Source organism: Marmota flaviventris, chromosome 7 (genome assembly GCF_047511675.1).
Source record: "Marmota flaviventris isolate mMarFla1 chromosome 7, mMarFla1.hap1, whole genome shotgun sequence".
Classification (NCBI taxonomy): Eukaryota; Metazoa; Chordata; class Mammalia; order Rodentia; family Sciuridae; genus Marmota; species Marmota flaviventris.
Genome location: NC_092504.1, coordinates 74,220,562 through 74,292,650, shown reverse-complemented (window position 1 = coordinate 74,292,650; position 72,089 = coordinate 74,220,562). Strand labels below are relative to the sequence as shown.

The 72,089-nt window shown below is 36.7% G+C and overlaps 2 protein-coding genes across 2 annotated transcripts in view; one reads left to right on the top strand and one right to left on the bottom strand.

Moving 5' to 3' along the window:
• The window catches only part of LOC117794609 (broad substrate specificity ATP-binding cassette transporter ABCG2-like), a 23,670-nt gene extending 9,897 nt beyond the window's left edge, over positions 1-13,773 (top strand). The window contains exons 5-10 of the mRNA XM_071614838.1: positions 1-88; positions 770-844; positions 2,507-2,643; positions 3,925-3,969; positions 8,044-8,191; positions 13,215-13,773. The exon at positions 1-88 is cut by the window's left edge and continues 61 nt beyond it. Of these exons, the coding sequence (XP_071470939.1) occupies positions 11-88; positions 770-844; positions 2,507-2,643; positions 3,925-3,969; positions 8,044-8,191; positions 13,215-13,259 (528 nt within the window). The 5' untranslated portion in view covers positions 1-10 and the 3' untranslated portion in view covers positions 13,260-13,773. The remainder of the gene's footprint in view (positions 89-769; positions 845-2,506; positions 2,644-3,924; positions 3,970-8,043; positions 8,192-13,214) is intronic.
• A 28,585-nt stretch (positions 13,774-42,358) lies between these two features.
• Positions 42,359-62,201, bottom strand: LOC139701362 (broad substrate specificity ATP-binding cassette transporter ABCG2-like). The gene is made up of 9 exons (XM_071614837.1): positions 62,044-62,201; positions 61,669-61,758; positions 55,726-55,808; positions 49,005-49,094; positions 47,678-47,802; positions 46,438-46,592; positions 44,115-44,204; positions 42,870-42,955; positions 42,359-42,512 (listed from the first exon to the last, which is right to left on the bottom strand). The coding sequence occupies exons 2-9, from the start codon at positions 61,672-61,674 to the stop codon at positions 42,365-42,367; spliced, it is 783 nt and encodes a 260-aa protein (XP_071470938.1). The 5' UTR covers positions 61,675-61,758; positions 62,044-62,201; the 3' UTR covers positions 42,359-42,364.
• Positions 62,202-72,089: the final 9,888 nt, after the last annotated feature.

Below are 72,089 nucleotides of genomic sequence, written 5' to 3'. Positions count from 1 at the left end.
TCCAACAACTATGACAAATCATGAAAAAAATGAAAGGATCAACAAGGTCATTGAGGATTTAGATCTAAGTGAAGTAGCTGATTCCAAGGTAAATTGAAAAAAACTGGTAGAATTGTAGCCAGGAAAGTGGACTTCCCTGTGTGGACAGTGTGACCTTAATCAGAAGTTTCTTATGACATGTGTGGCTGTTTTCTGTAATGATGAGAAAAATAACTACATAGCTACTTTGAAGGTGGAAATGAAGCTGGAGAAACAATCTCAAAGATGGTGGAATCCCTGGAGTGGAGTGTGGTCTCATTGCTGTAGTCAGGGCTCATTTGATGTCTTTGCACTAACTTTTCTTCTTCCTGTTTTTCTCTTCCTGACTTTTTCTGCTCTTTTCCTTCTCTTCTTCTTGGGACCATTGTTTCATGGCTTTTTAAGGCATATTTCTGGAATTCATAAATGACAAGTTCCAGGTATTATTTCTTTGTATATATAACTTGTCTGTAATTTGACTTCCAGAATTATATTTGATCACAGTAGGACTGACTTCTAATTTGCATTGCTACTAATTTTTTCTATAGCTTATCTTTGGTAGTTTTTTTTTTTTTTTTTTTTTTTTTTTTTTTTTTTTTTTTTTTTTTTTCTCATCCTCTCTTTCTTCCCATTTTTTTTTGGCCAATATGTATTTCCAGACTCACCTACCATGCTCTTAGGTTTGAGAAGTATGTTTGTGGGCAAGAGTAATAGAATGGACTAAGTAACTCAACCTTTTTTGGGTTTGCAGGATCATGGAGAGAATGATCAAACTTTACAGTTTACTGCTCCACGTGGAGGGTTTGCTGAGCAGATATTTGGACCTGTATGTGATAATGAGTTGTTTAGAATGCAGTGTCTCTGAATGAAGCCCCTGATCTTCCCTCCTAAAAAAAAATGAAGAATGTGGGTGGAGCATCCTACTGGCTGCTGCTTCCTATTATACTTGCTGATAGGCTTTATGTGAAGTATTTTATTTGGAAAAATAGTCCCGTGATGCTAGTTATTTTTTATTACTGAGTATTGATTTTCTTTTCCTTGGCTCTCTTTATTTATTTGATCTTCTCATTCCAGTTTGGTACTTTTTTTTTTTTTTTTTAACTCTGTTCTTTACCATTAAGCACTCATTGTCCTTAGTTACTTGCTTGGGTTTCTGGGGAACATATATAAAGACTGTTTTTGATTTCTTATAATTAACATAATCTAATAGAATCAAATAATTTTATATAGTTTTAGTTTTTATGATATTTTGAACATAACAGAAATCTAGAGAAGATGGTCTGATTACTATAATGATGTGATTTGGGGGTAATTAATATATTAGTTGTATATTATATGTACATTGTATTATTTATATATTATACATTATGTTTAGTATGTATCATTATTATGTTAATTATATGGAAGTTAACATAATTACTAATACTGTTCACCTTGATTTCTCAATTGTTAACATCTCCCATAATTATTACAACTCTGTCTTACAGAACCATTTTATACAAATTTGTATGATATTTCACCCCAGAATACTTATATGCATTGGGGAAAAATGATATGTGCCTACCTTATCACAAAGCCATTACCAACTAACAAAATGAAGAGTAATATCATATCCTCATATCATCAATTATGTCAAACAGTATTCATCCACATTTCCCAAATTGTCTTCAGATATCTTTTTAAAGCTCAGTTATTAAAAGTTCCCAATGAAGGGTTATTATTTCCATTTAGTTATTTCTCATTGGAGACTCTTCATTTGAGAATTGTTCCCTACTGCCTTTCTCCCCAGAACTCTTCTAGTTTTCTCACCACACACAATAATATTGACTGGTTGAAAAGGTTGAACCAGGTATCTGTGGACTATCCCACCTCCTGCTTTTATCTGAAAAAATTAATTGGAATTCTGTATTGAGTTAGGGTGTAGATGTTATCAATTTAGAAAATCTTATGGGAATTAAAAAGTGCTTATGTGGTATAGCAGAACATGAGCTCTCCTGGCTTCAAGTGTACCCTTTTCTTGTAAGTCCACTCAGGGACTTTTGTCAGAAGCAGTGAAGTGTGTGTGTGGGGGGAAGGGGGATTGTTGTTAGAAGACTAATAGAATACTCAAGGTGTTTTCCTTTTTCATCTCCTAGCTTTATCTCCTGTTTTAGACCGTGGTTTCACTGTGACAGGTCCATATCTTTTAGTTTTGTTACTCACTGTTTTTAAACCTTTGACTTGGTGAGGAATATACAGAATGTTAAAAGTATGAGCTTCATATCAGGTCCAGCCACTTGGATCCTCTGCCCTTAGCCTCCAGGTACTTATATCTTCAAATAGAGACCTCCTTCTTCTTTCAGGTGTCCAATTATTTGTTGTTCAGAATAATGAGGGTAATAGAGAAAGAGTATCTTGTAGGACTGAAGTTAATCCACCAAATAAAGTTAATTCACTATGGTGGTAACCATAGTGGTTCTTGTTGATAATGTAATAATCTGTGTTTTAGGTTTTATCTAGAGGAGAGAAAAAAAGGACCAGTATAGCAATGGAGCTGCCTGCTGATCCTTCCATTTTGTTCTTGGATCTACCAACAACTGCTTTACATATAAGCACAGCAAATACTGTACTTTTGCTCCTGAAAAGGTAAATATTGTGGGAACGTTGTTCTTTTATTTATTTACAATCGGATCACTTCTATGTACCAGGGGTTCAGGTGGCCAGGGATTCAGAAGTGAAGAGCAAAATTCTTCCTTTCTTCTTAAAGAGAAATAGTCAACGAGCAAAGAAGTGTTATTAAGAAAAATGAATGGAAAATTTGGGGAAGAAAGGCCATGGAGGGAGTGAGGAATTGTTTTAAAAAAACAGGATAGTCATGGAGGACCACAAGTATGTGACAAGAGACCTGTGACAGAGTGAGTCCTGCTCTTTCTGTCAGCAGAGAGTTCTGGTTGGAAGGAGCAGCCAGTGGCCCTGAGGCACAGCATGCTTGATGTTTGTTGTGTGTGGAGCATCAGAGAGGCCAGAGGGACAGAACCCAGTGCAGGTTGGCTGCTAGACTCTTATAACAAGACCACAGGCTGGGGGCTGAATAACAGATACTACTTTTCTTCTAGATCTGAAAGCTGGAAGCTGAGATCAAGTGTCTATAAGTTGTTTCTTCTTGGATCCTTCAATAGACACAGTTAGATGAGTCACCACTTAATGACCTTCTTTAATCTTAGTGACCTCTTTAAAGACTCTCCAGAGGTAGCCACATTCTGAGGTGCTGGGTGTTAGGACTTTTACATATCAGTTTTGGAGAGGCCACAATTCAGCCAATTAGAAATGATGTAAAGTAAAGTTGGGCTTGGGACAGATTATATAGACCTCATTGGCCCCTGTGAGACATATTTTCTGCTGCTAAGGTCCAGGGTCATTTTGAGAGTGTCAGCATTGACTGCACAATGAGGCCAAGGTGAATGAAGGACACCAAGAAATAGCTGCAGATGTAGGCCCTGTCCTAGGATACTGGTGGTCAGGTGGTAAGAAAAGCATGGGTTCTGGGTCTTTTTTGAAGGTGGAACCAACTGGATCAGCTTAGGAAATGGACTTGGCCTGTTATGACTCCTAAGTGGGGCCTGGAAAAGTAGAACACTGGGGAAAAAAAAAAGTCATTCATTTCTATCAAGAAAGGAGACTGGCAGGAATGTAATAGGAGAAATTTTTAAAATTAATTTTTCAACATCTTCTTTAAAATTATAAAAATTTATTTCAAACTGACAAGAAAGTTCCAAGAAAAGTTTAAAGAAAAAAAAATTCCCAGTTCCCTCACGTGGATTCTCTAACTTCTATTTTACTGCTTTCCTCCCCTCTTCTTCCATCTATGTTCCACCTGTGTAAGTTTTTTTCTGACCTCATGCTCCATCTCTGGTAAATTCTCCCCAGTGTAAATTCCAAGAGGCAAGGACATTCCACTACACCAGCCTTCAGGTAAGGAAGTTGAATGTGGTGGCTTCACAACCATCCAGTGCTTAGACTCTAGTCACATGTCACCAGCTTCCCCTGCAGTGTCTGTTTCCTGTAGTGCCTTGGGATTCTTCACTGAAACATGTCTTTTCTGGCTTTCCTGTTTTGGTTGGTTTTGATAATCTGTGTGAGTTCCACAGTCCTTTCCTGTCTGTCACGCTCTTGCAAGTCTTGGTGGATTTCATGGGATGACCCTCTACTGGGTCCATCCCTATGTTCCATGAGCAGATTCCAGTCTCATAGGTGGTGTGAACTTCCATCATTTGATCATGTTGCAATCTGCTGGGCTTCCCTGCTGGGGAAGTACTTTTCTTCTTTAGAGTAGATTAGTATTTTTTTTTTCTGTGAAGATAATTGGCTATTATACCAAGGTTGTGTTCCTCCTCAAGTCTCACCCACCAATTTTAGTGTAAGCTAATAACTCCTGTTCTTGTGGTAGTTGCCTAACAGGGAATTGTTGACATTTTATCTAAGGAAGAGTTTTTCCCCTGTTCATTTTCTGTGTGATGCAATGGGTTGGAATCTGTTTTTCTTCACTGTTTTAATGATTAAATTGATCCTGATTTGACTACGGGATGGCTTTTCAATGGTCTGTGTGTTCTTTCGACCTCTCTCTGATCATTCTTCCATGATTTCTTTACTTTGTAGTCACTGTGATGTTCCATGTTTGTGTTGCACTTTTCCTGAGTTAGCTATTTGTGGATGGATCTGGTTCATTCTGGTTTAATTAATATTAAGAAACCAAAATGTGGTTGCTAGTGTGCTCACTGCTATTGGAGTGGCATTTCTTTTAGATCTTCAGTAGGTGTACCTAGGCCTACTGTATGTGTTTATATAAAATTTGGAAATATATTTTATTTGGAAATATTGGTCATGGATGAATTTTATGTGTGTGTGTGTGTGTGTATGTGTGTGTGTAGTGGGGTTTTTATTGTGTGTGTGGCAGTGTTCCTACCCATGGCCTCATATTTGCTAAGCACTTACTCTATACCTGAGCTATATTTCCAGTCCTTCTTCCCCTCCCCTCCCCTCCCCTCCCTCTCTCTCTCTCTCTCTCTCTCTCTCTCTCTATATATATATATATATATATATATATATATATATATATATATATATATAATAAAAAAACATGTAAACTACTTCTGTAATTATTGCTATTTATAAGAGGATATATTTAGATACCCATGAGTTCATATTTTTATTTTTATTTCCAGTCCAATACCTCTGTGTCACTTTTAGTTCTTTCCCTTTCAGCCTTTGCAAGTCACTTCAGACCATTAGAGATGTGGCTCCTTTTATTTTAATATATTTACTTACTTGGTCTGTCTATAATTTAATTGTTTAATACAACCAGTCTGCCACTTGCTTTGGGCAATATCTTTGTCTCCTACCTCTGGAAACCCCTCTACTTCATACTTTAAGGTGCCTGACACACCACCTTCATGGCTTCCCCTAGTACTTACCTTGCTTTCTCTGATGGCCATGCACCCGTGAAAAAGTTTCTGATAGGAGAGAAAAAAACAGGACGATGCAAAGATGGCTGTTTGTTTAAATATCTTATGCTCTAGATGTCAACATACATATAAGTGAAGATGCCAGGATATGGGCCTGGAGTTCGGGTTCCTTTATAGAACATACCCAGGAAATTTTTTATTATCTACAGCTCTGCTGACAGTGTTCATTAGACAATGATGAATTGATACAGAATATTGTAACTATTTCCTTTATGTTTTTTTTTTTTTTTTTTACTGGGTAGCATTCAAGCATCTTGCCTCTTGCAGAGATCAATCCCTGCTATGCAGTCATCACTTGGGGTCTGATTAAAATGGAGATTCTGTTTCTTTAAATCTGAGGTGGAGCCCAGGATTTCCCCTAGAGGACTCTAAGAGGAGATACTTATACTAATGACATTGCCCATCCAATCACACTTTGGGTAGCAGGGCTCTCATACAATTCTGCTTCCTGCTTCTAGTCGTCTAGCAGCTCGAAGATGTCTACTGAATACAGTTCCAGTTTCTGAGAGAAGGGCCAATCTTAGGCTTGTCATTCTCTTTTTGTAGTCTCTTTAGTTACCTTATTCATTTAATACCAAGTCACTGTCTCTCAGACACATATAAACACACCTCTTGCTTTGTAACACTGAGCTTCTTTGACCAGGAGTATCCTTTTTCTTAGCTCAGTCCTGTTGGTCCTTTTGATGTTCCACTTGTATCATCTTTAGCCTAAGTTGTTAGCCTCCGTTTTACTTACAAGGAACTCTTAGCTATATCTATTCCACATTCTATTGAAATTTTTGGTCTTCTTGCCCAAATATCTTTGGGGCAGAGCACCCTTGGGCACACTGCTAAACTATACTAGGAACTAATCAAACTTGTAAATTGAAGTGGATCTCCTAAAGTTTTTTGTTGTTGCTGTTGCTCTCAGGATTGAACCTCATTGTGCTCTACCACTGATCATGTGACCCTCTTACTTCTTATTTTGGGACAGAGGTATACCAAGTGGCTTAGGCTAACTTCAGACTTGAAATCTTCCTGCCTCAACCTCCTGCCTAGCTGAGATTATACTCACATACCACCACACCTGGCTCATAAACATTTTGAATAACCACTTTGAACATTTTTACCTTTATTTTTTGCATCCGTAGTATTAACTCATGTGAAATGGTCTTTTAACACTATTTCTACCACAAATTAAACCAGGGATAGAATCATAGCCTTACTTCCTCATAACTGTGACTTAGAGGGCATTTGCTTGACTTTTAAGTTTTTCCTGTGAAAAATTATGAAATTATAATATTGAAACTACCTTATGACAGTAGTGTAAAAATTAAAATGAAGTAATTTCTAAAGCATATAGCAATCTCATAGTACATACTTCAGAATGTTCATTGTTTTATCAAGGTAGAAAAAAGAAAACTAATCCTAAAGTGATAGAAGACAAATCATCAATGAGAATTATTTGTATGACTGTTGTCTTACTATTTACTCTATTACTACTTCTCAAACTTGATTATATTTGTAGGTTGCCTGGACAGCTTGTTAATAATATGAACTTCCTGTATCAACCTCAGAAATTCTAATTCAGTGTCTAGTAGGAGTGTCCAGACTTCTGCATTTTTAACAAGCCTTACAGTAGATTCTATACTGTTGATGTACCATCTTTTCAGAAGCCCAGTGTTTTTAGTTTTTATTTTTCTTGGCAAGAATTGTCTTTTTTTTTTGTTTATCTTGATTATGTATTTTAATTGCTGTTATGGTACTTATAAACACTGCAAAACTCTTCCAAGGGAAAAAACTGATTATAAATGCTGCCAAGTTATATCCTGTTTAGAACACAAAGAATATTAATAATGTATATGAACAATTCTTTCAAAACAAGCAAACAAATAAAACATGCCCTTAGGGGTTATTATTAAAGATACAAAGCCCATAATAATTACTACTTTTTCATAATAATTACTAAGGTGCACAAAAACATCTTGATTTTTTTTTTTTTGTTTGCATATCTGGGTATGAAACCCAGGGGCTTACATATGCTAGGAAAGCACTTTTGATGAGCTGTGTTTCCAGCCCATCATGATTTTTTTTTTTTTTGAATTGCAGTGTTGTTGAAATAATAAAGCATAATAACATGTTTAATTTATAAATCACATATTAAAGTGAATTTCTAATAATTTAGTACTAATAAAAACATTGAATTAGGGATGAGGCTGTGGCTCAGCGATAGCACACTTGCCTGGCATAAATGATCATTAGCACCATGTATTAAAAAATAAAGGTCTATCAACAACTAAAATAAATAAATAAAGAAAGAAAGGTATGGTGTCCAACTGCAAGTAAAAAAAAATATAAAAAACAACAACATTGAATTTAGATTCCCCAAGTGTCATGTAGGTAACATAAGATGAGGTGAGAAGAGTGTAAGAGAAATTGAAGTTGAACTGCGAAGTCTTGTTTTAATGGTAAGAATAAACTGTTTTATTAGGAAGGGCAAGGTTCAGATGTGTAATGATTCATTATCTTTCCTCTTTTAACTTAGGATTTCTGAGCAGGGACCAACAATCATCTTTACCATTAGTCACCCTCAGTATTCCATCTTCAAGCTCTTTGACAGCCTCACCTTATTGGCCTCAGGAAAACTAATGTACCAAGGTCCTGCAAAGAAGGCTTTGGAATACTTTGCATCAGTAGGTTTGGTTGACTTTTTCATGCACTAGATCCTTCATTCTTGGAATTCTGGGAGAGAACAGAGGGGTTGATGGGAGTGCTGTTTGATCTTTGTATAAATTTACCTCTGGGTTCCAACACTCTAAAACATTCTTGGTCACTTTGTTGCCAAACATTTTCTTCATATGGCAGCATATGTGTATGAGAGTGTTTGTACTGGTCCTGTGGCTGTACTGCTTCCCAGTGACTGTGTGGGTTAGCTCTTCATTCCTATAACACATATCTGAGAAAAACTAATTACAAAAGGTATGATGGTTTTTGGCTTCAAGTTTCAGATATTTCAGTCCACAGTCTACTGGCTTCATTGCTTTGGGCCTGAGGTGAGGCAGAAAAATGGTGGAGGAGAGCTGTTCAGCTCATGGCAACCTGGAAGGAGAAAGAGAGAGAGAGAGAGAGAGAGAGAGAGAGGGGGGGGAGGGAGGGAGGGAGGGAAGGAGGGGGGAGAGAGAGAGAGAAGAAGAAGAAGAGAAAGAGGAGGGAGAAAATGAGAAGGAAAGGTGGGGAGGGGAGTGGAAAGGAGAGGAAATAGGTTAGGGACAAAATAAATCCTTTCAGGGCATGAACCCAGTGACCTACTTTTTCAAATTAGGTCCCACTTCTAAGTAATCTATTCTCATTATTATCCCATGAAATGAATTAGTTTCCTGAGGAAGTTAGAGCCCTCATAATCAAATAATTTCTTAAAAGCTCCATCTCTGTACATTGGGTACCAAGTCTTAAATTCTTTAGTATTTAAGTATTTAAAGTGTATACTTTATATCCAAACCATAGTATTCTGCCTGTGACCCCAAAAGGCTCATGTCCATCTCATAATGCAAAATGCATTCAGTCCTACAAGTTCCTCTAGTCTTTAACAATTCCAACATTTCTCAAAACTCTAAATCCAAAGTATTCTGTGGGACTCAAGGTAACACCTTAGCTGTGGGCCCATATACATAATAAAAGGTAAGTTACATGTTTCTAATATACAATGGAACAGAGTAGACATTTCCATTCCAAAAGGGAATAAACAGTCTCCAAAAAAAGCCTTGTTCTTTGCATATATCCTTCCTCAGCAGACATTCCATGGTTCATGGCATCACTTAGTCCTGGCAACTCCATTACTGATTTAGCTTCCTCTCACAGAATCTCTCATCACCCTCTCAGGGGCGGCCTGCAGAGACTGCAACCTTGGCACAAATTCCTATCTCCCAGGCCTTCCTTTGAAATCTGGATAAAAAACTTTCATGAACCCCCTACTTCAGAATTCTGCATTATTTAAAACTGGCACAACACAGATGACACCAAGGCCCACTGCCTGTAGGAACAGTAGCTGGGTCTGCTGGAACAATAGCTGTAGCAGCTACTGAGTGCTTGGACAGTGAAATGAGTCCTGGCAGGACAAGTTTCTAGGTGGCCCTGTGCATGCAATATAACCCAGGACTCTCTTCTCAAAGCAGAGTCTTTCAAACTAGTTATCATTTTTACACATTTAAACATCTTTCCTTTTTTCTCCATGAAACATTGTTTTTTCTTTAAAGGCTCTGATTTCTTCAGCAACTGCACCTTCCTTATTTGCAGCTTTACAAGTGTTTTTCTGGCCAAACAGAAAATTTTTAAATGTTTCTGTTCTGCTTCTTGTTGCCATTTCTCACTAAAAATATGGCTAAAAGCTACCAGCAATAACTATGCCACAGTCCCAATGATTTGTTGCCTTGAAATTTCCTCCAATAGATTAATTAGTCCATCACCTTTAAATTCAGTCTCAGAGAGTGTTGGGACATGAACAAAATGGAAACAAGTTCCTTGTCAGAATATACTACTTATGGACTTTTGTCCAGTTTCCAAAACACTCCTTATTACAATCTGAAATTTCATGAACACAATCTTTACTGTCCAAATTCTTGTTGACATTCTGGTCTCCTGAGGTCACACCATAATTGTCCATTAACCTCTGCTTACAACATTCCAAAGCTTCTTTATCTTGTATCTCCACATTTTCCAAATTCCTCCCACAAATCATTTTCAAATGTTTCTGAAGCACATGGTCAGGTATAGTCACAGCAATGACCCCACTTCTTGTTAATAAACTCTTTATTGTTGTGATCAATAATTGAGAACAGTAACTTAGAGGAGGAAAAATTTATTTTGGCTCATGGTTTTGGAGATTTCACTCCAATACAGCTATATGCATTGCTTTGGGCCTTAGGTGAGAACTAAGCTTCATTTTTTTGGCCTTTGGTGAGAACATCATGGCAGAAAGGTGTAGTGGTGGAAACTGTTCAACTCTTTCCAGAGAGGAAGGAGGGAGAGAGAGAGGGATGGAGGGATGGAGGGAGGGAGGGGGAGAGAGAGAGAGAATGTGTGAGAGAGAGATAGAAAAGTGGATCAGGAGCATGATAAATTCTTCCAGTGCATACTTCCAGTGACCTAATTCCTCCTACCACACAGTAGTCCATTCAAGTTATTAATTTATGAGATTGCTGTATTGTGTACCATGCCTTAAACATGTGTGTTGTGGTTTAGATATGAGGTTTCCCCCAATAGGTCATGTGTGAGATGGCATAAGGATGTTCAGAGGTGAACTGATCAGACTTTGAGAGGTATAACCTAATCAATGGATTATCCACTGCTATAGATTAACTGGATCATAACTACAGGCAAATAGGGTGTGGCTAGAGGAAGTAGGTCACTGAAGACATACATTTTGGGTTTATATTTTGTTCCTGGTGAGTGAAGTTCTCTCCCTAAATCCTAATTATCATGACCTGAGATGCTTTCCTACTCCATGCCCTTCTACCATGATGTTCTATCTCCCCTGGGCCCACCACTACGGCGTTGACTGACCGTGGACTGAACCTCTGAAATCATGAGCCAAAATAAACTTTTCCTTCTCTATGTTTTTATTTTCAGGTCTTTTGGTCACAGTTGATTAAAACAACATGAATCTTTGCGGAAATTCATATCTAAACCGTAACAGTGATCTTTCCCTTAAAGTTCAAAATTTAGCTACTTAGATTTATATCCAGTTATTCTGTCAGTTAAATATTTATGGAATGCCCCAATATTATTATTTTGAGACCTATAACAGATTGCTTTTTTATTTTTGTTTTTACCATGGCATGTAATCTTGCTCTGCCTTCAGGAGAGCTCATGGAGATACTACTTAACTTTCTAGAAACATTAGACTGAAGATTTAGGACTTAAGTGGGTGTGAGTGATCTATTAGTCAATGGAATGGCTAATCCCAAATCTGATTGGACCAATATTTCAGGGATGCCTAATTCTTTGAATTTTTTATTAAATTATGTGATTTAAAAAAAAATAGCTCATAGAATCTGCTTCAGAGATATTTGGGTATGATCATAGATGCTTCTCTATGACCTCAAACAGATGTCTTTTTAAATTTGTTTTTGTTTAATATCTCTCCTTTAAAAATAATCAAGCATGTATGGATCTGGGGAGTCCAGAGGAGACAGGAATCAGACCACAGGCAAAGTTTAGATGATTTATGCCACTAGAAGTGGAGGAAAGAGTTCAGGTGTACTGTACTGGCCATTTTCTCTCCAGAATGCTACCCTGAAGGATTTGTTCCTCTTTGGAATTATGACAGATTGACAGATGATAAATTTGAAATATGAATTTAATAGGTGGAAAAGCTATCTTGTTGTCATTAGTACTGCCATTCCAGTATTTCTTGGATCAACTCAGAGAATACAATGCATCTGGGCCTTTAAAACTTCCTTCCTGTACTTAGCCTTAGTCTTATAAAGGAGTACTGATAAACTCCAGGAAATTTAGATAGCATATTGAACTTTACTACTTATTGTAGATAATAACTAACGTAATATGTTGTAAAGAGTCCAGATTTGGTTGGATATATATGTATGTATGTATGTATGAAAATGAGGGAGAAGATGATAATTCTGCCTTCCCTAGTCTCACCTGTCTCACACTGTGTGAGTCCTCTTTATTTTCGAAGACCATCTTTACTTTTGGGTTGAGTTGTTGGAGTGCCTTCTTTTGCAGGTTATCCCTGTGAGCTGTACAACAGCCCTGCAGTCTTCTTTCTGGAAATTATTAAGGGAGAATTTTCTGCTATGATATTAAACAGAGAGAAAGAAGGGCATGAAGGTACATCAGTCTCAGATTCACAGTTTTTGCCTAATCAATTTGGCTGAGGTTTTGTGATATGGAAAGATATTGTAACAGGGCTTTGTGAATTTGCATTAATGTTGTGTTCTGATACCAGTCAGGAGATAGGCTTTGTTACCTGAGAGTGCTATGGTTCTTTGTTTGTTTATTTGTTTCATTTATGACTGAGCATTTATATGCTACTTTTGATTTTATGGGGGGTTTCCATTTAAAAATAAATATGCTTGGGCTGGGGATGTGGCTCAAGCGGTAGCGCGCTCACCTGGCATGCGCGGGGCACTGGGTTCAATCCTCAGCACCACATAAAAATAAAAAAATAAAGATGTTGTGTCCACCAAAAAAAAAAAAAAAAAAAAAAAGAACACCTATATCACTCCTTCTATCATCAGCTCAGATGGATTGTCTGGCGTTTTTTCAAGAACTTGCTGAGTGAGCCTGAGGAAAACATATTAAATATTAAAAAATTCTCTCTCTTAAAAACAATATGCTCATTGTTATAGTATTTAAAAATGAGAAACAGTTTTTTATGCGTTAACATGTAAAATAAAAGGACCAGATTTTTATATTAACATTATAACTCTGTATGAAGATATTTATTTTAATAGTTAGGTTCCACGTTGGGAGGAAAAGGTCAGTGAGTTTGCTGTTATCTGTAATTACAATCATAGTAGTACCCAGCTCATTCAGCTGTGTTTTTCTAATGTGAAAAGCGGCGATAAAGCTAGTAATTTTTATATTCAGGCTCTAAAATCAAATTGTTATTGAAGAAAGGAGTCAAAGAAAAATGGGTTAAATAACTTGTTGTCTAATAGTAGTGTTTTTGTTCTTTATTCATTTTTTCTTTGAAAGTCAGTGAGACTGAAGAGCTCTCCAAGGGGAAAATACCAGTCATAGAAACATTAATTGAGTTTTACCTCAACTCCTCCATCTACAGAGAAACAAAAGCTGAGTTAGACCAACTCTCAGGTGGTCAGAAGAAGAGGAGCTCAGCCTTCAAGGAGACCACCTATATCACTTCTTCTATCATCAGCTCAGATGGATTATCTGGTGTTTTTTCAAGAACTTGCTGAGTGATCCTGAGGAAAACATATTTCAGGTGACCTGAGACTCTTTTAATTATGCTGTGAAATACCCATGTAGAAGTAACATGGTTTTGATATGATCTACTTCAGGAATTGGTTTATTCTCTTCCATTTACTTATTATCCTTGCTTCATTTGGTATGTAATCATGGCCAATAGAACAACAACAAAAAAAAATCACAAGTTTTACTTATGGGAAAGTTTCTTAGTGATTCTTAGATTACCTCACCCAGAATTTTTGTTGATTTAGACAAATTATAATGGGTAATATTGAGTAGAAAATAGTTTTCTTCAAAAAAAGAAAATAAAGACAGTGTATCTCAGATATGTATGGGTATTGCATAGCTGTCCACTTTCATTTGCAGAGTCATTCACAATATCATATGCTGCATTTTGGGAACTCACAAAGCAGTACACAAAATGAGTAAAAATACACATTTCTGTTCTTGCGCAATTCATTTGTTATGAGGGTAGAGACATGATAATTGATATATCAGATTGCAGAAGGGTCTGTACAGAAAATTTAAGCACAGATGGAGGGAGAAAAGGGGCGGGAGACAAAAGGCAGTAGGGGCAAGAGGGTTGTTTTGCCCTTGAAATGAGGCAGTGAGAGAACTTGATGTTACTGAATACAGTTGAGGGTTGTCTAGGCTGACCATTGTCTAGGCTGCCCACTGTCTGGTGGAGGATCCTGTATGCAAAGTGCTGTTCCTTATAATTCACCTTCCTTATTAAGAGATTTTAAACTTTAGGAAGCACTAGATACCTCAAAGAGTTTGCATTTTATGCACAGATAGTAACCAGACTAAACAAGGCTATTCACTGTCAGGTTAACCCTCTTAACTAGAATGATATAATGTTCTTTTCATCTTTAACTAGCTCTGTGGTCATTGTTGATTATCAATTTTCAAGGTTTTTCTGTTGTTTTTAACCCTGTGTCATATAAAGCTTTTCTAACTTCCAGTTCATTTGTCCATCATTTGTAAGGAAATCAGTTTAGCTGAAATCAGTTTAGCCTAGACCCTGGCGCTCGGTCTGCATCTTAAGGAGGTCTAGGACGAAATGTACATTATCAATCATTGATTTTCAGTTGAGTATTGAACTATGACCTTCGTAGGCTCTAATGAAGGACTACTGACTATTTAACATTAATCATCATAATTTTCATATGTAATTATTGCCTGCATTATGTATTTTTGAACAATTTGATTTAATCCATTTATTCTTTCATATGATTTATGTATTATGTTTCTTACTTGCTTCTCAAAGTAGTAGTTCTGGACAGAGTATGATTAGGACATAGCTACGTGCAAATACACCAGGATTGTGCATTTGGTCCTAGGTGTCCTTAAGATGCAAACAGAAGCCCAGTGCCTCCAGGCTTGGTGTTCAGCCTTCTGGTCTCATCAGTGAACTCAGTTCTGCAAAAGGAAGTCCAGCAATATTCAGAGAATAGTAGTCTCTAGAATAAGGGGAGAAACCTTAGAGATCCCTGAGCTTAATGGGACAAATCTCAACAATTTTTAAAATGCTGGAATGTTTGTGTAGGAACAGGCAAACCTATTTTTTGGAAAGTACCAAATAGTTAATATTTTAGATTTATCAGGCCCATAGTTGTTTGTGGTCAGAAGAAAAAACAGTGGCTGTCCCCATTTGGCCCATGGGGCATAGTTTAATGATTCTTGTGGCTTAGGACTCTTAAACTGGACTGTTCTTTTTGTCTAGGTTTTGAAGACAGATTTGTTAAAGTGTTAAGACAGATTTGTTGTATGGCTTCCTTCTTATAAGACCCTGTCTGTTTTCTGATAGATATACTGAGCATCCATCACTGCTATCCACCTCCAGACCTTTCTTTCATATTCTGAAATGCAGTCTTCATACCATTGAATAGTAACTCTCCATACCCACCTCTCCCAACCCTTGGCAAACTTTTTAAAGTATTTTTAATCCTTTATTTTATTGAAGAGTATGTAATGAAAAGTACAGTTCAATGAATTACCAAAAAATGAAGATATGTGTGCACCTCCACTTTCTCTGTTGCAGTCATATAATATTTTTTTTGCATGTGACTGGCTTATTTCCCTTAGCATAATAATATTAAAGATTTGGAACAGCTATAAGAACACTGATCAGGACTCTGGGGCCTAGGTACCATGACCAATTCTTTATAAGACACCTCTTATTTGTAAACTGGAAGTGTTACACTTTATAAGTGGTTCTTATCATATAGTGTGTTATCATAAGTAGATATTTCCAGTGTATATGTGAGATAAAGAAACATAAAAATTCAAAGCAATGACCCTGGGATGAAGTCTGAGAACAATGCAACAGTGATCTATTAAATCAATAAACCCCAAAGTAACCATCTTTCTCTCATTAATAAGGGGAGAGGGAAAGAACACATGTGTATACAGACTCTTTTCTATATATCTCTGTAGACCTTATCAATAATTCATACCAATCTAAATTTTATCTGTATATAGTTATATGTTGAGAGACAAAGAGAAACAATATAGATAGGCAATAACTATCACAGCATCTCAGTATAGTGTTGAGTTGTTTTATAAATTATTTTTATGTTTCTTTATGATACATGGCATCTCAGTAAAATGAAGTTTTGTAAATATTGAAAGTTCTGTTGAGTAGAGCATGGGACATGTGTGTGCAATTCCAGTTATTCAGCAGGCTGAGGCAAGATGATCTCAATTTTAAATCCAATCTGAGAAGCTTAGAAAGACCCTGATCAAGACAAAATTTTTTTAAAAAAAAACAGCTCAGGATGTATCTCAGGGGGAGAGTGTTTGTCTATCATCCATGAAGCCATTGGATTGATAGCCAGCACTGCACCAAAATCAAAAACAAGAAGATTCACTTGGGAAAGTCTTGAAAACAATGCTCAACTGAATGGTTATTGTTGAGCATGCACAATGGATATGCACTTCCCTAGTGGTGGCCGGTTTTGTACTTCTAATTGTAGGAACCATAAACATGCTGGCAAAAGAAATTGGTTTTAACACGTAAGCAAAACTAAAGACACATCCTCTTTGTATTGTTACTTACCTATCAAGAAGTATGCTACACAAGTACATATAATTGGCAACAAACTCCTGGGTAGCAAATCAGATACCAGTTTTCCAAGAAGTAAGATGATACTTCATATCATCCACTAATAAGCTCTTGTCTACAAAACAAAAACACACACCACACATCCCAATAAGTCCAAGGCACAGCCCAGCTGAGATGCTGCCACCAGGTCTGCCACCAGCTGCCCACCAGGTTCCTGCTGCCACCAGGTCTGCCACCAGCTGCCCACGGGCTCTAGGCTGACCCCCACACCCTGCCCCCAGCCCTTCTCCAATGCAGGTACAGTGATATTTCTAGGGTAAAAAAAAATCATGATGATAGCAACACTTACTGAGACTTCTAGTGGGGTTCTCAAATATGAGTAGTCTTTACTATGGGTTTGAGATTTAGTTAGACAGAAAGCCAGGCTGAGGATATGGTTCTTGTGCATTTCTGGGATATTCTGGCTCTGAAATAATTTTACTCCCCAGATGTCTGGGTGGCATATATGTGGTTGCTTCAGAATCTCCTGAGAGCTCTGTTAAGACACTGATGTCTGGCCCTGCCTGTCCCAACACAGCAGCACCTGCAGACCTGCCTCCTTGAAGAACTTGCCAGGGCTAAATTTGGTCATTTCCAAGGCCTTTCGAGCTCTAAAAACTTTAGACTTATAGTCTAATGACAAGATCCCCCTACTTGTTGTACACCTTGTTTATTTCCATATACTGTGTTCATCCTCACCTTTATCAGGAATGGGAAAGTATTTGCCAGTAATACTGAAGTATTTTTTAATTCTATCTTTTATTGAAGGGTATGTAATAAAAAGTACAGTTCAATGAATTACAAATAATGAAGATATGTGTGCAACCTCCAGTTCAGGTCAAGAAGGTAAAACATGGCCAGCACTCAGGAGGCCCATGTGCCCCTTTCCCAATCACTACTTCCTCTTTTCTCTGTGGGTTGTTTTTGAAATGACACTTGTGTATTCATCTCTGTTGATCTTATCAGGACATCACTACAGCACAGGCTTGTTCTTGTGTGCATCAGTACATAGTTAAATCTCCTTCCCACATTTTTTTGGTAAACTTTTAATTTTTAAATAATCTAAGATTTATAGAAAAGTTGAAAAGATAGTGTAGGAAGTTCTCATATGCCCTTTTCCCAGATTCATTTAATGTTAATATTTTATATGGTTCATATAAAACAAGGTACAGTGATGAGGCTAAGTATTAACATCAAAACATTGCTGTTAATTCAACTGCACACTCTGTCCATTTCACCACTTTGCTACCATCATTGTTTCACTGTTCTAGGCTGCAATTCAGGAGGTCACAGTCCATCCAGCTACCCTTCCTAAAAGCAAAATTCTTACAGGAATCAAGCAATTTGGGGGCTAGTGAACTGAGATCCCCAGTTACTGGTGATCTTGGTATATCATTTTAGCCCTTCAGTGCTGCCACCATGTTATTACAACATGAGTCTGAGGACAAAGGTTTTGTATTTCTATCTTTGAACTTTAAGGAATTTTTTTTTCTTTTTATGAATTGACTAAGGCACCATCTCAAAACTTATACAATTTTCCAAGTTATTATGTGAATATCAAGGTGAATAAATTTTTCCTGTGTTTTGTACAGTTCTGGCCATTCCTACCTCACTGTGTAAGTGCTTTCATATTACATACATCTATAACTTGCACTAGACCAACCAGAGCAAGACAAGTGATCAAAATTTAATACCAACTTTTAAAAATATGAATTTAATAAGAATATATACTAGTATGTTTATCCCACTTTTGTTGGGTTGATTTTGAAATGATCCATGTCTAATCCTCTTTGTTGCTGTTATGAGAAAATCACTGCAGCTCATGTTTGTGATTTTTTTGTGAACATATGCATACTTAATTCCCTCTTCCACTATTAAAAAGCTTTTTAATATTTAAATAAGTTTATATTTACAGAAAAGCTGCAAAGTCAGTGTGGAAAACTCCCATGTGTCCTTTTTCAGATTACTTTATGTAAAAATTTTATATTCTAAGCTCTACTAAAGTTCAGAAATTAACATTGGGACATCTCTGTTTATTAAATAGCACAATTATTTCAGATTCCACCATTTTTTTGACTAATAATTTTTTATTGTTCTGGGATAAAATTTCATGCCTCATGCTATGTCTAGCTCCTCTTTGTAGAAGGAAATGAAGGAATGAAAAGATCCAGGGAATCACCAGATATAGACCCCTGGGATTGTAATTCTCTTGGAACATCATTTAGCTGCCACTGGGTGCTTTTCCATGTTACTGCAATGTCAGTCTAGGGACATGGCCTTATATGTTTATCTTTAAACTTTAAATAATATTATTTGTTTTATGACAATTGACATATTATCATGTCAACATCAAGATCAATTCATTTTTCCTGTTTTTGTAAATTTTTTTTCTATATATTGCATTACAGTTCCCTGCATGTATATTTCATTACACAGGGAGAAATATATATCCATATACATATACAACATATACATGCCAGGTTAAAAAGCAGCCTAAATTATGAATACATTCTTTTAAACGTATTAAACACATAATTGTACCATGTTTTATTTATTCTTTGCATTATAATTGCCTTTTTATATATTTGTTATTGCAGCAACAAACAATAAAATGACCATCTTATTGACTTCTAAATTGAGAAAAATTTTAAAAAGCATTATATTATTTTCCATAAGTTAAAAAAGAAACTGTTACTTTATGGAAATTTCCTTAATAATGTTGATGCATATTATATAATTTGTTTTTATTTCTTTGGATATCAGAATTTTTGTATAATAGAGAGGAACTAATCTATTATACATTAACAAATCAAATATCAGTTGATATTTAGTCTCCAGTTACTCTTCTTGGGATGTGAATAGAGACTGCAAGAAGATTGCTGCTATGGAAGGTTCCTCAATATTTTGGGGAGGGAGGGAGAAAGAGGAAAAATGTATCTAATGTGGGAAGGTGTTAAAGAGGAATTGCTTATACCACTTTCTCTGTTTTTGAAGTCATCTTCATGAATCTATGATTTGAAATTTATTAAAAGCTGTTGCATTTAAGTAGATTTGAAAAGTAGTAATTCTGATTTTTGAGATGTCTTTTGCTGACTCCAATGGGCTTTAGAAGAGAACTTTCAATGGTGCAGGGATGGAGGCTGTCAATAGATCCTACAAGAGCCTGGGCTGACACCAAGGTTGATCGGCTGAGGGCCACCTTTGTTGCTGATGTTAATGTTTCAGTATGGTATTGCCCTTCTACCAGCCAGGAGCTCAGTGACAAAATGATGACATGCAATAACTGAATCGTTATCTCTGATGTCTTTGGGGACAACTGCACTGGGATATAAGTCCTTGTGGAGCTATGTTTTTGTGATGGCTATGGATGTTTTTGTTCTTCGAGAGCAAAGTCATTGAAACAAAGACCATGATCACCTGTGAAACCTGAAGTATTTACTCCCTCACCCTTTATGTAAGTGTGCAGAAACCTACATTAAATCTATAGGCTCTGTTTCAAAAAGTGGGAATACTCACGTCCATGAACCAAGCAGTACCAGCCTCTTTCAACATCATTTCCATGAACTCATTTGCAGAATCGATTCTTTAGGTCTCTGCACTTTTTGAGCCAGATGTAATAGAAGTCCTGAAAACTGAAGAATAGGTGGACAGTGGCACATTGAAATACGGGAAATGTTCCACAAAATCTGACAGTGTTTAACACTTAATCACTTTGGGATTTTCACAGTGGTGTAACAGCAGCAAGAAAGAATTTATAATATTGGTTATCCCTGTAACCCTGAAGACTAGGGTTACTGCCACATAATGGGCAGAGAATTCACAGAAGGAACTCAGTGTTTCTCTGCAATAAGGTCTCCGAGGCCTCAGTAGTGAAGGTCAATACCAGGCAAGTACTTAGAGTACAGCTGAAGTTTTGGCTAAGAATGAGGAAGTTCTAGAAAGGATAGTGGAAGAGGGAAGCAAAAACTTGTGATCATGAGCAATAGCAGCAATGGGGTCCAGCAAGTTCCACTGAAACTTTGAACCTCCTTTATTGTGTTTTCTAGAAATTACAACAGGCCTCTCCCTCAAGCTGTCCGGAGTGGACTTAAAGTACCATAACTTTATCTGTGTACTGTGAAGAGTGGGCTGAATTGGGTGGTTTTGGTTACAGCCATTGTGTGCAGTTCCATGTTGGTTAACCCAACCAGTGAATTAATCTCCCATTAGGGATTAACTGAGTAACTGAAGGGAGGAAGGGAGGAGATGGATCATTGGGGGCTTGTCTTTGGAGTCTATATTTTTTATCTGGCAAGTGGAGTTTCTCTGCTTTCTGATCATCTTGTGAGCCATCTCTCTCTGCCACATTTTTCCACCATGCTCTTCTGCCTCACCTGGACCCCTCAGGAATGGAGACAGCTGCCTATGAACTAAAGCCCCTAAACCATAAACCCCCAAATAAACTTCTAGTTGCAGCAGCAGAAAAGCTGACTAAAACAGATATAATTTAGTTATTTTTTTAAGATGACTCTTAAGGAAAGTATAAAACATTAGTGTTAGATGAAAAAAACCTGGTACCTAAATTAAGGTAACATAATTTAATATGTTTCAGTGGACTAAGAGAATGCACAGATGTTAAGACAGAGTGCAGAGAAAAAAACCTTTAAAACTATCTTAATTAACTTATATAAAAGTGTTAAAAGTGTCCATTTGTACCAAATCAAAGGACTCAAAACAGTTTTTTAAAAAATAATTGTTAAAACAGTTTACATTCATTATTGGATTGAGTATCACAGGTAATATATGCATATTATTTGTAGGTAGTCTTTAGATATTTATGAAGTATAAAATATGAATGAGTTAAAAGAGAATGTCTTTATTTTGGCATGTAATAATTCAGTCAAACACTTCCTGTGACATCCTGGATCTAGCTTGGTTTTCAGTTTCTATTTTTTTTAAAGAAAGAGTGAAATGAAAAGTCATGCTACCAAGTAACTATGAAGTGTTAACATTTGTGTTAAAAATCATGTGAGTGAGCATGCTCTTCTTTTGAGGCATAGCACTGTCTTAGATAACTTTATTAATCTGCACTTGTTCTTATTTTTTTTCATTGAGTAGAAACACGCATATGGATAAATGTAAAGCAATGAAAATAAATATTTTAATGCTTAAAACTCTAAATGAAAGAAAAGAAAAGTAAAATAAATTTTCCAAACTCAATATTTTTCTACTTCTTAGTTTATTTGAAACAAGAAGGAATAAAATATGAATAAAAGAGGAAGATTTATTAAAATAAAATTTAAATCTTTCATTATAAACAAAACTGTACATACCAAAATATGAAGAACAAAAAGAGCACAAAGGTAGTATAATACAGGGATCCCAAAACTTGATTAGCTTCTCTGCAAAGTTGATATCATTCAAAGTGATACAGAATTGGGTGATGGTATAAAAACAAAACATAACATAATACCATAAAACAGAAACAAAGAATGTCCAGCAACTGATGCAACATTTCTTAAGGTTGATTTCACATTTTGGGATCATTACAGCAAAATGGATGGCTGCCAAATAATAGAAAATCATCAATTCCTTTGGAGAATTCTTCTCCTTAGATCAGCAATGGAAATGTTCTCTAATAAGAATATGTTTTCATACTACATGTTATTTCCATCTGTTTAATATTAAATATAATTACTATTAAATAACTTACATAGGATTTGGCTCTAACAATCCAAAACATAATCTGGTTGAAGTCTAGAAGATTTATATCTTTACCATGGTCACTCTGGGCCTGAAGATAATATCTTTTAAAAGAAAAGATTTCTTAAAGGATGGCCAGAATTGTATGTGTTCAACAATCCTATATTCTCACATTCATTCAAAGTGAAAGAAAAGTGGCTGGATGTTGTGAGTGCTGGGTCTTAATAAAATCATTTCTATTGTTGACTTTTATCAAACACCAAAGTAAATTAGGGATCCCTATGCACAAAACCCTGTCAACTTCATCATCATGTTATTCCTCTCCTTTCCTAACTACTTATTCCTTTGTAGATGACACAGAAATCTGATACTGGCTCTTTTTTTTTTTTGGTTTTGCTTTGTCATATTTTAAAAATTTGGGGAAGAAGAGTGAAAATTTCTATGCACTGCTACATTTCTTCTAGAATGTCTGAAATACTTATTTCCTATAACTCAAAGTTCAAAATGTAGTGCAACATATTAAACCAGAATAAAAATATATACACAAATGGCCTTTTACAGCCTCTCATGTGCAAGGAGCACTAAGAGGACCTTGGCCTTGGAATAGTGTTGGTTTTCTGTGGCTGTTCCACTGTATCTCTTTACTTAAGGGCTACAATCTTTAGCATCAACATTTCAGAATGGATTAACAACTTTGCATTGTTGATAGATGTTTTTGGAAAGGTGACTATTATCTTGAATATTTTTAACACTGTCATAGTGATCAAATAGCAACTGTGAAGATTTCTTTATCCTTGAGATGACAGTTGTTATATTTACTGATTATATTTTTCTTCTTAATTTTATTTGTGCTTTCACAAATTCTTGGAAAGTACTGAGATCATCAACCAGATCACCAAAGACAAGGTGCACTAACTGAGCCTAAGCTAAGTAAATAATGAAGTACATGATGAAAAACCCCAAAGAGGCCTTTGGCCCACTGACATATATGGTGTGGACTTTTGGCTTATAGTCCTGTTAAAATTCTTGATTTTGAATAGCTGTATAAGAGGGAAGACATCAACTGATAAATGGATAAACACAATGTGGCACATGCAAACAATGGAATACATGTTCTGCCACAAAAAAGGAATGGACTTTGGGTATACAATACAGCACAGACCTTGAAAACAGTATGCCAAGGGTAACTGTGTGTCATAAAAGATCAAAACTGTACCCTTGCACTTACATGAAACACTAAGAGTGATCAAATTCATAAATAAAGCAGAAAGTACGTTACCAGGGGCTGAGGTGAAGGCGAGATAGGAAGTCAGTGCTGATGGGCAGAGTTCCACTGTAGGAGGATGATAAAGCTCTGGTAGTGCACAGTGGTGATGGTGGCCCCACACTGTGCATGCAGTCCATGCTACTGTGCTCCACACATTCAAATGTGAGAATGGCGAGTTTTCAGTTACATATGTTAACCACAATAAGACTAAAAGAGAGAAAAGAGAAAAAGACTTGGTTTTGTTTCTGAACCCAGTACTTCTATTCTCTTTTTCCTAAAGGGTTTGATGAATCCCTACTCATGACAGGCACTGTTCTCATTGCTTGGAGGAAGCAGGCGACAGAACGCAGCTGCAGCCTCACGTGGTAACAATTTTCCAGGATGATTAGAATACCTTGAAAATGGGCTTGCTTACTGTTCCAAGGATTCATGATAGTTTTTCTCAAAAGACAAAAGAGAAAAAACTAACAAATAAACACCACAAAATTGTTTTCAGGAAATTCTATTTGTGTATTAGTATCTATCATATATTTGTTTATTAATTATGTGGATGAAACAATGGTTTAGGTCACTGCTTTGAATCTGCACAGTGACTGAAATGCTGTCCTTCTATACCCATATTTAGGTGGGACTAGGAGCCAGGGGGGACTTGCTGTGTCTGAATGGCAAAGCCACCTGGAGCACTGCTCTCGCCAAGGCCCAAGAATGTCTGCCCAAGTTGTGCAGTTCACAGCCCTGGATATAGGACACCTGCACAGCTCTGGGGGATGTCAGAAGTGCAGTCAGGATCCCTGCATCAAAGATCTTAATGGTCAAGTTTTGGGAATTGAAACACAGCAACCCAAACTAAGCACAACCACCTAAGGCCTATGATGGGAAAAAATATATATATTTTTTTTCTTACTGGTCTCTTATAAAAGGTATTTGTTCACAGTAAAAGAAAAATATAAGTGTGGTGAGAAAATATCATTAGCAAAACCCCCAAATAAATAATTTTCCCCAAATCTCATGTATCACGCCAAAGACAAATATGAAGTAGCAAATTTTTCTGTGTGATGATTGTGCTTGAGAGCTCACTGTGAATGCCTATTGAGCTTCAGAAAGGTTTCACCTCACAAATTGGAAAATAAGTGGTACCCCACAAGTGTATACAATCAAATAAAATTTCAGTTTGTCTCCTGGAAATATTGAGATACAAAATGCTAAGGAAATCAAGGATAATATTTTAGAATAGCGTAGAAAATTTGATGTTCTCCAAACTACCACAATGATCATCACTTGTGTCCAGACAATTCCAGAAACCCTGAAAAATTATACTTTCTGATTGTAGATGTTCACTGTCTCTTCCACCATGTGGTAAATGATAAAGAGGCAAAAAACAAAAACAAAACAAAAAAAAAACCCTCACTGTTTTCCAGGAAGGAACCAAAATTGGTGATGTATCAGTGAACTTTATCAATATAATTGCTAAGAGTGAACTGCACCAAATGTTGCTGGTAATTCAATCAATAACCTGCACTGCAATAAGAGAAACTAAAGCAACAACAATACATAGATATGTCGAAAAAAGAGTATCTATCTCTTCTTTCCCTGCCTTTATAAGGCAAAAACTACATCCCAAACTACATCCACTTATTCCAAGTTAGCGGCAAGTCATTTTATGAGCTAATACCTTCACACTTGTAGAATCTTGCACTAAAAGAAGAACCAGACTTCTTAAGGCCTCTTCCCCAAAGGATTCCTTCCTTTTCAGGTCCCCATTAAGTCTTCTGGTAATATACTGATCAAAATATTGTACATGTTTTAAATGAAAACTTCCCAAAATACTGTAAGGTTTCTTTTGGATATAAAGATATTTTACAAGGTAGAAAGAATAAAAAGGAGACATAAACCATGCACTGCAAACAAATATCATCTAGTGGAGAAGACGGACATATATTTTGCAATATATAAAAATAGGAACCAAGTGTCTCATTCATTCAATCAGTAGACAACTCATGATCGGCTCTGAAGTTTGCCGCTAGGGTGCTTTTCCACTCCTGGGCAGAGCCTGATGGTTCATAAGTTCTCAGTAAATGCATCTTGGCTGAAATAATAGCATGCATATTTTACATTCACAGGGATGCCACTGATCTTTAGTGCTTTCCTGAAACTGAGGTGAGGATTTTTCTTGCCAAATTCTCATTTCATAGGTGTCATGCTGAGAAAATTAGGTGATTCACTTAATGGTAACACCTTCCTGTCAATCTAGAAATATAATGTCTAACTCCATAATTTCAGACATTTAAAATCCCTGGTCAACTATTAGGCATCACTATCTCCTCTGGTACTGGAGGGGAGGCCACACCTGAAACCTGAGCTTTCAGCACCCACACAAGCTCCAGCGATGATCAGGGAAGGAGGAACTGTGGCAAGTGAGGATTCCTATTCTTGTCAAATTTCCTGTTTTTTTCTATCATACTTGACATGATGGGAGTAGCAATAGGGAGCATGCTGCCTGCCCAGCTCTGACAAAGGCATTGACAGTATGAAACACTCTGTAGAGACTTTTCATGGATCCAGAGCCAATGAAGGAGAAAAAGCTGACATGAAAGAATAATAAGTGAAGGCTCAAAATACCACTAAGTGATTAAGTTGATTACCTTCAATTAACATAAGATGAGAAAGTAATTTGAATGGATTAATACAGAGCTCTCAAAGTATTTTGCCATTGACTTTTTTATTTGTAAAAAGAAATGTTGAAAATTTATTCCAATATTTTCATTACTGAATATGGTGTAGTTAAAATAATAATTAAATATAAATATTCCAGCCATTAATTAAAGATATATTTCCTTTCTTTTGCCTATTGTGCTTAATATCCAGTGTTGAATTTTGATCCTGAAGGTTTCAGGATCTGTTTAGCTTTCATTGCTTCAGTAAAGGAGATGAAATGAATGGCCTTGGTTGTGCCACCTTCTGGACATTCAGGGAAACAATGCCTTGTAGCTTTGAAGAATCAATTTTTTTTTTTTTTTTTTTTTTTTTTTTTTTTTTAAGGATGATCATTTTAACAGACTTCATTAAACATGAACCCAGTCTTTTTTCTGGGGAAGGTGCTGGGATGTCCCACATGTCATTGAGTGACAGTTCTTCACTTGGCCATGAGTCAGCAACAAAATGAATTAGAAACACAATGAGTCTATGTAAGGGGCAGTTAAATGACCCCCAGGTTTGGGGTCAGATGATAGAAACCAGATTTCCAACTTTGCTCCATCCTGAATATATACCACTGAGATTCACGATTGTGGATGTTGGTTATTGGCTAGATAGTAACTAGCTAAATGGTACCATACTCAATAATTTAACCATCATTAATCATATGGATTCAATAGTAGAGTTTTAGCACAGAAAATAACACCTACTAGTAGTATGAGAAGAATTAGCAAAATCACATTGCTACTGGGAAGTTCACCCTACATCTCTCAATCTTTGATGGAGAAATTAGAGAAAAATTACCTAGGCATAAGAGTTTGAATTGAATATGGTACTTACTATATGCACATAAAACTGCATGCATGTTGAATATTCCTAACAACAATTCTGAAATCTGAAACTGAAAATGTTTGTTTGGTCAATATATTACCACAACTGGAAAATGAAAATTTTTTTCATGCCCCCAATTTTGAAAAAAAATTGGGGCATGAAAAAATTAAAATTAAAATTACATTCAGGTTATGTGTACAATGTGCAAATATCTTAGGTCCATCCCGAAGAAATTTCACCATACCCCAAATCCAAACACTCCTAGTTCCAAATATTTTGAGTAATTTGCATAAAGGATGTTCAATCTTCACTACCAAATTATTACCCACCAGAAGTATTGCCCTACATAAGTCAGAATCTAGAATCTACTGATCATAATACTCTACAATTATTCAGAGTCAAATGGGCAGGAAAATAGATTTATCAAAGCCAGCTTTGAAGAAAGATAAAAGAAAACTTTTGTTTTGAATTTACATCTTCAGAAAATTCAAGGGCCAAGAAAGCTTTCATAAGAGGAGATGGTGTTAAAGTGAGACAAGAGGGAGGAAAATGTATATATATATATGAAGGTTTAGCTAGTCTATGTTAGTGAACATGTCAGTGGGGCCTGGCCAGGGCAGGGGTAATTTCTGTTCTCAACATGAGGAAGTTCAGAAGGTGTGACGGTTTGGAGCTTTAATTTCTCTTAATTTTAGATGCATTCCTATAATTTTGGAGGGAGTCAGTTTCAGATTCTTCTGTTTAGTACAGCCTTTAGTGTTGAGAGAATTGGGGCTCCATCTTATCTGGCTGGCTGTCCATCATTGGATCAGTGTGCAGAACCTGAACATAAGGAGTTAGATTCTTATTCCTAAAGGAGGCAAGTTCTGAATTATTAAATGGCTCCAGCTAGGGGAAGGGCTTTACTGTTAGTTTGTGTAATTGCTCCTTCCATGCCTTCACAGATATTTATTTTGGTGGGGTTGGACAGGTTGCTTTACATCTCTGTAGTAACTCAATCATATCAGTGAAGAACATATCATGTTTATCAATGTAGGAGGTTAGGAAGATTTTCAGGTCTATGATATCAGTATTAGATTAACTCAGGATAAACTCAAAACTCTAGTGTTTTGTGATCATTATTATTAGGCACCCACACACCACAACACTTCCTTTATAACCTTCATCTTTACTTAATTTTGGTGGGGCTGATATGAGTGTACCTCTTAAATTACATTTGAAAAAAAAAAAAAAACATTGCTTTCCTTTTAAATGTCCATGTAAAACTGTGCTTGGACTGTACTCTCCTGCCAGGTGTTTAAAACCAAGTTGGTCCAAACTGACCTGTTCCTATCTACCATTAAGAGTCAGCTGAGATTCCGCAGAGATCACTTTTGGGAATGCATGTGAAGCCTCTTGGCCCCATTCGTTTTCCTCTAACAGTGGTGCCATCTGCCAGGATTGGTCAAAATCTTGCTGACCATACGTGGCTTCTGTTGGAAGCATCAGTGACATTTTCCTCTCAAATGATCCTTTCCTTTGCAGAATGTACAATGGTTGGCTTTCTATTCTCTAGGGTCCTTTTGATCTCCTTGACCAGCAAATCGGGTGAGTCATCAGTGTTACAGAGCCCAGAGAGGGGGTCCTGTCATTCTCTTATTTTTCCAGATGAATTTCATGACTACATTTTCTATTTCTTTGAGGAATGTCATTGGAATTTTGGTCAGAATTACATTAAATCTGCATAGTGCTTTTGGAAATATGGTCATTCTAATAATATTAATTCTGCCAATCCAAGAGCAAGGTAGGTCCTTCCATCTTCTAAGGTCTTCTTTGACTTCTTTCTTTAGGGCTCTGTAATTTTCATTATATTGATTCCCAAGTATTTTATTTTTTTAGGCTATTGTAAATGGGGTAGTTTTCCTCATTTCCCTTTCAGAGGATTTGTCACCCATAGACAGAAATGCCTTTGATTTATAGGTGTTGATTTTATATGCTGCTACTTTGCTGAATTCATTTACTAGTTCTAGAAGTTTTCTGGTGGAACTTTTAGGGTCTTCTAGGTATAGAATAATATCATCAGCAAATAGTACCAATTTGAGTTCTTCTTTTCATATGTGTATCCCTTTAATTTCTTTAGTCTGTCTAATTTCTCCCGCCAGTGTTTCAAGAACTATGTTAAATAGAAGTTGTGAAAGAGGGCATCCTGTCTTGTTCCAGTTTTTAGAGGGAATGCCTTCAATTTTTTTTTTTTTTTCCATTTAGAATGATGCTGGCCTGGGCTTAGCGTAGATAGCCTTTATGTTGTTGAGATATGTTCCTGTTATCCCTAATTTATATAGTGTTTTGAACATGAAGGGAAGCTGTGTTTTGCCAAATGCTTTTTCTGTGTCTATTGAGATGATCATATGATTCTTATCTTTAAGTCTATTGATGTGAAGAATTACATTTATCGATTTCCATACATTAAACCAACCTTGCATCCCTGGGACGAATCCCACTTGATTGTGGTGCACGATCTTTTGATATGTTTTTTATTCAATTTGCCAGAATTTTATTGACAATTTTTGCATCTAAGTTCATTAAAGATATTGATCTGAAGTTTTCTTTTTTTGATGTGTCTTTACCTGGTTTGAGAATCAGAGTGATATTGGCCTCATAGAATGAATTTGGAAGTGCTCCCTCTCTCTCTCTCTCTCTCTCTCTCTCTTTTTTTTTTTTTTGTATTCTGAAATAAGTTGAAGAGAATTGGAATTTGTTCTTCTTTAAAGGTTTTGCAGAACTTGGCTGTTTATCCATCCAGTCCTGGACTTTTCTTGGTTAGTAGACTTCTGATGGCATTCTCTTTTCATCACTTGAAATTTATTTGTTTAAATTGTGTATATCATCCTGGTTCAATTTGGGCAAACTATATGACTCTAGAAATTTGTGGATGCCTTCTATATTTTCTATTTTATTGGAGTACAAGTTTTCAAAATAATTTCTAATTATCTTCTATATTTTTGTAGTGTCTGTTGTGATATTTCCTTTTTCATCACTTACGTTAGTAATTTGAGTTTTATCTCTCCTTCTCTTTATTAGCATGGCTAAGGGTTTGTCAATTTTATTTATTTTTTTCAAAGAACCAACTTTTTCTATCAGTTTTTTCAATTGTTTCAATTTCTTTGATTTCAGCTCTGATTTAAATTATTTCCTATCTTCTAACACTTTTGGTATTGATTTGTTCTTCCTTTTCTAGGGCTTTGAGATGTAGTGTTAAGTCACTTATTTGTTGACTTTTTCTTCTTTTAAGGAATGAACTCCATGCATTCAACTTTCCTCTTAAAACTGCTTTCATAGTGTCCCAGAGATTCCAATATGTTGTATCTGTGTTCTCATTCACCTATATATTTTTTTAATCTCCTCCTTGATGTCTTCTGCAACCCATTGTTCATTTAGTAGCATATTATTTAGCCCCCAGGTGTTGGAGTGGATTTTATTTTTTATTTTTCATGAATATTTAATTTAATTCCATTATGATATGAAAGAATGCAGGGTAGTATCTCTAGATTTTTATATTTGCTAAGAGTTGCTTTGTGAAATAGTGTATGGTTTATTTTAGAGAAGGATCTATGTGCTGCTGAGAAGAAAGTGTATTCTCTCAGTGAAGGATGAAATATTCTATGTATGTCAGTTGAGTCTATGTTATTGATTGTATTATTGAGTTCTATAGTTTCTTTGTTAAACTTTTGTTTGGAAGATCTACTTAGTGATGAAATAGGTGTGTTAAAGTCTCCCCAAATTATTGTATTGTGGTTTATTTGACTCTTGAACTTGAGAAGTGTTTGTTTGATGAACAGTCGCTCCATTGTTTTGGGCATATATATTTATATTTTTAAGTCTTGTTGGTGTATGGTTCCCTTGAGTAGTATGTAGTGTCCTTATTTATTCTTTTTGATTGGCATTAGCTTGATATCTACTTTATTTGATATGAGGATGGAAATCCCTTCTTGATTCCACAATCCATGTGAGTGGTATGATTTTTCCCAACCCTTCACCTTCAGTCTGTGAATGTCTTTTTCTATGAGATGAGTCTCTTGAAGGCAGAATATTGTTGGATATTTTTTTGATCCAATCTACTATTCTATGTCTTTTGAATGGTGAGTTTATGCCATTAGCATTTAGGGTTATTATTGAGATATGATTTGTATTCCCAGCCATTTTTGTTTATTTTTGGTATTTAATGTGACTTGGTTTCTCCTCTGATTAGATTTTCCTTTAGTGTAATCCCTCCCTCTGCTGATTTTCATCATTGTTTTCATTTCCTCATCTTGGAATATTTTGCTGAGGATGTTATGTAGTGCAGGCTTTCTAGTTGTAAATTTGTTTAACTTTTGTTTATCATGGAAGGTTTTTATTTCATCATCAAATCTAAAGCTTAGTTTTGCTGGATATAAGGTTCTTGTTTGGCTTCCATTTTCTTTCAGAGATTGGTATACGTTGTTCCATGATCTCCTGGCTTTGAGGGTCTGGGATGAAAAATCCGCTGAGATACAAATTGGTCTCCCCTGATATGTGATCTGATTTCTCTCTCTTGTGTCTTTTAAGATTCTATCCCTATTCTGTATGCTCGGCATTTTCATTTTAGTGTGGCTTGGTGTAGATCTGTTGTAATTTCTTACATTTGGTGTCCTGTAAGTCTCTTGTATTTGTTTTTCCAATTTGTTCTCCATGCTTGGGAAATTTTCTGATATTATCTCATTGAAGAGATTGTGCATTTCTTTGGTTTGAAACTCTGTGCCTTCTTCTATCCCAATAACTCTTATATTTGGTCTTTTGATGTTGTCTCTTTATTTTTGGATGTTCTGTTCATGGTTTCTTACTATCTTCACCGTGTGATAAACTTTATTTTCCAGATTGTATACTTTGTCTTCATTATCTGACATTCTTTTTTTCCAAGTGATCTAGTCTGTTGATTATGCTTTCCATTGAGTTTTTTATTTGATTTTTTGTATCCTTTATTCCAAGGATTTCTAACTGTTTTTTTTTTTTTTTTTTTTTCCAGAGTCTCTCTCTAAGTAATCTTTTGCTACTTGTATTTGCTCTCTTATCTCTTTGTTGCAGTGATAACTTTTTGTCTATAATTGCTCATTTAGTTCATTCTTTAATTCACAGATCATTTTAATTATGAACTTTCTGAACTCCTTCTCTGACATTTCAGCACCTTTGTTGTCCATGGATTCTGTTATTATAGTATTCTGATTTGTTTGGAGCACTTTCCTCTCTTGTTTTTTCATGTTGTCTATGTGTCTTCCTTTCTTGCAGTGTGGATCTGAGATATTACAGTTTTTTCCCTATATTCTTGTAGTACCCAAGCAGATTGCCTGTACCTAACCTTGATTTTGGGCTTCCATACCCTGCTGGTGTCCCTCAATGTATGCTACTGCATCTAAAGGTGATGGTGGCAATAGCTGAGGTAAGTTGAGATAATAGTTAAGGTGCCCCAAGATGGAAGGAATGTCTTACACAGATGGGGCTGAAGGTGAGAACCCTACACTCCCTTTGAGATGCAGCTGCTTCTAGGCCCTGTCCATTGTCAAAAAGGTAGGGGCTACTATGTGGGGAAGGCTATTTTCCAGTTGTGGTGTCATAGTGACCAAACAAACATTCTCAGATTTTCAAGCATTTTCAGACTTCAGATTTGGGGGCTAAATATGCTCACACTGCATAAAGTTTGATGTACATATAGTAAGTCACATATTCAATTAAATCCCCTTTTGTCTACTTTCTCCATCAAAGATTGAGAGAGGTAGGGTTAACTTTCCACTTGCAATGTGATTTTGCTATTTCTTCTCATAACTAGTAGGTATTATTTTATATGTTGGGGCTCTATAATTCAATCCATGTGATTCATGGTAGACAAATTATTAAGTATGGTATCATTTATCAATATCAAATAATCTTTCAACAGGCCCCAGGTTCATCTTATGCTCTCATTTATCAGATGGGTATAATATCAAATAACTACTTTTTAAAACATTTTGTCCCTCCTACAACTTGCAAAGATTTATTTTAAACATTATTTTGAGCATGTTTTCAAATTTGTGCAGATTTCTTTTTCATTTTGTAGCATTAATTGGAACTTGTCATTAAAAAGAGCTTAATCCTTTTACATTTCTTGCTTTTGTAAAAAGTCAACCATCTTATCTGTTCCTTTTCCAACACTCTCCTATTATTTTCTTTAATTTTTCTCTTCTTAAATATTCTTTATTTGCTCTTATTCTAGTGATTATAATTTATACAATAGATAGGATTCTAAATATCTTGTATTTGTATTTAATATTTGTATGTATATCTTCTCAAGAATATTAAGACTAAAAGTATACCATTATGTTGGAATAACTTTCAGTTTACAGCTAGCAGCTAGCAGCTAGCAGCTGTGAGCAGCTTGGAGTGCTTAAAGAATCTACACTCATTCAGGCCTAATAGGAATGCCTGCAGGATGGGATGCTCTGCTCTAGAAAGACGTTAGTGAAACCACATCCTTAACACTTGTGGTTAGCGTTGCCAAGCTGCCAGACCAGGAAACCGATAGCTAGGAGCTTCAGGCATGAAACTCTTAACTTAGAAACCCACTCCCTTAGGGACAAAGACCCTTCCTGATGATAGCAATATTTAGAACATCCTCATAGTGTAGTTACATTAGGCATAAGATGATTGGCTTATGGATACTATCTTGCTTATGTATGATTGATAGGCACACCCTACTCAAACCCTACAAAAATCGCATGCATTCTAAAAATAAACTGAGCTACTGGACAATGACTTGAGGTGGGTATCCAGCCAGTTCTCTCACCAGTTCCTAGAGTCTGTGTGTTGATTTCCTGTCTCTATCCCCCATGACTGAGGTTGCCGAGCAACTAATTGACCACATCAGTGACCAGAACCACAGCACCATTAACTATTTTAAACTGATAAACCATGTCTTATAGGCAGCTTTTGATAGTTTACATACTGTTTGTTCTAGTGTAGTTCATGGAAAATTGGAAATTTAGCATTAGGACATTAGCCAAACGACAGAATGATTATGTGCTCATAGATATATACATGTTTTTGACCTAATGTATGTTAATTTTCTCTTATTTCCAGCACTCATTTCAGGTTGTCTTTTTTTTTTTTTGATAGCTATATTGTTCACAATTCCTTTCATTTAGGGAGGGTGGGTGCCACATTCCAAGTGGCACCTTCTATTGAGGAGTGAAAGGAGAAGTGATGGAACCTTCACGTTTTTATCATATTTTACAGTGTGCAAATGTTTTCACATTTCTTTAGCCAGGCTTCACAAAAGTCCTAGATAGTGTTAGAGGCCACCCTGAACAGGAGCTATGCACACATCTTTTGAGTCTTGAGTAAAGAGATACTGAACTGGCATTGCACCCACTGTGATGCATGTGGACTTACCTCACTGGGCCAGGTGAGGTGCAGCTCTGGGATTGGGTGTCACCCTATGGGGCTGAGTTACACCCACCTGTTTGTTGTAATATTACCCTTTCCTTTTTTTGATGGAACATTCCATCAAATATACCTCCCCCCCCATCGATAAATTGGGCTTCAAAAAGTGCTCTCACCCTTTCTCCCATTTCCCTCCCCTGATTTTCTCTTGTCTGCCTTGTGGGAGCTTACATCTGAGGTGGAAAAGTCTTTTTGGACCGCCCATGAAAAAGGTACTTTTTGTGTGTGTTTGCATGATTATTTCATGCTAACCCAAATTCACCTGAGTGACCCTGGTTTAGTAGCCCATGCTGGATGAGGGCTACACAGTTGGCTCCTGAACAGGACACCTCAATGTGAATTTGGAGGGTTTGGCTTTGGTTAAGTGCACTTAAAATTTCAGAGTAGTGGGTTGGTTTGTAAAAGAAAAGAGGTTGAAGCTAGAAAGTAAGGGGACGATAATCAGTAACATGGGGAATCCTTCCTCTTTGGAAGAGGCACTCCATTTTACAATCCTGTAAACCATAATGAGAGGTAGAGGGAAATAAATTAGAAGAGCCCAGCTCAGAATGTGTTTGCGTTTGCATTTATGTGAAGAAAAAAAAAGAGGCCAAGACAAGGACTTGTTCCAGGTAATTTATAGGCAGTTGATGTTAGAAACCTGTATTAGAAAATGAGATAGAAAAGGAGAAAAGGCCAATATCCAGGGTCTGTGGAAGTTGACTCTGCAGGCAACCATCTAGATTCCTACTCTGACCACATGAAAGAAAGCATTCCATAATTTCCTGTCTGAAAAACATTGTGATGGGACATTTCTGCTTGGCCCTATTTCTGCTGGTTACGAGTTCTCAAGGAGTGTTGTTACCCTTGAAATTCCTCAACACATTTGCCTGCAAGCTGGGGACCTTACCACATAGAAACAGGACTAAGAGCAGAAACGTGGAGAGAGGTGTGGTGCAGGGTGGAGAAGGGATGCTGTTGGAATGAGCTCAGCTCACATGGAACTGCCCACCACAGCAGCAACCCAAAGTGGAAGTGCACAGAGATGTGACAGCACAACAGCACCTAATTTAGCCCACCCCTCACATGATGCAGATCCACTTATGTTTACTTTAAGTCCACTCTGGACAGCTTGAGGGAGAGGCCACTTGTAGTTTCTAGAAAACACAACATGTGGAAGTGTAGAGGTTCAGTGGAACTAACTGGATCCCTATGTTGATCATGATCACATATTTCTACGTGTGTCTTCCGCCATCCTTTCTAGAACTTTCTCATACTTGGCCATTGCTTCAGCTGTACTCTAAGCTGCTTTCTGGTATACTTATCCACACCTTCACTCTGGAGGCCTCAGAGACTTGATTGCAGAGAGACACTGAGTTACTTCTGTGAATTCTCTGCCTATTATATGGCAGTAACCCCAGCCTTCAGGATTACAGGGATGACCAATATTATAACTCCTTTCTCTGCTTCTGTGACACCACTGTGGAAATCCCAAAGTGACTAAGTGGCAGACACTGTTAGATTTCATAGAAAATTTCCTGTATGCCCCTGTCTACCTAATCTTCAGGATTCAGGACCTCTAATACATCAAGTCCTAAAGGTGCAGAGACCTAAAGCATAAATTCTGCAAATGAGTTCATGGAAATGATGCTGAGAGAGTCTGGTATTGCTTGGTTCATGGACCTGAGTATTCCAATTTTGGGGAACTGTTCCTGTAGGTTTAATGGAGGTTTCTGCAAACTTATATAAAGTGTCAGTAGATACTTTGGGCTTTGTAGGTGACAATGGTCTTTGTTTCAATGACTTTGCTCTCAAAGGGCAAAAACAGTCACAGCCAATATAAAAGCATCACTCCATGAGGACCTATATCCCAGTTCAGTGGTCCTCAAAGACATCAGGATAATCATTCAGTTTTTGCATGTCATCATTTTACCACCAAGTTTCTAGCTGACGCAGTCTCCTGGAAGGGCATTACCATACTGAAAGCTCAACATCAGCACCTGCTGCTGCCAGCTCAAGCAACAGAAGTGGCCCTCAGTAGATCTATCTTGGCACCAATCTCAGGCATTGTAGGATCCATTGACAACTTCCAGCCTTCCTGTCCCCTTGACAATTCTCTTGTAAACCCCATTGAACATACAGTCAGCAAAAGACATTTCAAAAATCAGTATTATGCTTTTCAAATGTATGTAAATGTAATAGTGTCGTGACCCCTCGCCAGCAAGGGAAAACACGACACAGGATTCTTCTTTCAGCAGTTTATTCAGGCCTTGATTCAAGTATCATCTTCTAGTGACCCCCCGCAGAGTGCCCAAGCACAGCCTAATAAAGCCTCCCGCATACCAATCCCAAGCTGCCACGTGGATCTTTCTCATAGGGTGATAAGGGATTACGTGCCAACTCTCCATAAAAGGAGTTGTTTATCACAGGCCACAGTGGAAGCCGGCGCCATCTTCTAATGGCGGCCATGGTCTATAGGAACGGCTCACCACAGTTCCCCCTTCTGTTTTATAAAACAATGCAGGCGAAAGTAGAGGTCCTATCCCACTGTGCAGAAGTGGCTGCAATGTATGGTTCAGTCCTAAGGAGGGCCCTTCCCTAGACCTGGTCCCATATCAGCCGACGCCTTTTTTCGTAGGGCGGGGCGTGGACGTCAAACCCGCATGCAATAGGACATGCTTTCCTTGAGGTCCGTTGAGGGATCACTCAAGTGCAGTGCTTTGCCTCGCATCCTGCATCGTGACGACGGTGAGAAGTAGGATAATACAGGTAGCCTGGTAATAATGACAAAATTTAAGTTGGCAACACAATCCCTAAGCCCCAGAGGAAGGTAAAGAGTCTGTAGCTGAGAAGAAAGACCAGTCCTGAAACCCATCTGCGTGCAATGGTAACAAGACCTGCAGAGTGCAAGGGCTATTCAGTACCGAGAGAGCATAAAGAAGAGGACATGCCAATCCCAGTGCAATGTGAAACTAACTTGGGGTGCAATGGCCATGCCCAGAAATCACTGTTTAAGATGTACAAGCCAGATTTGTGGAGAAATGCCATTCTCTAAGGCCGCAAGAGCCTGTACAATCATAGCTTTCTCTTGCGCATGGCAAGCTTTAAGGCGACAGAGAAGCCACAAACAAAGTACAACACCGAAGCAACACATTGCCCCAAAAATGCCCACTCCCACCCATTCCTTAAAAAAGGAAAAGGCAGAGGACAGCCAACTGGTGAATTGACCCAAAGTCACTGCTTCGACACGGGTACTATTCAAAACAGCAATCTGAGTTAGTTGAGACTGGATCAAGTTTTCTGCTTCCATGGACCAGGTTCCGGATAGATACTCTCCGATGATGCGGGAGGCATTTCTGGAATCATTAAATCTGACAGAGGTTATACATAAATGTGCATGTTGATCAATACAACCCAAATGTACTAGGTCAGACAATTCCTCAACTTGAGCTTGAAGCAGATCTATCCTTTGATTAGCAGCCAAAATCCCAGATAAAATGTGTTGATTAATTTTACTTTGGGATTCAAGTACAGTGGATGTTTGTTGAATAACCTGATTAATAGTGGCAGCAGTTTGTACTTGGCTGGCCATGGCTACTCCAGCTGTAACTGCTGCAGCAGCAGATACCGCCACAGCTGTCACTATAGCTGCCGTAATTCCAAAATCTCTACGGGCTCTAATCAATTCAACAATAGGAAAGGATTCTGGATCTGCAGTAACTGGGATCGGGACAAAGGTTGGAATTTTCATAATCACTGCCATAGTCCAGGAGCCATTCCAACACTCAGACAAGTAGCAAGTAACATTAGAACAATTAAGCATCCCCTGTAATGTAACATTAGCCAAAAGAAACAGGAACGGAGATTGGAGACAGACTGCTGCGGAGGGTAATGTAGCATTAGATAATTGTGAATTATTTGCCAAAATTTTAAGCCTCCTACCTCGCTCCGAGTCTTGGGTACTGCCAGAAACATTAAACAGCCAACTTTGGACTCCTAATATTTCCCTGGGGAAACACAAGTGCGGACTAGACTAGCCCAATCTGAGGGATACAAAATCTAGTAAGTCCCTCCACCTGAGTGAGAGTGAAAGCGGCATCTATGCCATAAGTGCGGACAGATTCTGCTAAGGTTTTAATTATCTTAAAGTCTAAAGGCTCATGATATCTTCCCCTGTTATTGTCCTGAAATACAGGGTATGCAAGTCCCATATCTGTATTAACTGTCCTCCAAACTTGCGCATGAAAAGACCTCCCAGAACATTGGCTCCCCCCCACATACGGGGGTGGGGCAACAGGCATCATATCTTCTTCTAAATTTTCAACCTCCTCCTCCTCAGAATTCTGTTGACCAATATTAGATCCCTCCCCCTTCTTGCAGTAGGCTTGCATGCCTTGTCTCTCCCTTTTCTTCTTTTTTACTTTTATCTTGCGTAGTTGTTGCAACAATATATCAAGGTCCTCAGAACACTCTGAGTCGCTTGTGTCCTCAGGTGTTTTGAATTCGGTCAAGTCTGGATAGAGCCTTCTCCTATTTTTATTTTCAGGCTCTTTTGCCTTCTCATTACTCTTACTCTTAATACTCTCTGCCACTTCACTATGTGATCCTTCAGATTTTTCCTCATGTAGTTGTTCAAGAACGGCCTGACCCTCACTCACAGCTTCTTGGCATTTACCATCTGTTATACATCCTCTAACTAACTTCCAAAGTGGTATAACGCCACCCTCTAAGGTGCCTTGCTCACGAGCGAAATCTAGATCTTTCCCTAATTTATCCCAGCTAGGAATCGTAAGACTCCCTGAAAAGGCAAACCAAGGAGCCGCTATATCAGCTTCTCTCAAAAACATTTGCAAAGTGCTCTGCTTTACTTTAAGTCCTTTTGAAGGTAGCAACCCATCTAGGGCCAACAAAATTGGGCTTGAAGAGGTAACACCCATAATGTTTTTAGAACTATAAAGAAAGTGAACGTACAAAAATCCCTGCTCTCTTCCTTTTACAGGGGAGCGTCCCTTTTTCCCACTCTTTCTCTATTTACAGAGAGAGCGCCCCACTATTTGCTTGTGGATTCCCACTTTACCCGGGAACTTACCGGTGCACCACCCTGACTGCTGAAAGTTCTGGATCCTGGGTTCGAGGAATATAATTCCCCGTCCTGGCCACCAATTGTCGCGACCCCTCGCCAGCAAGGGAAAACACGACACAGGATTCTTCTTTCAGCAGTTTATTCAGGCCTTGATTCAAGTATCATCTTCTAGCGACCCCCCGCCGAGCGCCCAAGCACAGCCTAATAAAGCCTCCTGCATACCAATCCCAAGCTGCCACGTGGATCTTTCTCATAGGGTGATAAGGGATTACATGCCAACTCTCCATAAAAGGAGTTGTTTATCACAGGCCACAGTGGAAGCCGGCGCCATCTTCTAATGGCGGCCACGGTCTATAGGAACGGCTCACCACACAATAGACTCTAATAAATTTGAGATCTAAGGTGCATGAACATGACTTCAAAGACAGAGAAAGTAGTACATGTACTTCCTCTTTAACATCTCTCCAAATTACCCACTTTTTCCCTTTCTCCCTCCCTCCCCAACATATTGAGGAACCTTCCATAGCAGCAGTCTTCTTGCAGTCTTAAATGGTATCCCAAGGGAAATAACTGGAAAATAAATATCAACTGACATTTCATTTATTTCTGCATAATAGATTGGTTCCCTTCCATTATACATTAGTTCTGACATCCAAGGAAATAAAAGTAAATTACATATGTATACATACATGTTCTTAAGTAAATGTCAATAAACTAATATTTTATTTTTCAGCTTATGAAAAATTAACTCACATTTTGTTAATGTTCCTTCAATTAAAAGGTAACAAGATGATAATTCTATTGTGTGTTTGTTGCCACAATAAAAAAGTACATTAAAAGGCAATTATAGTGCAAAGAATAAATAAGATACGGTCCACTTTAATGATTAATAATTTTAAAAGAAGATATTGATAATTTGGGATGTTTTATAAACTGGCAGGTGTACATTGTATATAAATATGGATATGTATTCCTTTCTGTTTAATGAAATGTGTAATATAGAGAACTGTATCATATAGATAGAGGAAAAATTCTACCAAAAATAGAAAAAAAAAATAATTGATCTTGATAGCTACATAATAACCTGGTAAAACAATGTTATAAGATGCATTAGTCAAATTTTATAAAAAGAAATAATATTATTTAAAGAAAATATAAACATCAACAGCCATGTCCCTAGATTGACATTGCAGCAGTATGGCAAGGTATTCAGTGGTGACTAAATGATGTTCCAAAACACCACAGTAGCAGGGGTCTACATCTGGCAATTTCTTAGATCCCATCATTCCTATATTTCCTTCTGAAAAGGGGAGCCAGACACATTGTGGTCCTGAATTGGATTCCAGAACAATAAAATAATATTTGTAAAAAAATGTGGTGTAATGTGAAGCAACTGTGCAGTTTGATCAACAAGGATGTTTCAAGGTTCATTTCTGATCTTTGACTGGTGAAGCTTGGAATATAAAAAGTTAACATTAAGGGAATCTTGGCAAAGGTCACATGTGGAAATTTTCACACTATCTTTGCAGCTTTTCTGTAAATATAAAATTATTTAAATATTAAAAGCTTATTAAAAATGTAAGAGAGACTTAAGAATGTGCCTGTGCACAAAAAAACAATCAAACAAACAAATAACAATAAACAAACAAATAAGAAGGGGATGCAGTGACTGGGAAGGTGCATGTGGGGTCTTCTGTGCTGGTCACATTCTAATTCTTGACCTGGACTGGTGGCTGCACATGTGCCTTATTTTGATACTAACTCAATGAACTGTACTTTTTGTTACATTTTCCTTCAATAAAAGAGAAGTTTTAAAGACACATTCATAGTACTGGTAAATAGTTCTCTACTACAAGAATTAAGGGAGAAAACAGAAATAAATTCAGTGTACAAATGTTGGGGAGATCTTGTGTAGATCTCCAAGTTATTAAACCATAAGCATAACATTTTCAGAGCTGAAAGAACATTGGAAAAGGTCACAATCAGCCCTGACAAGTTCTTCATGGAGGCGGCTCTCCAGGTGCTCCTGTAGTGGGAGGGGCAGGACCTGACATCTGTGTCTTAGCAAAGCTCTCAGGAGATTCTGATGCAGCCAGATTATATACCACTGATATATGCAAGGAGATGAAGTGAATGTTCAGAGACAGAATGTTCCAGAAATGGCACAAGAGCCTCATCCCCAGACCCTGGCCCTCAATTCCACCTGCAGTCCAAGGGTTCCAGTTAAGATCCCTAAACCTTTACAATTCCACTAGAGAATATCTGTAAATTCCATCACTCTCAGTTACCTTATCCAAGACGTGATTTTTTTTATCATCATGGATTTTTTTTTTACTCCAGAAGAAGCACTGATTTTCCAGAATAATTCAAGTTTCATATTTCTAATACAACATTTACACATTTTATTTATTTAATGGCAGATCATATTTAATGGTAGATTCACAGACTATTAAAACTGGAGGGCTAATAACCTGACTACTCATTTTGTACATGGGGAACCTGATGCCAAAGATAATGGAAAGTTGTTATGAGTTTCTAGAGACAAGTCTTTTTTTTTTTTTTTTTTCAGGTCAATAAATTAGCCTGAATTCTTCCTAATGCTTACATTCTGGTAAGATAAATCATTACAATATGAAATATCATTAGATTTTGGTTTTTGTCCTTTGATGCATAATTCAGGTTGTTGTTTTTTGATTTTCTGTTGAAAATAATTGTTCCTGATCAAAAGACAAAAAATATTAGATATGTAAAGTAAATTAGGGTGCTTTTTAAATGTGAAAATAATTTTCAGTAAATGAAAGTGAAATTTAAGAATTTCTTTTAAGGTATAACATTCTTAGGTAGGCAATTATGAGAAAGATAAATATCAGATTATTCAAAGCCACATGATTCTTCCATAAGCCCCAAGATGAGAGATCCATGTCCTGCATTAACAAGAATTCTTCACCAAAACATCTGAAATTAAGCAGAAAATATAACTTTATTCATGGCATCTGTGAAATTTTGGTCAATTTATTTGCTTTTCCTTAAAGAAGCCTATGGGCTAACAATATATTTGAAATTATTCCTTCACATACAATAGCTATAAGTAATTTAATGCAGACATGTTACTTGATACTATGCTAAGCAACTTGCATATAATATCTTACTTAGTTCATAAAATGATTCAAAGAGGTATAGATATTATATTCACTTAAGAGGAGGGGAAGTAGGCTTAATGGGCTCAGCCAAGTTTACAGTCACAGCCCAAGGGACTTGCTGTATCTCACTGCAGAAAAAGGAAAATCCTTATGACACTGGACACACACTTACATTACATAGTCAGGACAGTTATTGCCGTTTGTTATATTGAGTGATGGACAGAAGTTTCTTCCCAAAAACTCATTATGCTGCAAAGCCTATATAACACAAAAAGCAAGGCATGATGGTTTTAAATTTCAAAAACTTTTCGAAGAATTGTCACAATTGAATCCTCAAGTGTAGTCTTTATAGTAATTTTTTATTTGTTCTTTTTAGATATACAAGACAGTAGAGTGCATTTTGGCATATTATACATACACAGAGTACAGCTTATTCTAATTAGGAGCCTATTCTTATGGTTGTACATGATCAGAGTTACCCTGGTCATATATTCAAATACAAAGCTAGGAAAGTTATGTCCAATTAATTCTACTGTCCTCTCTGTTACTGTCTTCTGTCTCTTCTCTTCATTTCCATTTGTCTATTCCAATCAACTTCTATTCTTCACCCCTATTGTCCCTAATAGTGGCTTAGTATCTGCATATTGAACAGAACATTTGGCCTTTGCTTTTCTGGGGTTAGTTTATTAAACTTACTATGATATTTAAAGAAAAATTAAGTTTCATATTTGCATCTGTCACAACAAAGTGACTGAAGTTGTTAATCAAGAGGTCCAGGGTTGGGATGTTGTTTCCAATTAGCCAAGAAGGAAGAATTCTTGCTAGATAACCTCATAGCCCCTTTCTCCTGCTCTCTCTGTGTCATCCTACAACCTTATAATTCTAATGATACATTGTTGTTCATTAAACACTGAAGACTTATTGTAATGACATTTCCTGTTCTTTTCATTAAAACCACTTAAAATGATAGGTAGTAGACTCTTGGTTACACTGTATTAAGGCAACTTTTTATTTTAGCTTATTAGCTTGCTAACAGGGTTGAATGTTACATAGCCTTTGTTTCTCTTATAATTTCTCTTTCAACATGATCTATGTATTCTATTCTCCCATCTTCTCATTTCCTTATTGAATAGAAACAATGTTTTCATCAGTCAATCTTTCTTCTTTACTATGATATTTATTCTCCCCACCATTTCTCATCCACAAACAACAGGATGACAGAAGGAAAACCCCAGATGACTTCCTGACTTTGTGCTAATGAAGGCTATAAGAGATTCCTCATCCATTTCTCTTGAAAAAAAAAATCTTGGGTGGGAGATGATCACAGGTCATACCAGGGAAGGTAAAATGAGTAGGTTTTATTTTCTCAGTTCCCATCCTGGAAACATGCTCACAAGGGCAGAAAAGAACAGCTTACCATAAAGCCATAATAAGGAATGCTGAAGTACTGAACCCATGATAATTGAGTTGTCCTGGTTCCAAAATACAATGGCAGACCCATAAGAATCTACACAGAGAAAAAGTATGAATTAGAACAGTCCAAGGATTTCAAGAAGATTTATAAGAAGATGCTTTCCAAGAACTCTACAATCTTCTAAACATTTCTGCTAGGAACAACTCTTGAAATTTTTGCACTTATTCTACTCATTAACCTTCCTTTGCAAGTTCAAACCTCTGCATGGCTAAGGCTGTTTATGGTTTTAAGTTAAGGAAAATATACTATCAAATAGGACTCTTAATTTTCTTAAATTACTTTATAATTATACTATGTCAATTCTTTGTCCTCAACTTTCTCTGCAACTGTATATAATGGAAGATTAAGAAGTATACTTGTCTCTTGGTTTCTAAAGAGCCCAGGTTCAGGACCCATGCATACAGATACCCAAATCTATAAATGCTCAAGTCCCTTTATTTTTAAATAGCATAATGCTTGCACGTAATCCCAAGTAAATTGTTTATACTTTAAATATATATATCCTTTATATTTTAAACCACTTCCACATTTATCATAATATGTAATAGCATAGAAATGCTATGTGTGTAGTTTTTACCATATATGTATAGCCATATATACTAAGTAATTTAGGGAATAATGAGTAAAAAATAGAAAAATTGTACATATTTAGTACACACACAATTCTTGTTTTGTAAGTTTTCTGTTTGTGGTTGATTGCATCTTAGAATGCAGAATGCATGTACTATGGGCCTTCTTGTGCTCACTATTCTAATTATATCCCTACATTGTGTTGCCCCTAATAATCCTGAAAATCTAGAAACATATACAAGAACATTCCTGAACATCACATACCCCTCTCTATTCCCATATGTTAATAAGTGTTGTTATTTACAGTGTTTGCATTTTGTATTCATGATGTTAATATTAAATTGGGCTTCAGAAATGCAGGCTTCAGGTTTCCCAAAGGCTAGAACTGATAAACTAAATAATGCAGTGTAGTGCACCAGAAAAATGTGGTAAATCTCTCCATTTAATGCTAGAAAAAGCAGTATAACAATGCTGACTCAGGAAGGAATATTGGAGATGAATGAGAGGACAGGCTGAATTCCACCTCACTCTTGTCCTAACTGGCATGAGGTGTGTGGGGATGTGCACACCAAACATCAGACTTGACCTAACAAGTGCCTGATAGATAATATGGACTCTCTGAATAAAATGCAATTTTATGACTGGCTTTTAAAATTCTATGTGGAGACTTTTAAATAAAAAATCAAAGTATCAGTAAATCAAACAAAACATCTTTTTTTAAATTGAAGTACCTTTCCTTTACAGTAGATGAAATATAAACAACACTTATCACTTCTCATTAATTATTCATTGGTAGTTGCCAAATTCGGAAACAGAGAACTAAACTTTGGCAAGAGTATGTGCTAAGCCATTCTTGAATAGTTATGCCAAAGTGAACCCTAATACTATGAATAAGTATAACTCAATAATAAGAAGTGTTTAATAAAGAGTATGTGCTTTGTAAGTGTCATTGGAAGACATCTCTTCCTACTGTAGTTTGAGCATGTCTCTATAGCTGATGTTGTAGTGGATGGAATGTGGACATTTATTCTATTAATCTGTTGATTCATTTATGTTTGTGCTAATTTTGAGAGCATAAATTATAAAGACTTAGTAACCTATATTTTTATAAATAAAGATGAAAGAAAAATATATTAATGTAAGAGATCCTCAGGATCCAGGACAATGGGGACCTAAAACTATAGATTTTAGAATTTGCAATAATTTTAAAATATCTTCAAAATGCAAGAAGCATCGGAACTAGACTGTTGTTACACTTCTCATGGAGCTTCACTTTCACCTTGGGTGGTAGTGAATCCAACCAAACCTCTGCTGCTTACACAGCCGGCAGTTCTCTAACACCAGCAAGAAAAGCAGGCAGAGAGCTGTGTGTTTGTGAGGGAATCAGCTAATTTTTCTGTTTTTTGAAGTTCCAATTTATCAAGATTTCATAACATGTCACCAAAAAGTCTCTATTAAAAGATCATTAGTAAGAACATGGTGCCTAAGTTAAGTAACTAGAAACCAGCAAAAGAGACGAGATAACACTCCTTAGGAAAGTGTTATCTTCTCTAATGTAAACTATACTTCAGTCTGTGGCCTCCTGAAAGTATAAAAGTCCCACCTACCAAATCCCCAAATATGGATTTACATGACAGGAAGGTGCAGAAGAAACAAGGGTGAAAATGCATCCCAGAGAAGCACAGTACACACTCACCATCATAAATGTAAAATAGGAGTCCGTGATACGCATTGCAGTATTTCCGTCAGTGTGTCCTGCCACTATGGCCAGGGTAATGGAAATGGATGAAAAAGCCAACACCAAGAGGGTTAAGAACATGATGAAGAAAGTCTCTACTCCTGGCTTGGATACTTAAAAAAAGAAGGGATTAGTCCAGTGTAGCTCCCTGTGTATTAGAGGATATTTATTGTGCCGATATCAGTATAACATTGAGAAAACAGGACAAAAAAGTCACCCACTACTCCAAACAATTTTGTTGTTTCTGTCACATAACTGAGAAGGTGTATTTTCAGATTTAAGTCCTTATAGACAAATTGCCACATGGTTCTATGGTTCAGAATAGGACTCTTAAATTTCTTAAACTACTTTATAATTATCATGAGTTAATGTTCTGTGTCACATGATCTGAGGATTTGGGAACAGCTACAAGAACACTGATGAGGAATCTAGGGCTCTAGATCTCGTGCCTAATTCTTATGCCATAAGTATTATTTGTAAAACGGTAGGTTGTAAACTCCTTTATTGGTTCAAATTCTATAATGTATTGTCAAAGAAATTTCTGATGTGTGTGAATGTGTGTGTGCGGGGGTAAGTATTTATCTGTAAAACATATATAAATGACAATTCAATAAGTCTGGGGTGAAGCCAGAGCATAATGCACAAATGATATTGTCTACTTCATCAAACAAGTAATTTCATTAAATCAATAAACCCCCAAGTTACCATTTTCCTCTCATTTGAAAAGTGAGCAGGGAGAGAATATATGTGTATGAAGATTTTTTTTTTGTGCCTCTCTATGTGTCTCTACAGATACTATAGATGTTACTGACTATTTATATTTCATATCTATATTGAGATACATGTCGAGAGAGAAAAACAGTAGAAAAAGACAATAAATATTCCAGCTCCTCTAACACAGTTTCAAATACTTTGAAAAAGTCAGTCTATGTTTGTGTAAGACAAATAGCATCTGTATTGTTTTATAGGTGGCAACAGGTAAAGTATAGTTTTATAAGCAGTTTTAAAAAGTTCATTTAGAAAGTCTAGAAAAGCATGTACATACTAGCTCGCTATTTTAGAGAGTATACAGTAGATGTGTGCTTTCTCCATTATAGCTTGTTTTTATAGTTTTGGGAACCCAAAACATGTTTGCAAACAGAAGTTAACTTCTCCTCGTATCCAAGAGTAAAGACATCCTCTTTGTCTTGTAACTTACCGACTATGAAGTATAGTGTACAAATACATACAAAACTTGTCAAGAACATCTCGAGTAGTAGATCAGACAAAAGACTTCCAAAGAAATAAGATGACACTCTGTAATACCCACTGGTGGACTCATGTCTATAGAATACAAATATGTACCAACACACCAGGTTAGTTTAGAAAGGAGAGCCCAGAGGAGATACTGCTGTGCAGACTCTTGCTGCCACCAGGTCTAACCCTGCAGCTGCCCACAGGCCCTGGGCTGATTTCCCAGGCCCTTCCCCCATCAGGTGCAGCCCCCATGGGACATCAGCACCTCTCCTGCTGCTGCCCACTCTGGCCCCATATAACCCTTCCAGCAATGCAGAGTCTGCATCTCCTCACTCTCCTCAGAGACTCTGCTTTCCTTCTGAGGCTGGCTCTGCAGGAAGAAAGAATTAATCTCAGTGGTACAAGGGACTATATTCTCCTCACTTTGCAATGTGAAGGTGATGTTGTTATCCTCCAAGCCTCCAATGTAGCTGAAGATCCCCCAAACTCTTTTCAATTCCATTCTCATGTTAAAACATGAAAATTATTTCCTTCTTTAGTGATCATGCTTTCCAACAATACATCCTTATTAGATACCAAATCTTAATCTTTGCTATTCCAAACACTTCTCTTTCCAAATTCCAAACTGTTTTATCCATGTCTTCATTCCTTTCCTTTCTGATGATTCCTGTCCTGGGAATGTGGGCATGGGCAAGTCTCCTCCATCTTTGAACAATATAGGGAATAAAACCATTCTGCTCTTTCCAGTAAGGCTGCCCTCTGGCTCTCTCCACTCTGTGACCCACTCAGGGCTACACTTGGCCACATACTTGTTAACTTTATATCTCATCTCCAATTTGCTGCTAACACAACATTTAAATGCCTACCAAATCTCCGGAATTTTTCTTGAGAGGGTCCTTATGACGTATTACTTTCTAAAAATAAAAGACACGTCTTACTCTCTTTACTCCTCAATTTCTCTGAAGAATTGGGATTAGTCGACCACACCTCATCCTTGACATTTCTTTTCCCTAGGTAGCAGCCCTCACATGCTCTTGATTTTCCACTTCTTTTAAGACTGCTTTTCTCAGTTAATATTGGTAATCCTTGTATATACTTCAAAAGCTTGTGTTGTTCATGATAAGTAAATACAATTTAAATTTCAATTTAAATAATAAGGAATGGAATAGTAATGAAAAGGAAAGAAATTTTTCAGTAATCCCCATTATCAAATCCCTGGCCCAGTATAGGATGGAAACAGTTTGCCCACCAGCCAACAGTGCTCTTTCTCTGAATAGAGGCCAACTCACACAAAACGCTTCTTCTGGAGCACAAAGTGCTGCACCGTCCATTTGCTGAAGCCACACTGGTAGGACATTAGGTAGAAGAGCATCAGTGCTCTGTCAGGAAAGAATGGGAATAAAAGCAGCTCAGGCAAGTCACACTGTTAGGTTGGTTTCTTCCCACAGAACTCATTCCAGAGTAGAACTCTTCTGGTTTAAACAGACAGGAAAGCATCACCTCATCAGGTCTCTCCCTGTGTGTTCTCAGTGGGGCCCTAGTTACTCCACATTATAGCACATATTGAAATTTCTGTGTGGTTTGCTGTGCACTGACTTGTATTCACTAATTTTTGTTTTTATTTATGTTAAAGAAATAACCCCTAATGCCATGGTACTAGGAAGTATGTCCTTAGGGGAGTATAAGGTTTAGATGAAGTTATGAGGGTGGAGCCCCTGTGATGTGATTGGTGCCCTTGTAAGAAGAAGGAACAGCAACACTCTGTGCTATGAGAGATGCAGAGGGAAGGAGCCCTCTACAGTAAGGGAGGGACCCTCACAGAAGCATGACCTTCTGGAAGGGAGCTCTGACCCCAGACTTCCAGTCTGTACAATTGAAACAAAATGAAGGTTCCTCATGTAAGTCACTGAGTCTATGATGCTTTGCTATTACAGCCTGAGCTAACACTTAGATCAGAAAAATACTCTCATCTTCAGTTTAACTCACAAAATGCTGAGTATAATTCCTAATATATGAAGAGAAACCTTAAGTGAACTAAAGCTCCAAAGGGTTAAGGTATTCAATGCCCCAATTTGGTTTTAAAGTGAAGTAACAAGAGAATAGGGCATGTGGAAGAAAATGCCAGAGAGTGGAGGGCACCCACACAGGACATCAGAAAGCCTGGACACCATCCTTGAGGTGGGATAGCCTATGGAGTTTCCAAAGTGATGAAAATGACATCAAACTGATGCTTATTCATAATGAAAATGAATTCAATCACCTGTATGAAGAGTATTAATATGTACATCTCTGTAAAATAATTGAGGGGTAGCAAGTAAAGTGTCCAGTTGATTTAAGCTTCAACAGAAATAAGGATTTCATGGGAGCTTGACAACATCCTTGAAACAGGGATGGGGTTCCCTGCCTAAGCAGACAGCTAAACTTACAGGGAAGATAATGGTGTAAACATGTAAAGAGAGGATGTGTGCATCATTCAGATGACTTAAAAACAAGGAAACTTTTTTTTTTTTTTTGGTTACCAGGGATTGAACTCAGGGGCACTTGACTACTGAGCCACATCTCCAGCCCTATTTTGTATTTTATTTAGATGCAGGTTCTCACTGAGATGCTTAGAGCCTTGCTTTTGCTGAGATACTCCTTGTGATCCTCCTGTCTCAGCTGCCTAAGCTGCAAGAGTTAAAGGCATATGGCACCACATGTGGCTACAAGAGAACATTTCAAAAAATGTAAACAAAAGTGAACAATACCTTAAAGGTAAGAGTCCATTGACATATTGTTTTTTTCTCATGCTACATGACAAAATTTATTTGAAACCCACACATCGTCCACACATTTTCCACGCTGAATACCTATTATAACAACAGGTATCCTAAATGCAAGAAGTAAATGAATTTCACTTCATTCAGGTAGTTTATGTGAATGTGTGCTTTGCATTGACATAAACATTCTGTGATCTCAAGTCACCCACATAAGGCCATACTTTTCCACAACTGCTTCTCATCCACAGAAAGTTATGACACAACATGACTTCTATACACAAGTATTATCTTACACTTAAAGAATGAAGAACTAAGGATTCTGGCTGTTTTAAATATGAAAGTTCACACAATAATTAAAAGAAATAGAAAATTGTGAGGCCCAAGAGACAACCAGCTATATAACTTTTAGTACTTAGTAGACCTAATATCGAGCTGAATGTCAATTTAAAAGCATCTTATGGAAATTTTCAATTAAGTTTATTGTCTCACAATTAACAATACAGTAATATTCATAACTCTGAAAAAGTAGACAGTGAAATTCTTCCTTATATAGAAGATAATTTACTTTATGATAAACATTTTTATTATTAAAAAATGTAAATACATCCAGTGCTTTTCAAGGTGGCAATCCACGTGTCATACCTAAATATAGATCAGATTTATTCTTATTTATAGATTGATAAATTATACTCATACATTTGTGGACATACAGTGACATTATGTTTCAAGAATACAATGCTACCTGGGTGTGGTGGTGCACATCTATGTTCCCAAGGACTCAGGCCAGCCTCAGCAACTTAGGGAGGACTGAAGAAACTTACTGAGATTATATCACAAAATAAAAAATAAAAAGGGATGGAGACTTAGCTCAGTGAAAAAGTGCCCCTCAAATATATAATGAAAAAGAATAACAAAATAACTATTATGGTGATATCCATTACTTCAAAGGTTTGTATACTTCTAACTTTCATCATTTTTATGATGAAAATGTTTGAAATATATGCTCACTAATTTTGAATTTTACATTATTATTTGCTGCATTCACCACCCTGCTGAATATATCTCAAAGGAAAGCAAAACCTATCCTTCTTGCCTTACTGAGGGTTGTACTTTTGACCTTCATCACATCATTTCCTACATATTTTAGTCTCTGGAACCCCCCATTCTACTCTGTTTTAAGGGTCCAATAGTGTCAGAATTTACATATAAGTGGTAACATGTGGTTTTTTATCTCTTTGGATTATTTTACTTAAGCATAATGTTCTCTCCAATTTCATCCATGTTGTCAAAAATGGTAAATTTTTTTCCTGAGGCTGAACAGCATTCCCTTGGGCATACACCCATTTTCCTTATTCACTCCTCATCTGATGGACACCTGAATTGATTCCTGAACTGACTGTTGTGCACAGGGCTGCAATGAACACGGGGGTGCAGATTCCTCTTCAACTAACTGAATTAAAATATTTTATGTAAATACACTGAAGTGGGATTACTAGATTTAAATATTTTTTTTTTTTAAATACATCTTTTTCTTAATTTGTTTAGCTGTCATCACAACCCATTTAGGCTATGAATTCAAAGGAGCTCACAGTCTACACTGGATTCAGACTCAATGCCTCAGTTACACAGTTAGAAGACGTGCTATGACACCACTTGATTCCAAAGAAGAGTACTAAACCACTGGCCTTCACATCAATTTTAAATGAAGGACTGATAATCATGTTTAAAGGAAGCTCTAACCACTTGGTTCCAGAGAGAAAGTGGAGACATCATTTTCTAATCAAAACAATTAATCACTAATCATCTGATCATTAAAGGAGAGTAAGATGAACCACACACAGAGGCCACTTTCACATAGTCCAAAATCTTCTAAAAATGTAGCAAACAACTTTCGAAAATGCAAATTCAAAAAGGTTAGTGTCCAATTTCTCCAGAAAACAACTATACTCCTGTATTTCTATGGATTTTTCTACCAAAATATGTGATGGTCAGCTTTTCACTTTTTCAACACTGCAGTTGATGACAGATTTCTCACTACTTTTCCCACTGGCTTCCTGCTGCACAGTATACATGGTTCATGGCTTCAAGACCCTGTGATTCTGCTTGGCTTGGTTAAGAAATGGCATCTATGCAAGGCATAAATACTAACAAAGTTGTAAAAAAATCCAGAGATTTCTGCCTTTAGAAGGTAAAAATGTGACTTAACTCTGAAAAACAGATGTAATAATTGTCTCTTCATAGGTAAACACCATCTACTTCAATAAATGGAAAATTCACTATACCTGAGTACAGAATTGAATTTTATGGTTATTCTTTCATTCAAAAGCAAACAACAATAAGTGTTGGCGTGGATGTGGGGAAAGAGAAACACTCATACATTGCTGGTGGGACTGCAAAATGGTGCCACCAATATGGAAAGCAATATGATAATTCCTTGGAAAACTGGGAATTAAACCACATTTTTACCCAGCTATCCCACTCCTCAGTCTATACCCAGAGGACTTAAAAACAGCACACTACAGGGACATAACCACATCAATGTTTATAGTAGCACAATTCACAATAGCCAAATTGTGGAACCAACCTAGATGCCCTTCAGTAGATGAATGGATAAAGAAACTGTGGTATATATACACAATGGAATATTACTCAGCAATAAAAGAGAATGAAATCATGGCATTTGCAGGTAAAGAGATGGAGTTGGAGAATACAATGCTATGTAAAGTTAGTTAACCCCCCCAAACCAATTGTTGAATGTTTTTTTCTGATATAAGGAAGATGATTCATAGTGGGGTAGGGAGGGGGAGCATGGGAGGAATACATAAACTATAGATAAGGTAAAGGGGTGGGAGGGGAAGGGAGGTGACATGGGGGTAGAAATGATAGTGGAATGAGATGGACATCATAATCCAAAATACCTGTATGAAGACACAAATGGAGTGAATATATTTTGTATAGAAGCAGATATATGAAGAATTTGCCTATATATGTAATACGAATTGTACCGCATTCTGCTGTCATATAACAAATTAGAATAAAAAAATTTAAAAAAATACAATTGGCCTATATCTTTGGTTCATTTTAGATTTTCATTATGCATCTTGCTACTCAAAAGCAGAAGGCTTATTTTAAAAATGACATTTTTTATTTTCCTTCTTTCCTTCCTTATCTGTGGGGAATCAAGAATAACATTCTTCCTGTCTCAGGCATGGTTAATTAACAAGAAGAATAAGAAAATCAGTGTCATTAAGATGTTCAGACCTGGGAACTGGTACCAACAGTTCTGACAAAAAGCTACCTCAAGCACCATGTGTACATTATGCATATTTTTAAGAGGCACATAATGAGTTTCTCCCAGAATTTTCCTTTAATAGCACTTTGTTCTCCCTGTACAGAAGACAATAGCTCTGGAAATATTAGTCTACTATTTTCTCATATAATAACAAAATAATAAGTTAATATTTTTCTTTTTCTCAAATCCTTCTCACCAGGTGTAGTGGCCCATGCCAAAATCCCAGTGACTCTAAAGGCTGAGGAAGGAGGATCACAAGTTTGAGACTAGCCTCAGCAACTTAAAAAGGGTCTAAGCAACCTAGTGATCCTCTATTTCAAAATTTTAAAGAAATAAAAAATAGGAAATGGCTAGGAATGTGACTCAGGGGTTAGGAATCCCTGGGTTATATCCCCAGGACCGCCCCCCCCCAAAAAAAAAAAAAAAAACCCCAACAACAAAACACCATCTCCTCATTATTTGAATTATCATCAGCTCCTCAGGCAAAAACCAAGCTCCACTGTTCTCAACAGTAAAATGGGGATGAGATCATTCACTCCTCTGGCCTTTGGGCCTTGGGAGGTAACACAGCCATAATCATGAAGCATGGAGCCCAGTGCCTATGGAGGAATGGTTCTCCATACATGAATTATGATGAGAATCCTGAGGTCTGAGATGTTGAGAATTGTTTAGAACATGAGGCAGATGTTGAAAATGTCATCAGGGGATGAGTTAAGGGCACATTTGACTGAAACTAGAAAGGATCATAACATTGACTAGAGTGCTTTGCATAGGAGAGTCAGGAACAACTCATTCCCATCCACAATTCCTATACTCTCAAGTCACGCAAATACAAAAATAGAGGAAACTGTCTCATTACCACCAAAGAAAACATATCAACTGAATTATTTCAAAATTAAAAACATCTTTGCATAAAGGCATTATGAACTCAGTGAAAAGAAACCTACAGAATGGGATAAAATATATCTAAATTATATATCTGAAAAGGGATAAAAAACTCCTAAATATAAAGAACTTCAATCATCATCAATAACAAGACACCCAAAACCAAACAAAACAATTTCAAAATTGGCAAAGAACTTAAACCAAACATTTCTCCCAAGAGTGTGTGGATCTCTGTTTTTTTAAAGTTTTGGTGAGAATGTAAAAAAATTGGAACTCTGTGTGCTGTTGGTAAGAATTATACATGCAGTAAAAGAGACTTTGGCAGTTCTTGAAAAAATTAAAAAACTTACAACATGATCCAGAAATTCTACTGCTGGGTATCTGCTCCAAGACATGGTTGAAAGAAGGATTCAGGCAGCTGTGTGTATACACATAGCAACATCATTCCAATAGCCAAAAGGTGTAAGCAACCCAGATTTTCAGCAGTAGATAAATGGATAAATAAAATATAGTTTATACTTATATACAATTTGGTCTTAAAAGGGAAAGAAATTAAAACATATTCTACAATTTAGATGAAACTTGAGGACTTTAAGCTCAGGAAATAAGGAAGTCATGAAAAGACAAGTATTGTATGACTTCACATTGGTGAGATTTCTAGAATGGCCACATTCAGAACAAGAAAGTTACAGATGGTTGCAGAAGTGACAATGATGGGTGTGGGTAGTTACTCTAAGGTGGGTTGTAGATTCCACCTGAGAAGATAAACAAATGGTCAGAGTTGGATGGTGTTGACCAGTGACAACATGCATGTATTTGATTCCACTAACTCTGCACTCTAAAGTGGTTAGAATGTGCACGAGATGTGTGTAATTTACTGCCACACACATATATACATTTTTGAAACTGAAAATTAACTCTCCCATTCAGTTTTCAGCACACTAACTAATCTTATCCCATAATAAAACAGAAATGTTTACCCTGTAATGTCATAAATTTGAAATCTTCATGGATGTTCATGAGCTTAAACAAAATGATGGCATTTTCACAAAATGGAGATCCAAATTTACTTACCTATTATGGATTTCAGAACAAATATCCCTCAGCAAAATGAACATGACACCTGTAACCAGTCCCACAACAAATGTAGAAATTACCTATTCAAAAAGAAAAGTGAAAAATGAAAGGAATGAGTTTCAATTACAGGTAAGGCTTTTTATTACCTAATCAAATATGTCCACTGAAATATACATGTTAAATGGATTGACCATAGTCACAGAGGAATTATCAAACAGTGATTGTTATTAGACACTTTCTAAGTTAAAATTGAAAATGTTAGGATTCTTTTTTTTTGGGGGGGGTACTGACAGGACAAGGGAGCAGATGACCAGAAAAGCTAAGATTCTTCCCAGTGTCCACCAGGCAATGTCCACAAATGTCACATAGGTTAATAGCATGAGAAAGTCATTTGAAGAAGATATTTTGGGAACAATATAAGACTTTTGACTTGAAATGAATTCTCATGTTTCATGCCAGTGAATGTGCACAATTTTATATTTCAAGGAGTTCAAATTAAATCTGGATGACTTCACTCCAATTGTTAGAAATAAATGAAAATTGGGGGCAGTGTATGTAGCTAAGCTACAGAATGCTTGCCTAGCATTTGCTAGACTTAGGGTTTGCTCTCAATCACTGCAAATTGAAGAGATAAGTAAAATTTTAATACCACTCAAAAATTTTATCAATGGAATTTTTTATGATAAGTAAGTAGTGATATCCACCTACTCTAACTGTTTGGAATTCCCACCTGCACACGAAAAAAGAGCATTGTCACATTCACCAAAGCACATTGGCCACTTGGGGGCATCCAAGTGCTTCAGTGACTATCTCCTCTGACATTGTTGTCTTTCAATACCAACCATTGAGGCCTACAGTTAATATGACACACCTGACTTGCCAATTCTTTGCCTTTATCACCCATCTTCACTTATTCAGTCTGTGTGAATGTCTCCCAGAGAAAATGGACCAATATTACATTTGCTCTTAGAATAAAAATCTCTTAAGGATGCTTCAGTGGGCATAAGGTCAAAGGTTATATTAGAATACATGTGAGGAATTATTCTTATAATTATACATGGGTTAACTATAATAATACAGAAGGTGGGAAAGTAAAGAAAACAAAACACCTTTCCAATTATCTTGGAAATGTAAAAGTTTTTTTAAAAATCTCAATATTACAACAATATCAAGCCACAAACTAATTTGTAATGGACAGTTGGAAAAATGGCCGCCAAGGTGCAAAGAAAAGAACCATGATCTATAAAGAATAATTGTAAGGAACAGACTCAGGAAAGAAGATTATTGAAATCTTTCACATATGAGATATCCTTAAAATTCTTTTGCTAAATAAGATAAATATTCGGGGTAGTTTCAGGAATTCATTCCACTGTCATATTTCCAAAACCCTCAGATTCTGCTCTTTCTTTCAACTAGTCAAGCTTCCAAGATCAATGCTGATGTCTCTACAAGGTTCACATGTGTTGTTTATTCTTGCATGAAGAAAAAGAAAGACATTGAGCAAAGTGAACATTTCAAAACAGAGTAAATGGATCTATGAGATTTGTACATCTGTCTTCTGGTCTCTGTTCAAAATAGATAAAAGAAAGAAATTATCCAACTACATTATTCTGCCCTGGTTCAGATATACTTAAATAACATTTCTCATAGTGTGTTCTGAGGGATGTTTGTTAATAATTTAATGCATAGTCAAATGTTTAACATGCAAGTGGAAACAATGAAGCTTAGAGAGATTAGTGGTAATGTTGTCAAGTAGATATAAAGAACAAAAAACCCTCATCTTCAAGTAATCCATTCTTCCCAACATGTCATCTCATTAAATGTCAAGTTGGAATCATGGCAATAAATAACTATAATACAATAAGTCAATAAATAAAGGATTATCAGGAAGTCATTAAAACTTTTAATAGCTCCATTTACAAAAACTTAGAGAAATAAAAATCATACAAGATTAAGAACCTTATGTCAGAGTCAGAAACAGTGGCACATGCCTGTAATCCTAGCAACTGGGAGGCTGAGGCAGAAGGATCACAGTTTAAAGCCAGCCTCATCAGTTTAGCAAGGTGTTTCCAACTTAGCAAGACCCAGTCTTAATATAAAATTTAAAAAGTTCTATGGATGTGTCTCAGTGGTAAAGCCTCCTGGGTTAAATTCTCAGTACCTAAAATAAAATAATATAAACATAAATTAAAAAACTTAAACCAAGTGTCAGTAAACTATGGCTCACAGACCAAAAACAGCCACTTATTTGGATAATCCCATAAGCTAAGAATATTTTACCAATTTTTTCAATTGCTGGGGGGGGTAAAATATAAAGAATAACATTTCTTTCAATATGAAATTCAAAATTCAGTGTCCGTGAATAAAGTTTTAGTGGAATGCTGACATGTTCATTTGCTCACATATTAGCTGTGGCTGCTTTTATCTTTTCATTTATTTTTTGTTGTTGTTGTTTGTCTTCTTGGTTTTCTTTTTTATTATTAGTTGTTCAAAACATTACAAAGCTCTTGACATATCATATTCCATACATTTGATTCAGCACATTGGCTGCTTTTATAATGAAGTGCAGAGTTGACCTTGTGAGAAAAACACTGTGTGGCTCTGAAAGCCTCAAATATTTATCTTCTGAGCCTTTACCTAAAAGGGTTTGCCTGCTCCTGAGCTAACATTTCAACATTTAAAATCCTGAACAAGAGTTGTCCCACTGAGCTCAGGGATCTACAAGTTTCTTCCCTTACTGTAGAGACTACTGCTTCCCTGAACATTGCTAGAATTGCTTTTGGAGAACCAAGTTCAATGATGAGACAAGTAGGCTGAATGTGCTACTTGGAAGCTCTGGGCCTGCTGTTTGACTCTTAAGGAAGCCTAGGGCCCACACCTGCACACCTGGTGTAAAAACACCTCTGTTCTAATAATGTCTTGCCCAGAACTACCATATGTTTCTTGGATAAGACACTTAAAAATCAATTTTAGAGACAAGAAAAGCCTAATGAACAAATCACTCAGAAGAATCAAATTATTACAGTGTCTTTCTGTTGAACAGTTTGCTACAAAATTAATGCATTAATTTACCCGACATAGTTCCAAATTACCTCCAGTCTATTATCTAAGAATAAAATATTGCTCTTGAACAACAGGAAACAAAAGTGTTTGAAAGAAATGCCAAAACATGAGGACTAAAGAAGTTCTAAGCAATGAACATCATCCCTGAAATGGGGATGCAGACTCTCATGTACATGTGGAGAGCAACACTTAAATATGAAAACTGTGCTACTCATGCTGAGAAGTCAGTTCACTAAAGCCTGCAATATGTCATATCTTAATACTCCACAGAAATACAATGATTGATCATAAAAATAATAAACCAAAATAACCAGCTAAATTGAATTCTCTAAAAATACTGGACAAATGAACTAAGAGAACCAGTGTTTAGTGTGGCATAGGGGTTAACACTAAGTAAAAAAAAATGGGCTAAAGATGTAGCCCAATGGCAGAGTATTGACCTAGTGTGTGTGAAGTTCTGGGTTCAATCCCGAGTATTGCAAACAAAACAAAACAAAATGCAAACCTTGAAGAATGATGAAAATTACCACAGAGTTGATCAAAAGGAGAATAGAACATCATTGCATCTTATTTAAGGGAGTTAAACCCAATGTGAATATAACTTCAAGTATGGTTACTTTCTGTGCATAAAGTGCACATTCTTGGGTTATGTATTGCTTTGCCAAGATTAGAATCAATTAATAAGGAGGGTCAATTATAAGGAAGAGCATCTGCCCACTGTCTCCTAGATAGTGGACAGAACAAACTACCTTCAGGAAGAAAAAATGACACTAGTTGTTTCAACACATGATTTCAATGTCAAATCAATCCTCTTCTCCCCACCTCCAGCCCTCTCTCTCCTTCATTTCCAACTTTTCACTCCCTAAACCTTATGCATAGTTCATTCTACCATCTCACATGCTTTGTATTTTCTTTATTAGGCTATCATTTGATTCCTTCATAAGGAAACAAGATTCATAGAAGCAGAAATTTAAATTTTTAACCCATTATTCATTACTGTAGTAGAGTATTCAAATGAAACATATGATATTGGAATGTATCTTTGGAATGAATCAATAAATGATAATGGACAGCTCCTAGAAAATGCCACAATTGGTTGAAAATTGTTTGTCAGAACATTTTTTTAGAAATAAAATTTTGACTAACATTATCCATTAGACTTTGTATATATCACCCACATTTTTGAGTTATGCAGTCTAGGAAGCCACTTAAAAGCTTTATATGAGTAGGGACTTCATTGTTTTTATCACTGTGACAGAATAATTAAGAGAACTAAGAAAGATGATGTTATGATTTGGATATGAGGTAGCCACAAAAGCTCCTATGATAAGGCAAAAACATTCAGAGGTGAAATGATTGAATTGTGAGAACTGTAACCTAATTAGTCATTCCTGGCTGGAATGGACTGACTGGGTTTTAGCTGTAGGCAGGTGGGATGTGGCTGGAGGAGATGAGTCACTGGGGGCAAAGCAGGAGATGCCCTGAAAGCACTGTTCTTCCTGTGGTCCCTTCTCCCTCTCTTTCTGCTTCTGAACCCCACCATGAGCTGGGCAGTTTTTTGTGCTGGACCCATCCTCCATGATGCACTGACTCACTGTGGGCCCAGGACAATGCAGTGACTTCTCTATGAAAGGAAACTTCCAAAGCCATGAGTCCCAAATAAATAAACATTTCTTCCTCTAAGTTGTTCTTGTCAGGTAAACTGGTCACAACAACATGAAAACCAACTAAAACAAGGGATAAGTTTTATTTTGACTCACAGTTTTAGAGCTGTCAGTTTGTAGTCTGCTGGCTAAATTAATTTTGGGAATAAGATGAGGCAGAACATCATGACATATGGAAAAGGAGGAGGAAAGCTGCTCACCTCATGGCAGCCAGGAAACAGAGAGAGCAAGGAAGGGGTCAGGGACAAGATACATCCTTCCAAGGCATGCAACAGTGACCTACTTCCTCCCACTAGGCCCTGAGTGGTGCAGTTACATCACCTCGCAATAATGTCATCAAATTGTAAATTCATCAATGGATTAATCTTTTGATGATGCCAAATGATACAGCCACTTCCAAAGAGCCATACCTCTCAACATTGTTCCTTTAGAGAACAGCCTTCATACATGAGCCTTTGGGGGACAATTCATATTCAAGACAACACACTAGATTGATTGGCTGTTTTCAAATTCTGAGTGGGAATGACAAATAAATGAAAGTATGGGTAGAAGACAAAAGAATCCCGGATAAGTTTATATTAGAAACAAATTGCTCCCACATGGGTATTTCACAGCATAACTGGAAGAATATGTCACTTACCAAAGTTGCCCAGTACTGGGGATTACCTGTAAAATTTTGGAATGAATGCCTGTTGAGGCCAATGAGCTGATGGACGAAGGAAGTGACATAGGGAATCTCCTTCCTGACCAAGCATCTTTTATTCTCATCCCTTGAGTGTTCTTCCAGCTCAGTTTTTGTGTCATGGTAGAAAGTGGACTTGGAAAAATGAATAGCTAGTTCTTTTATCTCTGAATCATCTGTCCTTGAACACATGTCAGTCTTGTAAACTTCGGAATAAAAGTGGATAACAGGCCACAGATTACTGTACAGATTACTAACTCACTATTAAAAGATTACTAGTGATTTCACAAGTTTTTCTGTGATCTCTTAGGTGTATAACTCCCCCATTCTAAAGCTTGAGTAGAAAAAGTAATTCACATGCTCATTCATAAGTTTAATAAAAATACACACAGCACTCACTTTCAACAATATCTATTTGTTCATTGCAATGACATGCAAATTCACCAAGCCATGTTTTAATAAGTCACCACATTGCTAAACCTCAGCCAAATTAATTAGGCAGAATTATGTAAATATGAAAATTTTACATACCTTCATAGTCTTCTGAATCTCTCTTTATTACACCATCAGTGATATCCAGGAACAATTCTGCAGGATTATTGTAGAGTTTACAGGAAAAACCTACAAAATAAGACACCCAAATAACCCAAGCTGATAGTCTTGGAAAGTATAGAAGACTCACTCAGAGGATGCAGGATGTGAGGATGCTGGATGTGAGGGTAGGAAAGACAGACCGAACAACTCTTTCCTCATCTTTTTGCTCTTTTCTGCCCTCACTAAGTTATCCTTTCCTCTTTTTTATTCAATCACACAACATTTCAACAACTATCTGTCTCCCAGGCAAAAAAACCCAACTTATTCCAGACCATTTTTGGACTCTTCAGAATATTTTACATTATTCCTTACCTCTCATAAATCTTCAAACCCCAAGAAGCTATCAGTATGCTCTGGTGCTTATCAGTACTTCTTCAAAAATCTAAATGTAGCTCCAAAAATGATATCAAGTTTCTGGGAGTACCGTGCTCTCTGAATTCACCTAGAGAATGCTGGAATGTCAGTAGGCAGTTCAGCACATTGCTTTGCAACCTACTAAATTCAGAGATCCCAATGGTCACCTCTCAAGCTGCCATAATTCCAAATAGACAACAAATTTTCAGATCAGTGTTATGAAGAGAATGTGACCAGCACAGCACACGTGACATCTTACCTCAACTTCCTGTGGCACAATCATCTAAACTTACTCTGACCTCTGACTTAATTTAATTCCTTCTAATTAGTTATACATGACAATACAATGCATATTGGCACATCATATATAAATGGAGTATATCTTCTCCTTCTTCTGATTGTACACAATGTAGAGTTGCACCAGGCATGTAATCAGGTATGTAAATAGGGCTAATGTCCAATTCATTCTAGTCCTTAATCCAAAGTACCTCTATTCTTCCAAAGTGCCCACTCCCTTATTGTGAATTAGTATCTTCATATCAGAGACAATATTTGGCCTTCGGTTCTTTAAGTTTGGCTTATTTCTTTTAGCATGATATTCTCCAATTCCATCCATTTACTGGCAAATGCCATAATTTCATTCTTCTCTAAGACTAAGTAATATCCCACTGTGTATATATACCACATTTTCTTTATTCATCAAGCTGTTGAAGGGCATCTAGGTTGGTTCCATAGTTTAGCTATTGTGAATAGAGCTGCTACAGACATTGATGTGGCTCTGTCACTGTAACATGCTGATTTTAAGTCCTTTGGGTATAAAACAAGGAGTAGGATAACTGGGTCAAATGGTGGTTTCATTTCAAGTTTTCTAAGAAATCTCCATACTGCTTTCCAGCATAAATCACCAATTTGCAGTCCTACCAACAATATATGAGTGTGCCTTTTACAGTACATCCTCACCAGCATTTATTGTTGCTGGTGTTCTTGAAATTGCCATTTTGATGGATGTGAGTTAAAATCTTAGAGTAGCTTTGATTTGCATTTCTCTAATTGCTAGAGATATTGAACATTTTTTTTTTCATATATTTGTTTATTGATTGCATTTCTTCTTCTGTGAAGTGTCTGTTCAGTTCCTATGCCGATTTATTGATTAGGTTATTTGTGTTTTGGGTGTTTAAGATTTTTGAGTTCTTCATATATCCTGGAGTTTAATGCTGTATCTGAATTGCAGCTGGTGGCGATTTTCTCCCATTCTTTAGGCTCTCTCTTCGCATTATTCATTGTTTCCTTTGTGTCAAGTAGCTTTTTAGTTTGATTTCATTCCATTTATTAGCTCTTGAATTTACTTACTGTGTTTTAAATGTCTTGTTAATGGAGACATTTCCTATGCTGACATGGTGAAGATTTGGGCCTGCTTTTTTCTTTTATTTTGTACAGAGTCTCTGTTTTAGTGCCTAAGTCCTCAACTTTGAGTTGAGTTTTATGCAGGGTGAGAGATAGGGGTTTAATTTCTTTTTGCAACCTATGGGTTTCCAGGTTTTCCAGCACCATTTGTATAGGAGGCTATCTTTTCTCCAGTGTATATTTTTGGTGCCTTTGTCTGGTATGAGATAATGTGGGTTTGTCTCTGTGTCTTCCAGGCTATACCATTGGTCTACATGTCTGTTTGGTTCCAATATCATGCTATTTTTGTTACTATGGCTCTGAAGTATAACTTAAAGTCTAGTATTGTGATGCTTCCTCTTCACTTCTTTTGCTAAGAATTGCTTTGGCTATTCTGGTTTTCTTATTTTCCCAAATAAATTTTGTGATTGTTTTTTCTACTTCTATGAAGAATGTTTTGTGTATTTTAATGGAATTTGAGCTGTGACTCTTTTTTTTTTTTACTTTTTTATTGAATGGGATGCATTACAATTCTTTTTACATGTATACTGCACAAGTTTTCATATCTCTGGTAGTATATAAAATATGCTGACACCAATTCATGACTTCATACATGTACTTTGGATAATGATATCTTTCAGTTCATTGTCCCTGGACTTCCCAGAATCTTGTGTGTTTGATTTTTTTTTTTTTAGGGACAGAAATTTAATATAAAGAAATTTTAAAAAGTGATTATTTACAACTATATCTGTGGTCATAGAGAAACATCTATAATCATATGCAAAAAGCTCTAAAATTAAGCAGATAGATAAGCTGTTAAAGAAATCATAATATTCAATCTGAAATAAAAAGAACAAGGCATCTCAGAAATTTTGGCCCATTAAATCTGATTCATGATCAGCCATTCTATTGAGTAATAGTCAATTATACCATTCAAGACATAAATCTTCAATCTATTGTTACTAGAAAATTCAGTAGTATCTCCATGAACCCTCACAAAGGCAGAGCAAGACCATGTGTCAGGGGAAGTACTGGAAAACCACAATGTGTTACATGGTCAAAAAGACGATATTTTGGCAAATAACCCAATCAATACATGGACTAAGGAACTGAACAGACAATTCACAGAAGAAATACAGTCAACAAATATATGAAAAAAATGTTCAACATCTCTAGCAATTAGAGAAATGCAAATCAAAGTTACTCTAAGATTTTATCTGATTCCAGTCAGAATGGCAATTATCAAGAATACAAGCAATAAGTGTTGGCAAGGATATGGGGGCAAAGGTACACTCATATATTGCTGTTTGCACTTCAAATTGATGCAACATGCTGCAAAGCAGTATGGAGATTCCTTAGAAAACTTGGAATGGAACCAAATTTGACCCAGCTAGCACACTCTTTGGTTTACACCCAAAGGACTTAAAATCAGCCCACTACAGTGACACAGCCACATCAATGTTTGTAGCAGCTCAATTCACAATAGCTAAGCTATGGAACCAATATAGTTGCCCTTCAGCAGATTAATGGATATATAAAATGTGATACATATATACAAATGGAGTATTATCCAGCCTTCAAGAATGAAATTATTGTATTTGCCAGTAAATGGATGAGTTGGAGAATATCATGCTAAGTGAAATAAGTCATTCCCAAAAATAACAAACTCCAAATATTTTTTTCTGATATCTAGGTGCAGATCCATAAATGGATGGGGGGCTAAGGAAGAATGGAAGAACTTTGGATTGGGCAGAGGGGAGTAAGGGGAGGGGGTATATGGGGGGGTAGGAAGGATGGTGGAATGAGTTAAGATATTATTACCCTAGGTACATATATGATTGAATGAACAGTGTAAATCTGCATCATGTAAAGCCCAAGAAATGAAAAGTTTTGCTCCATTCAAATACAATGAGTTGAAATGCATTCTGCTGTCAAGTACAACTAATTAGAACAAATTGAAGAAAGGCAATGTTTTGGGACTTTTCAAATCTTTAACTGACAGAATAACTAGCTGTGAGTCTAATGCTAATTATTGACCTTTCAGGGAAAGGTTATCATAACTGGGAAGGAGAGCAGATAAAGGCCCACGAGAAATACACACACACATACATACATACACACACATACATACATACACACACACACACACACACACACACACAGAAGCACACACACCATGCATAGTCGAATAGGAGAGGACAAGGAGAGAGATATGAACAATAAGCAAGTGCTGCATAATGAAGAAATATTCTGGCACTAAACTGACCAAAGATGTTTCAGAGCGAAACCTTGCACCTCAGTTAATTCTATGCAAGGTCAAGGAGCATTCCTGTAGCACTCCTGTGGACTCCTCTGCTCTTCCAGAAGTCTGCGAATGAAGGATCTAGTGGGTGAAAAGGTTAATCGCACCTGCTGATTGGAAGTACTCCAAAGCCTTCTGGGCAGGACCATGATACATTAGTTCTCCTGAGGCCAATATGGTAAGACTGTCAAACAGCCTGAAGATGGAATAGCAAGGCTGATGGATGGTGAAGATAATTGTTCTCCCCTGCTGAGAAATCCTAAGTGAAAAAAGGAAATAATGAATCATTAAACATCCGGACCTTGCACTTCTTGATAGAATAATTACTCCTGCCAGTAGAGCTTTTTCTCTCAGTTCAACTTGATTTTCTCTTACAAACTTGTCATCTCAACTCATTACATACTTGGTAGTTGAGGAAAATAAAATTCAATGTTTTTATTAAAAGATAAAATATTCTTAAAGTTTGGTGCATCAGCAGTCTATAATTGTCTATAAAGTTTGAGAGAAAATGCCTTTTCCTAGAGTCTATCCAGACAGTGAATTCAGGGAAGTTGGTACACAATCTCTGATGGTTGGAATATGGAATCCATATTATTACCAAGTATCTCAGATAATCTCTTGAGTACAGCCACTTTCAAGAACTAGTTAATGACCTGTGAGACTACAAATAGTACAGTATGGAAAAGTCTACAAATAAAGAGAAAAAATTGTATATTGTTATATTCCATCTTCATTATGTGTAGATTGTTCAAATTTTAATTCTTACAAGTCATTATCCTGTCTTATGTTGGCTAATGTCTTGGTAATTTAATTCTTTTAATAAAATTTTTAGTGAATACATGAAAAAAAGAACTAGGTAATGATTAAGTATTAAAAATATGATCATATAACCAATTTTCATTGATCATTTAATTATGATGAATCTTTAGTAATTGGTTTTCATCCTACCTTGGTAATACATTAATATTATTTAGCACTTAGAATGCCATTTAGCACTTAGTTAAATGTTTTAGAGATGAATCTTTATTTTTATAGTAAGGCTGTTATGATATTAGTATTTCCTTCTTTTTACAGATAAGGTCTAAATGTTAAGTAACTGGCTAAGCCCTCACAGTTACTAAGGGGCCCTGTTGGGATATGAGCTCTGTTCAGATTTTATAGTAGAAAAAGTTCTAAACTGCCCTTTATAGGAGTTATTACTTAAGGTTAGAAGAAACAAAGGCCAACATCACTTTCCCAATTTTAAAAAGTATTTCGAGAAAAGAATCACTTCAATTTAATAATTTGATAAGCACCTCATAAATCTATTGTATCCAAGGGGGTTCTGCCTCATGGAGAAACAGGAAGTAAGATCTATAATTTCATTCTGATGTGGATTTGAAGTAGTTAATGGCTCCTTGTAAAAAAAAAAAAATGAGAGTGATAACCCCGTCTGAAGGTGATATATGTAGAATATCCAAATTCCCAATGATGGTGAGCTAAGAAAAGAGATGCAGTGAAAGAACAAGGTGAACAAATTGAACAAGTCTACTCTCAGAACTGTAAAAAGCAGTTCCATGTAACAAGACAGGCAGTGTTTATGTGTTTGCTTGTGTTGGAGTAGTTGTTTTGGGTGAAGAAGATAACTAAGACAGATAGCAAAACAGGCCTATCGTGAGCACTTCAGAAAAAGATGGAAATTCAAGCAATAGGCAATAGGAGCTGGGAAAGGACTGGAAGATGGACATGGATTTCCTGAGAGCTCTGACACTCAAAGTGTGCTCTGAGGACTAACAGCGTTAGTATCAGTAATTCTTCAAATCTCCTGTGAAGAATTTTGAACCCTTCCTGAGACCTATAGAAACAGGATCTGCATTTCAACCAGACCCCAGGTGATAAACTTGCACAGCAGTTTTGGGAAGGACTGATCAGAGCTCTCTGCATGAGGAAAGATGCCTGTGTGCTAAGCACAGCAAACCACAAAGAAAATGTCTATGAATCTAAATATCATACGTGGGTTCTGTAATGGGGCCTGAACTCCAGACCCATGACTGGGCATCATCACTTATATGTGCAAATGGCATTTTAAACTTATGATGTCTAACCCATAAATATCTTCCTTTCTTGCTGTTTCCTCTCTTCTAGCATAGAGACTTGCTCATAGGGTTATGAGCATCAGAGGAAGCAAGGTTGTGACAGAGAGGGGAAACCTTGAAGATAGTGTGATTGACACCTTAAAACAATGAGGCAGAGGAGTTTCTAGAGGTGGTAGACAAAGGGAGAGATTAGAACTACTTGGTTCCAATAAACAAATAAATTACATCAGTAAGCAAGTAAATAAATATTTCGAGATAATGGGAGCCCAAACTCTCCCTGTCTAAAGTCACAAACATGAAAATAGCAAAGACCAAAAGTAAGACAGAGGTGTTAGTTTGGAGTCAGAAATATTATTATGAATTCATGGGATTTTCAATGTATATACAATAACAAGACAGCAATAGTTATATATCTCTGTTCATGCATATATTTTTTAGTAAATATCTATGAATACATATATGTGTACCACAATTAGATGATAAAGGCTGACATTACCTGTGCAGGTTGCATTCTCAGGTGTGTTGCACTGAGTACTCAGCATCCTTTCATTCTTGAGCATCATGCAACACTCATTGGGATGGACCCTGCAGGGGGTCACACCATGAATTGCTCCAGATTGTAAGAAGACAGGAAAAGTGTATTTCTGGAGAGATACTGACAAACAGGAAACAGACACAGTAGTTCTGATTGTATCCTAGCAAAGGATTTGAGTAGCCATGATTGAATCCTGACAAAGAAAGGCTTATTGACCGGGAATTTAAGATGATGGTGTGTTCTCCTGGATTGGAGTTTTTGGTAGGAAGTATTTGGGATGAAAGGGCATGATGGCAGAAGAAACTACATGGGAAGTAGCAGAGAGGAAAGGAGGAGCTACAGATACAGTGAAATGTAACAGAGGGAAATCCAGGTGAGAAGAGTAGAATTTCATTTGTATTATTCTTGGATATTTCCTTTCAGTTTGAAATATGGTACTATATTTTTAAAGATGATGTCTAAATCTCAACTATTGAAAAATTTCCTATAAACATCCATTCACATTTTTCTTTCTTTATAAAAAGAAATGCATTTATCTAATTTCATTCTTCCACTTTTTGAAGCCTCAAATGTCAGCAGTCATTGTCTCAATCCTCCCATGATAGGTGGAAATCCTGAGCTGATAATGTTGGTTCCCTTGAAAACAGATCTAGAATCCACCCTCTGCTCACCAGGACCATCCTTGGTGATGCTTCATCATCCTTCATCAGCTCCTTCACTGGATCTTCCCTCATCCTTGCCTAACTGCCGTCTTCCCCACAGCCATTGCTGTGCTCCAAAACTCACAAAAACCTCCCCATTTCCTCTAGTGACAGGAAAAGCCATACTTCTTACATGACCTCTGCCACCAGCCCAACTCCACTTAACATCCTAATCCACCTGTGAGGCCTAAACTGGGTCCTCCCCAAACTCAGATATTGAAGCCCTATCCCCCAGGGCCTCTGAATGTGGCCACATTGAACATAGTGTTTTCAAAGAGGTCTTTTTAAATTTAAATGAGGTCACTGAGGGTTCTCATCTGACTATGTCCAGTTAGGAGTTGATTAAGACACAGACATACAAAGGGAGAAGGTGACCATCTGTAGCCAATGAGAGGCCAATGAAGAAACAACCCACAGCATACAATTTTTCAACTTTCTGCCTTCAGAGTCATGAGAAAATTAATTTTTGTGTTTAAGCCTCCAGTCTGTGGTATTGTGACAGTTCACCGAACATCACTCCTCATAGTCTCTGGGTCTGTCCCTCTGGCCTTGCTGGTCTTCCCCACACATCAGACATGCTGTGCTTCAGAGCCACTTGGCTGCCTTTTCTAACCTGAACTCTCTTCTGATTTATAGCACATCTCACTCATTCTCTCCCAGCATATGTGTCACATGATTGTGGCCTTTTCTGATCCTTCTAATTAAAAAGCTCCCTGCCTTCACCATAGCCTTCCTTTCCTATATCCTTGCTTCATCTTTCTTGAACCACTTCTTGTTTATTGACTGTATCCTACTAATGAAGAAGAAACATTAAAAAAAAAAAAAAAAAACAAAAAAACTTCTAAATCTCCTGCACCAGAAATAACAGTAAAATAGAAGTGATCAAAGAGTAAATGAATGAAATAAAATGTTGCCATAGTTTTTACCTTTTTAGAAGTGTAAAGACATCATTAGCTGTTCTCCCATCTAAGCCATTTGTGGGTTCATCTAGGAACACGATGAGAGGATCAAGGATCAGCTCCATTCCTATACTAGTCTTTTTTCTTTCTCCTTTAGATTCCACCTAAAACACAAATTATTATCATGTTCAAGAATTTCCATGGTCACTTGTATTTGGTGAATTAATCAGCACCATTCCTGTTAGAGACACTTTACTTCATTTTCCTCATTATTCTGGACAGGAAATAAATGACATCTGGGGGAAAAAAAGTTTTTCTCTAACCCCATGTTTAAGCTAAGCCTCAGTGCAGAGTAGTCACCTGATTTGAATCTCATTCTTTTAATAATCCCGAGCATTCCTTGACAGTCAAATATTTTAAGAGAGTATGTTAAAACACTAAAATATCAAACCAAACCAAAAAGAAAACTATGATGTAGGGAAATATATTTAATAAAGGAGAGCCTGGCACAGTGTAGTATGCCTGTAATCCCAGTGGCTAGGGAGGCTTAGGAATGATGTTCTCAAGTACAAAGCCAGCCTTAGCAACTTAATGAGGCCCTAAGCTACTTAGTGAGAACCAATCTCTAAATAAAATATAAAAAAGGGCTGAAGATGTGGCTCAGTGTTTAAGCATCCTTGATACCAAACAAAAACAACAACAACAACAACAACAACAAAACAAGAAAAGGAAAAGAAAAAGAAACTACTTACAATGATCTTTTAGTGTGTTCTGAACATCTCATACAGACACACCACATCCACAAAATATTCCAACTGGACTGAAAACAAAATAGTCACCTTGGAGCCAGGAGCATATAATTTCCAACATACCATATTAGCATCTTTTAAATTTCATATTTTTCCCCAAAATGATTTTTTCTATATGTAACTTACCTAAGAATTGCTCACTGATCTTTTCAGAAAAATCCAGAACAGGAGGTATTTCACAAGGTGAGTGGCACAATATTTGCAGCTAGTGAATGTGTGGGGAGGGGATAAAGAAGATTTAGGGGAGGCAGGAAGTAGAAAACACACAACCCTTGAATGGTTTCTATTAAGAACTGATCTTTAAAAGACATTTGGGTACCTGATCAAAGTATTATATAAATGCATAAGTATGGCACAATGAAATATATTATTTTGTATAATTATTATAAGCAGAGAAAAAGGCTTTTGGGAATAATTAGGGACATATTAATAAATATAAACATGTTACAGCTCATAATATAGAGACCTTGTTCCATTTGTTTGATAATGGTGTCAATAAGGTAAGATATGTGCTCATTTCCTTAGGTTATTGTGGGAGAAAAGGGATACAAATGACCAATGAAGGGACTAGTACTACCCTATAGAGGCAGTAATTCATTGTTAGGTTACCCAACATATCATTTGAGTAATCAGACTATTTGTCTACATTTTTGTTATGTTAAAATATCATAAAGAGCTAAAAAATAAATTACTTAAATCAATTAGATTATATGATTCTAAGAAGCCAACAATTACCTTTGTACATTTCCTCTGGAAATCCAAGCAAGCAACTCACTAAAGTGCCTGCTTGGAACTAAGTAAGAGTAAAAGAAAGTGTCTTCCTAGAAAGATAAAATCAGTTTAAAAAGCAGCCCCAATCACTCAACAACAACAACAACCAAAGGGGGTGAAATGTGGCTCCTGTGCCATAGTAACTCAGGAGAAATCCACAGCAAAAAAAAAAAAAAAAAAAAATGATGTTTATCTGCTACCTGTCCAAGCCCCATTGATATCCGAACCGAAATTTAACAAGATTCTCCTTCACCTTGGCATGGTTTACTATGAATAACTCTAACATCAACTATGATCATTTACATAACTCTTTAGCATGAATGAGTGTTTTAACCCCAGTAGCCAATATTGTGCCTTCAATCCATTTGAATGTATTTCATCTAATGGTTTAAAGTATTATAAGAATAAATCTTATCTTTGTTTTCATATCTCTAGTTTATACTTGTTCCTCTTACCCCTGATTCATTCTCTTGCATTATCTGCTACTACCTCACATACCCACTATCCATCAATTTTACCTTTGTACCTT

What these genes read in the sequence shown, in the direction of transcription:
- LOC139701362 (XM_071614837.1), bottom strand. An exon ending in CCTATTTTACATTTATGATG is followed by an intron (nt 44,205 to 46,437) that starts GTGAGTGTGTAC and finishes TTCTCTGTGTAG; the next exon opens with ATTCTTATGGGTCTGCCATT. An exon ending in AACTGTCCTGACTATGTAAT is followed by an intron (nt 42,513 to 42,869) that starts GTAAGTGTGTGT and finishes GCTTAATTTCAG; the next exon opens with ATGTTTTGGTGAAGAATTCT.